This window comes from Sarcophilus harrisii, chromosome 3, assembly GCF_902635505.1.
Source record: "Sarcophilus harrisii chromosome 3, mSarHar1.11, whole genome shotgun sequence".
NCBI classification, from domain to species: Eukaryota; Metazoa; Chordata; class Mammalia; order Dasyuromorphia; family Dasyuridae; genus Sarcophilus; species Sarcophilus harrisii.
Genome location: NC_045428.1, coordinates 390953209 through 391025297, shown reverse-complemented (window position 1 = coordinate 391025297; position 72089 = coordinate 390953209). Strand labels below are relative to the sequence as shown.

The 72089-nt window shown below is 34.2% G+C and overlaps 1 long non-coding RNA gene across 1 annotated transcript; it reads left to right on the top strand.

Annotated features, from left to right (window-relative positions):
* Nucleotides 1-22209: 22209 nt before the first annotated feature.
* Nucleotides 22210-56036, top strand: LOC116422083. Its single transcript, XR_004232671.1, has 5 exons — nt 22210-22269; nt 22352-22549; nt 53797-53909; nt 55406-55537; nt 55668-56036. It is a non-coding gene; the product is annotated as an uncharacterized LOC116422083 (long non-coding RNA).
* The last annotated feature ends 16053 nt before the right edge of the window (nt 56037-72089 follow it).

Genomic DNA, 72089 nt, shown 5'->3' with positions numbered 1-72089 from the left:
ACATAATAATTTTCCTAAGGTATAAATCTAATCAAGAAATTTTCTTGCTTAGGAACCTTCCATGATTCCCTGTTGCCTCTAGGATAAAATAAAAATTCCTCAGTTTGCCATAAAAGGCTTGGGTTTCACAAAATGATTCTGAGTTTGTTGCATACAGATGCCTTTTATTTACTCTACATCAAAAGTATCAAGCACATAACCAACAAGCCACATACACAGGCAGCAGCTAGAACACAACCTGGATTCAGATTAAAATGTAATTAAACATATTTCTATAAATAAAAATATAATAGAACACAGTTAATGTATTCTTTTTAAATAAATCCATGGTCTTCAGGGATCCTTATATATGATTGAATGTTCCCCATTTCTGTTCAAATTTCACACCACTGCACTACGTTCTAATCCAATAGGCCCATTTATTTTTCCCTAAATTGGCCATTGAATCTTGTGTTCACTCCCTCTTTAACTTTCAGAATCTTCAATTTTCTTCAAGGTTTAGTTCACATGCTACCTTCTATAGTAAGCTTTTTCTGATTTTCTCAGTTGTTAGTGTTTTCTCCTTCCTCAAATAATCATGTATACATTTGTTTACATGTTGTACCATTACCCTCAAACCACAGTAGAATATGAACTCGTGGAGGAAATAGTTTGTTTTTCTATTTTTTCATATTTGTGTCTTTAACACATAGAATAATGCCTAGCAAAACACTTCAGACACTTCACAAATGCTTGTTTGATTGGATTAGATAACAGTGATGGATGGATAGTACATCTGTGATTCCCAGTACAAATTTACAGAAAGAATACATTAACTGATTCTCTAATAGCCATTGGTTTTACTGGAAGGAAATATAAGTTGTCAAGAGATACTTCGGTCAGGATGTAGCACCTTCCAGGGAATTTTAGTCACACTGCAATGTCATGGGGAGTTAAAAAAAAAAAAAAGCAAACAAATAAAAAACAGGGGAAATTAAGAATTAAGAATTAGGCACAAAAGCTTAATAGAATGTTCCAGGGATTTTTTTTTACACATTTCTGCTTTAAACACAAATTATGATAGCTGAAAATATCATTGTTCCTACTCCATTATCGGGGAAAGGAGTTATGACTCCCTAAGGTTTAATGTTTAATCATAATTATATTTATAAAGGGTTTCTTATGAATGGGGCCAAAAGAATGTCGTTTTTGGCAAAATGAATCTGATTCCTTCATTCTTGTATATCCTGAGAATCTGAAAGTTTTCATAATGCATTTCACTATTTCTGAGGAGGGGGTGGGGATGGAGGGAGGGAAAGAAACTAAAAGGGAAAAGGAGAGGGGGGAAGAGACAAAGAAAGACAGAGAGAGACAGAGAGACAGAGGTGGGAGAAAGGGGAGAAAGAGACAGAGAGAGAGACAGGGAGAGAGAAGAGAAACAGAAAGAGAGAGAGAGAGAAATGTCAAAAATGTCTCAATTCCAAGTTATTGGATAAGAGCAGGATCAGAATGCAAATTAGTGCTGAGAATTTGGAGCTATGGTCTAAATTAAATGAGATGAAGTTCAATAAGGACAAATGCATGGTGTTACACTTAGGAATGATTAATAAATCCCACAAATACAAAATAAGAGCCCTGTCTCAGTTATGGAATGAAAGAAAAAGGATTGAGGGTTATACTAAACCATGAAGCGAATCTTAATTATATAAAGAGAAGAGGAGGAGGAAAAAAGGTATAGAGAAAGAGTGAGAAAGATAGACAGACAGGAGTGGGGGATGACAGGAGGGTAAGAGGGAGACAGACAGACTCAGTATTTTTAGACTAGAAGAAAATGCCACAAGTCATTAATTATTGAGATACATTCTGCTTGCCTCTGGATTTTACTCTTGAATGTACATATGGAGAGAGTCTCAGATAGATGGATTTGACAAAGGAGGCAAAAGTTGGGATAGCATATGAATGAACATTTGCCATGATCTCTGGTAACATGACCTTCAGAAGCCACTTCCAGGTCTCAGTGTTACTCAGAGACACAGACAAATGTATCCTGCTAGAAAATCTACTCTCCTAAAGGGCATATGAGACATGGATTCCTGAAAAGAGCAAACTAAACATATTAACAACATGAAGATGATTGTGTTACTGTCTTTGCAACAGTTCAATTTCCTTTTTTTTTTTTTTGATTTAGATTTTAGGCCATTTAGTGCATATATGTTAAGTGAAAGTATTTCACTGTCTATGGTTCCATTACAGTGTGATCTTTTTTCTTTTTCTTTTTTTGATTTTTTACTAATAACATGATTGCATAATTACTGCTTCATTGGATTCACCTAATGCATAGTAAATTTGGTTCCAGCCTCTAATTTTATTTTTATGTGTATTTTAGATGTTTTTCATATATAACAAATTGTTGAGTTTTGTTTTCTTATTTATTCTGTCAATTGCTTTTTTATTTTTTGGATTATTTCATCCATTCACATTGAAATTATGCCTGTTAGCCTGCACTTTCCTCCATTAATATTTTTATATTAAATTTTATCCTTCCTCTTTTAAGTAAACTTTTTTTCTCTGCATCCATTATTATTTACATTATTTTCATGTAAGTTAATTTCTACAGCTCTTGACACCCTTTCCTCCCCTCTACCTGACCTACCCCAAGTTTTTGAAATTCCTTAAATTGAAAAAAAACTAATAAATAAATAAATGAAATTAAAAGACAAAAAAAAACAAAAAAAATTAAAACAAGAAAAAAAGAAATTCCTTAAAGTGTTGCTTATGCTTTTTTATTTGATGCACAGATTTATATGCCCGTTCTTTTGACCTTTTTTCTTCACTTAGTTTAAGTAACATTCTTTTCTGTCACCCTTTTCCAAGAAGTATTCAATTACTTTGACCTCTTTCTTATTTTAATCCCATTTTAGTCTCATTTCAATTCTATAATCTTATTTGTCTTCTGCTTTATCCTTACACCTTCCTTCTTTAATCTCTGTCCCTCAGTAGAGGCAATAAATTTGATCTTCTTTAATTCCCCTTTTATTTTATTATATTTATAAATCTCATTCCAGTTTTTCCTTTGCACATGTGCATTTTTATATGTTTGTTTATTAAAGATTTGGTTTTGTTTTGATGGAGTATGTGATGCCCACTCTTAGAAGTATTATTTTATAAGGGTTTCATGTGGTAGGTGTTACTCTGTATCCTATGTCACAAGAGCCAGTCCTACTCTCTGGGCTTATCAATAAACTACAAGCCTATCTAGAAGATATTGTGAATTCAATTCCAGACCATCACACTAAAGCAAATATCAAAATAAAGCAAGTCATGGAAATGTCTTGGTTTCCCAGTACATATAAATGCTTTTTAACACTATACTATCGTTCATTGTGTGCAATAGTGCTATATTTTTCTAATGTATATATATATATATATATATATATATAAATTTAAAATACTTTCTTGATAAAAAATGCTAACCATCATCTAAACTTTCAGTGAGTCATAATCTTTTTGTTGGTAGAAGATCTTACTTAAATGTTGATGGCTACTGACTGAACAGGCTAGTAGTTGCTGAAGGTTGGGGTGGTTGTAGCAATTTATTTTTTTTCCTTTTTTTTTTTTTTTTTGGTTTTTATTTAATAGCCTTTTATTTACAGGATATATGCATGGGTAACTTTACAGCATTAACAATTGCCAAACCTCTTGTTCCAATTTTTCACCTCTTACCCCCCCACCCCCTCCCCTAGATGGCAGGATGACCAGTAGATGTTAAATATATTAAAATATAAATTAGATACACAATAAGTATACATGACCAAAACGTTATTTTGCTGTACAAAAAGAATCAGACTCTGAAATATTGTACAATTAGCTTGTGAAGGAAATCAAAAATGCAGGTGTGCATAAATATAGGGATTGGGAATTCAATGTAATAGTTTTTAGTCATCTCCCAGAGTTCTTTTTCTGGGCATAGCAGGTTCAGTTCATTACTGCTCCATTGGAAATGATTTGGTTGATCTCATTGCTGAGGATGGCCTGGTCCATCAGAACTGGTCATCATATAGTATTGTTGTTGAAGTATATAATGATCTCCTGGTCCTGCTCATTTCACTCAGCATCAGTTTGTGTAAGTCTCTCCAGGCCTTTCTGAAATTATCCTGTTGGTCATTTCTTACAGAACAGTAATATTCCATAATATTCATATACCACAATTTATTCAGCCATTCTCCAACTGATGGACATCCATTCAGTTTCCAGTTTTTAGCCACTACAAAAAGGGCTGCCACAAACATTCGTGCACATACAGGTCCCTTTCCCTTCTTTATAATCTCTTTGGGATATAATCCCAGTAGTAACACTGCTGGATCAAAGGGTATGCACGGTTGTAGCAATTTAAACACTGAAGTCTGCCTCATTGATTGACTCTTTCTTTAACTTAAATACTTAAAAGCCATCATAAAGTTTCTTGGCCTAATTTCAATATTGTTGTGTCTTAGGGAATACAGAGGCTTGAGGAGAGAGAAATGGAGAACTGCTGGTTAGTGGAGCAGTTGAAATATATGTAAAATTTTTTGATTAAGTTAATGATCTCATATGGATGCAGTTCATGATGTTCCAAAAATAATTATAACAGTAACCTCAAAGATCACTGATTGTAAGATCACTATAACATAATAATGATGAAAAAATTTGAAATATTGCAAGAAATACTAGAATATGACACAGAGACATTTTGCCAATAGAAAGACTTGTTCAAGGCAGGGTTCACACAAATGTTAAATTGGGAGAAAAAACTGCAAAACACAATAATTGCAAAGCACAATAAAGCAAAACACAAAACAAGGTATGTCTGTGCAATAAACATTTATTAAATGCTTATAAGCTATAGTTATTCCTTCCACATCACGTGAGTTACAGGCACATCATTCTGAAAAACCACATAAGATTTTTTGGCCTTCCTGTCATACCAGAGAAGAAATCTAAATGATTATGATATTAAAGAATATTATATGTTAATATTATATAATACTATGCATATATTTTATGCATTTCTGAACTTTTTCCATATCATCTGCTGGCCTTCACATGTCATCTGCAGTTTCCACAAAACTCAACCAAAATTCCTATTTAATGTATTATGACAACCAATATACATTGAAATCATGATGGGGAAAGCCACAATGTGGAAGTAATAACTGTAATAAGGGAAGGCAACATACAAAAGAAAGGTTAAAATGGGAGCTAGGGGACAAAAGCAGAAGGTACCCCACATAGAAAAATGATGATGGTAGAGCTAAAAGCAATTAGCACAGCTAGTAGTGAATAAAAAGTTGACTGAGCTTCTGGACCCTATTTAAAGAAAGGTTTTGGGAGAGTTTTTTTTTTCTCTGCCCTCTAGCACAATGGTAAAGTTGAAACCAAGTAGAATAGCTGGGTGGGAAATGATCACTCACTATTTCTAAATCCAAATTGTCTTTTTCCCGTATCTATGACTACTTTATCATTTTTGGTGTTGGTCTTAGTTGTAGACATATAAACATTCTCCTCTCCTGGGATATGTAGAGTAACAGTAAATATAACTGTTGCTTAGAGAAGGCAGACTCAAATTGTATCAAAAATCCTCATGAACTCCTTATAAGAGTCTTGTCTCAACATAGTCTCCTGTCCTCTCTCACATGAACATTCTTTAATAGTTCCCTTTTATTTCTCTTTCCAAGACATACCTGCTTTCTAATCTCCTCATTTCTTCTCCTCTTCCAGTACTTTCATCCTAGTCTTTTTCAGCTTCCAATATTTATTAAAATAATATTACTGAACAGCTAGGTAGTACAATGGAGAGAGTACTGGTCCTGGATACTCTTCTTCCCAAGTTCCCAAGTTCATGCCTCAAACACTTATCAACTATAAGACCCTATACAAGTTATTTAACCCCATTTACTTCAGTTTCCTCATCTGTCAAATGAGCTAGAAAAGGAAATGGCAAACCACTCCAGAATCTCTATCGAGAAAACCCCAAATGGAGTTACAAAGAGTCAGATACAATTGACATGACTGAACAATAAAATTATTATTTCTTTATTGCTCACCTTTGGGCTTTATAAAGATGTATCTTCAATTTTTTTCTGTCTCTTAACTCCTCATAACACTTGAACAACTTTTCAACACACACACACACACACACACACACAACACCACTGTTTTGCTTATACTTTGGTTGCTTGAGAGCTAGACTCACTTATCTTGGATTTTGTTGGTTTGTAGTTAAGCTTGTCTTTTGTTTGCCTCCTCACTCTTGGCCCTTTTCCCTCTTACTCTGATACCCCTTTTCCCACACAGATCTCTAATCTGGCTATACTCAGCCTCCTCAATCCCAATTGACTCTTCACTTAGAGTTAACTTCAGTTGGAAGAGGACTGCTTCCAGCTAAATGTCAAGTGCTTTTTATCTCAGACATGGAAGCCTCTTTCCTTCTAGTCCTATACTATTATAGCTTCCACACTTTACCTCTTCCCACCAAAAATAGTTGTTTTCCCTTCTTTGTATAGTGGAATCCATAGGGTTTTTTTCTTCTTATGAAGTATATGAATGCAAGAGAAAATTGCACTGAGATTGAGACATGGCCATGAGAGAATCCAGCATAGGAACCTGTCAGCTCTGGTAACAGACCTTCAAATACAACCTGTGAGATTGCTCCTACTAGGAGTACATGGCATGGCTCAGTGAGTGACAATTAAATGGGAGGTCAGATAAAGAAAAAGAAAGATAGCTATAGATATAGATCTATAAGCACTGACTAAATACATCAATAAAAACTGAAGAAATGATTACAGATTGATATTTCTTTCTTTTGAGATTTTTGAGAATGAAAAAGTGTATAAAAACAATACTTTGCCATCTTGCCTAGCACATCACTCAGCAAAATAACAGTATGGAGACTGAAAGAGACCAGATCCCAATTGAGTTATAGTCTTCTCTAAAAGTTCTATTCTATTGAGTTTTTAGTCCTTCTTGAATCCTTAGAACCACTTCTCTGAGGAAATTTTCCCTACTGTGTAGGAGATGAGCTATGTGAAATAACCACAAAGAATCCAAGCTTCTAGCTGGGTCTTTTCAAAGAATATAAACACTTTGGGAGTTCCTGAAATGATGAGGCTATTCTTGAAGTCGATCATAGGTAATTGCATGCCTGAAACTTTTGACCATCTATGATCAGGTATAATTTTTAGCAACTGAAGAGCAATAGCATCTATTTATCATTGTTAAATCCATTCCTCTCCTTCTGGACAGAATTTGCCAAAATCATGTATAAAAACACAAATATTTCTCCTGAAAGTACTGAGAAGACATTTTATAACATGAAGCATTCTAAATAGGGATCACCAGTTTTGAAATTGCTATGGCCATAGCTCAGTTCTGGATAGTTAAGGATGGTGAAAGTTTGACCATTTTGGAAATATGCTATTACTATATCATGTGAAACACACAAATTAGGAACTCAATAAATACTTGCTACTGAGACCCACAGGGACATCTAAAAATGTGATCAGGAGCTTTGATTATAGATTTGAACAGGAGCTCTCTGGACTTTTCCCCCTTACCCCTCCTCAGGTTATCTTCCCCAAAAAATGTAAGAATGTAAGCTCCTTGGGGACAAGGACTAACTTTTGTAATCAAGGATGGTGGTCTTAGATTTCAAAAAGAACCTTTTGAACTTTGCCCCCTAATCTTTTACAATTATCTCTCCCCTTAAGAAAGTAAGTTCCTTGGGGTCTGGGACTGGCTGTGTGGGGATTCATATTCTATGACATCCAATTAATGGGGAATCAGGGGAGGGACTTCTACTTCAGAATGGAAAATAAAATACTGTCTTTGCTGTTTCAAAAACATGTCTATTAATCTAGGCACCATTCTCATAAGATGTAAAATAAAATCTTTTTTGCATTCAAAAATAAGCACATTATTATTATTGAGAGTGAGGAATACGAGATGAAATAAATGATGATTTTAAATCACTGACACTCAGAATAGTCCTGAAATGTTTTTCACTGATAATATTTAGTTAAAATAAACTCAATAACATGGTCAAATATAACAATGTCAAACCCACATATTCACAATACTTAATTCTTGCCCATGTCCTTTCATAAATCCTCTGTAAAGGATCTACCCAACATAATGAAGATCTCCCTCCAGAATAGTATTTCTTAACCTTTTTTATATGAATGGATGCCGTTGGCAGTCTGAAAAAATTTAAGGACCTCTTCTCTGACTCATAATTTTTTAATTAAAGCTTTTTATTTATAAAGCATATACATGGGTAATTTTTCCAACATTGACCCTTGCATAACCTTTTGTTGCAAATTTTCCCCTTCTTTTCCTCAGCTCTCCCCCATCTGGCAGGTAGTCCAATACATGTTAAATATGTTGAGATCCAATATGTGTATACATATTCATATAGTTATCTGGTTATGCAAGAAAAATCAGATCAAGAAAGAAGAAAAAGAAAAAGTGAGGCAAAAAAGCACTGCACAAGTGCTTTTTGAATAGAGCCACGTCCATCAAAATTGATCATCATATAGTCTTGTTGTTGCCACGTATAATGATGTCCTGGTTTTGTTCATTTCACATTGCATGAGTTCATGTAGGTCTCTCCAAGACGCTCTGAAATAATCCTGCTGGTCATTTCTTATAGAACAATAGTATTCCATAATATTCATATATCATAATTTATTCAGCCATTCTCCAATTGATGGGCATCCACTCAGTTTCCAGTTTCCTACCACTACAAAGAGAGCTGCCACAAACATTTTTGCACATGTGGGTTCTTTTCCTTCCTTTAAGATCTCTTTGGGATATAAGCTCAGTAGAAACACTGCTGGATCAAAGGGTATGCACAGTTTGATAACTTTTTGAGTGTAGTTACAAACGGCTCTCCAGAATGGTTGGATGTATTCACAACTCCACCAACAATGTATCATTGCCCCAGTTTTCTCACATCCCCTCTTTCATTCAGCATTATCTTTTCCTGTTATCCTAGCCAATCTAACAGATGTGTAGTGGTATCTCAGAGTTCTTAATTTGCATTTTTCTGATTAATAATGACTTGGAGCACCTTTTCATGTGTCTACAAATAGTTTCAATTTCTTCATCTGAAAATTGTTCATATTCTTTGACCATTTATCAATTGGAGAATGGCTTGAACTATTATACATTTGAGTCAATTCTCTATATATTTTAAAATTCTTTATATATTTTTTAAAAAGGCCTTTATAAGATCCTTTGGATATAAAAATGTTTTCCTAATTTATTGCATCCCTTCCAATCTTGCTGCATTAGTTTTGTTTGTACACAAATTTTTTAATTTGATATAATCAAAATTATCTATTTTATGATCAGTAATGATCTGTAATTCTTCTTTGGTCACAAATTCCTTCCTTCTCCACAAATCTGAGAGGTAAACTATTCTGTGTTCTTCTAATTTGTTTATAGTATCATTCTTTATGTCTAGGTCATAAAACCATTTCAACCTTATCTTGGTATATGGTGTTAGGTGTGGGTCTATGCTTACTTTATGCCATACTAGTTTCCAATTTCCCCAGCAGTTTTTGTTGAATAGTGAATTCTTATCCCAAAAGGTAGGGCTTTTCATCTGGCTCATAATTTTAAAAGCACAAAATAAAATGCAAAGAAGTACAAACAAAACCAATTATGCTAAAATATTATTATACAAGTATTATTTTTTTTAAGTTCATGACCTCTAGATTCTGATTCCTGATTTTACCTCATTTATGATTTTAAAGCTATCTTATTATATTCAGATTGTTCCTCTATTCTCTCTCAATCTTCTTGGTCCTTCTGATATTTCTAGATTTATATATTATTTCTCTCCATACATGCTTTAGTTCCGCCATCCTGGACTACTGCTATTCCTCATACACAATACTGTCTGCCTTCACATCACCTAATATTTGTGTGTTTTTACATTTTAGAATCCTTGACTTACTTTAAGACTCAAATAAAATGTTACCTTTTTAGCAGGCTTTTTCCAGACCCCCAGCTGCTATTGTAGTAGTTATTCTCAATGTAACCTTGTATGGGATGTTTAAGTAGGACTAGTACCTCTGATGTGAGGGCTTGCTGAGTCCTTTTCAGAGCTGCTCATCTACTTTGGTGACTACCTGGCATTGAACTCTCATCTGTGGTTCCAAGAAGTGGTAGCATATGCAGCAGCCACATCCCAATAAACTGTCTCAGCACAAGCTAAACTAGGTTGATGTTAGGATGGTTGACTACTCCAAGCATGTAAAGATTTCCCTGGGTGGAATATGTAGATGAGAATAATTTGTTCCATTGGCCATGAAGGATGCTGAAGTAGGCTTAGAGTGCTTGGAGCTTGGTCAGACATTAAAGACACCAAAGTCCTCCAGTGCTTTCTGGGCCATCATCAGTCATCTTGACTTTTGTCCTGCCACTGGACTTTGATGACTCTGGAAGAGAATGAGGTTGATTATCTTGCACAACTCTGTCTCATTTAAATTCAATTTATTCTCAAGTCAAGACATCACCTCCATGAAATCATTGGTCTTTGAAAATGAAAGACAAACAATATATTACCACATATATTATATATAACATACATGCATAATATATATGATATACATATATATTTCTTTTTCTCCATTAGAATGCAAAGTTCTTGAGAACACAGATTATTTTTCATTTTTTCTTTATATTCTCAGCATTTAGAATAGTGTCTGGCACCTACTAGGCACTTAGTAAATGCTTGGTGATTGGCTGATTGATTGACTAATTTGGCCTCCTCATTTTCAAATCAGTCATGTCCTTGATGGTAGCTTTTGTACCACTTATTGCTTTCATGTCATTGGTAATTGGCCACAGACTACTGATACCCAGTATATGTCTCTCCATTGACCTTTGGATCACCAGCAATCTGATTTCTTCAGAGATTTTCAGTCAATTACTTAGTCGGTTTATGAAAGTAATGACTTAGTCAACATATAAAGAGTATCAACCAGTACAAAGCTTTGGATGTAAAAAGAATATTGGATATAAAACATTTGGATATAAAAAGAAACAGCCCATAAAAACATATTATAAATGATCTTCTGATCAATTTAATACAGGCAGAACAAATTTAAAGGAGAAAGATATACTGTATGAACAAGAGTAAAGCAATATAGTTTGATGAAAGTCTATCAATAATTTGTTGAGTAAATACATGGGAATATGATTTTGAAGGCTTATCTGTTCCCCCTTGATGGCCAAGATTTAAACCAAATTATCTTGAAGCTTCATCAAACTATTTTTGTGATGCCAACATTTAATTAAACATTATTTAAGTCCAAAAAGATATATGAAATCACAGATTCACCTCGTCAAGATTCTGAATCTTCCCCCTTACAACGAAACATACCTTAGATGAACAAATAAGATTCTTTTATATGATTTTCTCTGTTAAACCTGAGCACCTTGAGAAGAAAAAAATTGTTCATTAACTCGATATGAAAGTATATAGAGCATAGGCTATTTACAAATGCCCATAGAGCTTGAATATAAGCAGTGTTGGTGGGTTATAAATTTTGGAAATGATATAGGATGGGGAAAGAGGTTAGTTTAATATAACTATCTCTCTTCTCCACAGTGTTCTATATTTGTTCTCTTTTAACTGTTGTGAGGATAACATTTGGACAGAAATATAAAGGATTGCAGTGATAGACTGTAGCAGTATTTTGGAATGTGGAGCATAATGTGTGTAGGTAGTTCATAATATCATGAAACATATACCAATAGCCTAGGAAAGTATTCCCTGTTATGATGCTATTGCTTACCAATAAAATACTAATAGTTTCTTGGATTCCCTGGGCAGCACTAAGGATAAGTCAGCACACCTGACTTTAGGGAGTACATTTAAAAAAGTGTTGCAGTCCATGATTCTCCCTGGCTCGAAGGGGAGGGAAATGGATGGCAAAAAAAAAAAAATAAGAGATCACTTTTCAATGGGTCATTAGAGCCCTAAGGGTGAGTTTTCTCTACATGATGTGAAAATACAAATTAGTCACAGGAGCACCCCAAATCATTGTTAGATACCCTGGACTTTTTCCAGGGGAAATTCTAGCTCAATATGTCTGTATGAGGTCTAGTTGAAAAAGATAGAAGGCTCTTTGTACCAGTGGACCTTACCTCCATTATTTTTCCCTTTGTGCCTAAAATTGTGTTCAGGATCCAGAGGGGATTGATGAATGGGTCATTAGGATGATAATATTTACTTCTATTAAGAAGGCTTTCGACTACCACATGTCAAATATTTTTCAAGACACAGCAAAACTATGTTGAACTTTTTATCTCTTTGTCACTGAGCAATAAATTAGTTGTTTGAATCATCTCCAAAAAAAAAGCCTTAAAAGAAGAAATAACATTCACAGAACTGTCTGAATAGCTTAGATGCTGTGCTACACTCTTTCCTCTCCCCCATATATTATTACTAGTCTGGAAACCTAGTCTGGTACTGGTAGAGTGGACAGACTTTACATCATTGTGTTTGCTTCAAGTGATCAAAGATTTATTAAACAGTATGTGAATATTGTTATGTGGGAGGAGAGGAGAAAGGATAAAAGGAACACAACAATTAATTAGACATAGTCTATATCCTCATAGTGCTTACAATTTAGTGGGAAGGTGCACTTTGTACTGAGTAACAATGAAACAAAATATAACTTAAGGGTACAAGAAATGTTTAAGATACTATTTGAGATCTGAGAGAGGCAGAAGAATCAAAGTGAAGATGATGCTGGATGGTGACATGGAGAAAAAGGATGCTGGCTTTGAGCTTAAAGAAGCTGGGTTTTAATTTCATATATGCTACTAATTGTGTGAACCCGAACAAATTACTTGCCTTCTTTGGCTATCATTTTCCTTTGTGTAAAATTAGAGAATTGAACTGGATAATCTCTAAGGATCATTCTAGCTCTATATCTATGACTATGTTTCTGAGTAGGGAAATCAGAGGAACCTTTGTGAAGGAAGTGGAATTTAAACTGGGCTTGAATGACAGAGAGACTCTTGTTGTGCATGGAGGAAAGAACCAGGAATGTCATGAATGAAAGTGCAGTGAGATGCAACATGAGCTGTGTACAAAATAGTAAGTAATCCCTTTTACTTGGATCATGGGAACCACGAATGAAAGATGATATAGATAGGTGTGATCAGAGAGTATAGGGCTACAAATTCATGGCTAAAAGATTGGACTGTATCAATGAATTAATCAATAAGCAGGCATTTGTTAAGCATTTAGCTCATGTCAGATATTCTGTTAGTCACTGGATATGTAAACCGAAAAATGAAGTAGTCCTTGCCCTTACCACACTCCCTAAATCCTATCAGAAGAGACAAATGCATATGTGTGTGCACATATCTCTCCTCCTATAAAATGTGTCTATATATGAGAATGTTTGTGTATGTGATTATACAGAGTATATACAGTAGATATAAGGGCAGATTATGAAATTCTGGGTTTATAGTCATGAAAAAATTATTGTCATTGTTCAGTCATATTTCAGTTGTGCCTGACTCTTTGTGACCTTATTTGGAGTTTTCTTGACAAAGATACTGGAGTGGTTTGCCATTTCCTTCTCCAGCCCATTTTACAGATGAGGAAACTGAGGCAAACAGGGTTAAATGACTTGCCCAGGGTAATAGAGCTAGTAAGTGTCTGAGACCACATTTGAACTCAGGGAGATGAGTCTTACTGACGCCAGACCAGGCACTCTGTTCCCTATGATGCCACCTAGCTGCTAGAAAGGGATCTGTGTTCAAATGTGAACTCAGAAATTTACTAGCTATGCCATTTGTCTCATTTTCCTCAACTGTAAAGTAAGAAATAATAATAGCACCTACCTCTCAGAGTTACTGTGAGGATCAAATGAGAGGTCTATAAAGTGCTTGCTTAGCACAGTTTTTGATATATAATAGGCACTATAAAAATGATCATTACCTTTTTCCTTTTCTCTAAATAGATATATATGGAATATATAGTGTTTATACAAAGCATTATGGGGACTTTAGGATGGAAAGGCCTTAGCATTTAAGGGAATCAGAAAAATTGTCCTGTAGATGTTGATGCTTAAGCTAAGTCTAGGCGGAAGCCAGAGATTTTGAGAGGCAGAAATGATGAGAATACATTCCAAACAAGAGCAATAGGCCATGGGAAGTCCAGAAGATGGGAAATGAAGTTTCATGTCCAAGGTACAGAATAATGTTTGTACACAATGGGGGGTATTGAAGAGTTTTAAGCCAAAGTAATGATTCTTGTGTTGTTATGCAAAAGGGATATCATGTTAGACTGAAGGAAAAAGAAGCTAGAAGGTATTTTGCAAATTGTTGATAGTCTAGACAAGTGATAATGAGAGGAGAAATAGCAAATTGGATGTAAATATGAGTTATTCTCTGTCTGTCTCTGTCCCTCTGTATCACTGTATATTTCTTTTTTTGTCTGTCTCTGTCTCTCTGTTTCTGTATCTTTCTGTCTCTGTCTCTTCTCTCAGTCTGTCTCTATATCTCTCTGTGTGTCTCTCTGTTTCTGTCTCTTTCTCTCTTACTCTTTTGCTGTCTTTCTCTTTCATACTTCATGCCTAGATAATCATCACCAATACATCTTCCTGTTCCTTTTCTAAAATCATTGAACAATGCTTAGGGCAATCACAAAATTGAGATGGCCAAATTTAATCTCTGGGATGATGCATCTCTTAATCTCCCAAAATGCCAGAAACCAAGTAGCAAATCACTAGGCTGACCAGACTAAGGCCAGCAGTATATTGCAACTGTGGCAAAAGGTTTCTAGTCTTTCTTTATTCATGTAAGCATCCCACCAAGTCATTTAATGAAAATGAAACATTTCATGCCCTCTTAGCAAGCAGTAGCATTCATTTCCTAGACCAATATAAAGGTAACAAATTTCCCCTTCCTTGGGAACTCCTCCCATCTATGATATAGAGACAAACTTGATGACTGCCTGTGCATCACAACTGGAGGCCATGTAGAACATAGTAGAGGAGGGATGGATTATATTTTGAAGACCTAGGCTCAAATGTAGGCTCTACTGCCAATTACCAAGTGACCTTTGGCAAATGTAAGACTCTTTAGACCTCAGTTTCCCCACTTATATAAAGAAAAAGCTGGGTAATCTCTAATGTTAAGTTCTATGTTCAGACATATTAGCTATACCTAGACAAGGCACTAAACCCCAAAGGTCTCTTCCAATTCTGAGTTTTTGGCTCCAATTCTTAAATCTCTGTATTGCAACCTGATTGATCACAAAAAGTATAACATTTAGTCTATTCTTCATTGTTTTGTAAGAGACTGAGTGGTCAAGAAAGAGTATATTTTTCCGTTTGATCATTTTTTCTTATTACAAAGAACACTGCCTTTATTTGGAAACTTATCTTGAAGGGTCACCATTTTAAGCTATTCATACAGAAAAATATCTTAAATTTCTTCTAATGTGAAAAATTTACATATCCTTCATTTCACAAACTAAAAAATAATTATCATCTATTGGACCGAAAGAAGGTATAGATAATTTCTGAGAAATTCTTCCCATGTTAATGAGAAATCATGTGAAATTATCAAAATGAAAGCAGGAATTTTATTCTAGAATTCTACTTCTGGTCCTGGTTTAGGCTATCAGAAACTGAATCTACAAATTATATTATTTTTTAAAAATGTTTTCTCCTCCCTCTCAGAAGAAAATAATCTCAGTTGTTAACCAATGTTTGTTAAGACGCATAATTTGGAGGAAGTAACCAAATGAAGAGAACATCTCATCAGAATTGTTTGAGGTAATTGAAAAATATCATTTTAAATTAAATATATAGCAATAATAATAATAATAAATTAATAGCTCTATTTGGCCAATTCTTCCCCTTCTTTCTTCCTCTCTCTCCCTGGAATATACTGGTAAACAACTCCTCTTCTTAGATATTATAATTCATTATTTTAAAGCCTTTATTCAGTGTTTTCCTTTTGCATCCACTGGCCAGTGATATTACTGTCCTTTACTCCCAGTGTATCATTTCCTCTCCTTTTCTAAATGATTTTAGTTATAAAGAGATGTTTACATTTTGTCAAGAGCTTGTCCAGATTAGTATTCACTGGCTCTTTAACATATACAACGTTAATATTATTCTCTGTTCAATGAACATCTACAGTTTTCTCCGTGACAGGCTGTCAAGAAATATGTCTCTAAAAAGCCAGGTTAGATCCTGAGAGACAATCAGTGATGCAATTCTCAGTAATGTGCTAAAACCCTGCCAGAGTGCACCTTATTGTTACTGTGCGCAATGATGTGATGTCTGAACTATTTGTTTGCTCTGCCAGGAGATAGCATTAGCAGATGTAATGTGAACAGATCACTCATTTGTAGAAATATTTATGGTAGGGATTTCAAAGGACCATTCAAGTCCAAGTTACAATGAATGGAGCATAGACACGGAAGGATGCTTCTGAAGTGATGTGGACTAAAACATCTTTATACAAAACACAGAAAACATGTTAACTTGAGCCCATTTGACCATGAATTTGAAAAAACCCTGGTATCTAAGGTTTACACAACTTTAAACATTTGTACTATTAATTCCTTAGCACTGGGAAACGCTTTAAAAGAAAGAGAAGAATTTAATAAAGAACCAATTCAAATTTATAAAAATACAAGTCATTCCCAATTGAGAAATAGTTAAAGTATTTGAATAGGCAGTTTTCAGGTGAAGGAATCAAAGTCATATGAAATATTAATCGTCATATGAAAAACAAATGCTCTTAATCAATGCTAATTAGAGAAATGCACATTAAAACAATTCTTAAGGTTTCACCCCTCATTTATCAAGTTGGCTAATATGACAGAAAAGGAAAATAATAAACATTGGAAAAGATGTGGGAAAATTAAGACACTAATGAACTATTGGTAGAACTATGAATTGATTCAATCATTCTGGAATTTGGAACTATGCTCAAAGGATTACAAGATTGTGCATATCCTTTGATCCATCAATACCACTACTAGATCCATGTCTCTAAGCAATAAAAAAAATAGAAAAGAATCTATTAGTACAAAAATTACTTACAGTATTTCTTTTGGTAGTAGCAAAGAATTGGAGACTGAGGAGATGCTCATCAATTGAGGAGCAAATAACTCCAGGCTAGCTCTGTAGAAACATCAAGCAAGGAGCCCTGGGGTTAGCTAGGTTCAAAGGTAGCCTCAACCCAAACCACAAGGCTTGCTTGTTTAACTATTACATTATGATTGTGATGGAATATTACTGTGCCATGAGAAAAATCAGAAAAATCTGGAAAGACTTAATTGAGGGAGGATTCTAGGAAGATGGCAAAGAAGGTCAGAAAATTCCCAGCTTTCAAAATTTCTCCCACAAACAAAACAAAATTGCATCTCAGGGGAACATAAACTGATGAAAAACAAATTAGACTCAGAGTAGAACAGGAACAACCCCAGAAAATCTGAAGAAAGACCTTAAGACCCAGATTTAACAGGTGGAAAGTAGAAATAACTCCAGGCTAACTGTAGCTGGGTCCAAAGATAGCCTCAGCCCAAACACAGGAACTTTTACTTTCCTGACAACTTGGGGAATCAGGAATCAAAGTTTGAAAAGACTGAGAGAAGTTTGACTGATAAGGAACAGCTGATAAGGAATGTCAGGCCCAGTTGTGCTACTAAGAAATGGGTGGTCCTGGGCCAAAAGAAGCAGGACACCTGGTGAGTGCAGAAGCAGTGAAGCAGAAATGCTGCTGGCTATGGGCACTTACAGAAGGGTGGAATTCTTGATTTAGGGTTCCAAAACAGAGGGGAGAGCTGAAGTGAAGACAGAGGAAGACATCCCCCTCCAACCCAGGATTAAAGGTGCCTACACTAATAAATTCTCATTTAAAAAAAAAAATGAGGAGACAAAGGGAACCTTTGACATAGACATTTATTAAGGAAATAGGAAAGATTGGGGTTTATCTTCAGAGGACAATAGACATTTACTAGGGAAATAGGAAAGACTGGGGTGTATCTTCAGAGGAAGACACTAAAGTACAAAAAAGTTTCTTCCATTCCAAAGACTAATGCTAACTGGTTACCTGCCTCGAAAGAATTTATAGAATAGCTCAAAAAAGACTTTAAAAATCAAATGAGAGAGATTGATGAAAAATTTTAAAATATGAACTCTCAAGAAAAACAAGAATATGAAAAGAAAATCAACCTACTAAAAAAGGAGGTCCAGAGACTTTAAGAAGAAAATGATTCTTTGAAAATTAGAATTGGGCAAGGGGAAGTCAGTGAAGCTAAAAGAGACCAAGAAATAACAAAACAAAATATAAAGAAATAGAAGAAGAACAACAACAACAAAAAACAAACAACAAGAAGAAGAAGCAGCAGCAGCAGCAGCAAAAGAAGAAGAAGAAGAAGAAACAAAAGAAGAAGCAGAAGCAGCAACAGCAGCAGCAGCAGCAACAGAAGAATAAGAAACAAAAGAAGCAGCAGCAGCAGCAGCAACAGAAGAAGAAACAAAAGAAGCAGCAGCAGCAGCAGCAGAAGAAGAAGAAGAAGAAGAAGAAGAAGAAGAAGAAGAAACAAAAGAAGAAGAAGAAGAAACAAAAGAAGAAGAAGAAGAAACAAAAGAAGAAGAAGAAGAAACAAAAGAAGAAGAAGAAGAAACAAAAGAAGAAGAAGAAGAAACAAAAGAAGAAGAAGAAGCAAAAGAAGAAGAAGAAGAAGAAGAAACAAAAGAAGAAGAAGCAAAAGAAGAAAAGAAGATGCAAAAGAAGAAGAAGAAATAAAAGAAAGAAGAAAAGAAGATGTAAAAGAAGAAAAGAAGAAGAAACAAAAGAAGAAAAAGAAGCAAAAGAAGATGCAAAAGAAGAAGAAGAAACAAAAGAAGAAGAAGCAAAAGAAGAAAAGAAGATGCAAAAGAAGAAGAAAAGAAGCAGAAAAAACAAAAGAAGAAGCAGAAGAAGAAAAAGAAGAAGGAAGAGGAGGAGGAAGAAGAGGAAGAAGATGAAGTGGAGGAGGAGGAAAAAAGAAAGAGGAGGAGAAGAAAGAGGAAGAGGAGGAGGAGGAGGAGGAGGAAGAAGAAGAACCTTGACACAATAATACAAGAAATAATCAAAGAAAATTATCCTGAAGTGATATACATAAGGGGAAAGTAGAGGTAGAAAAAATCCACTGATCATTACCTTGAAGAGATCCTGCATGAAAAACACATAAGAACTCTATTGCTAAATTTCCAAACCTGCAGTTCAAAAAGAAAAATTTACAAGCAAAACAAATTCAAATATGCTAAAGCTACAATTAGCATTGTGCATGATTTATCAGCTGCTACAATAAAAGACCACAGGTTCTGGAATATTATGTATCAAGAATCAAAAAAACTAGGCCTGCAGCCAAAAAATATTATATCTAAAAAAATAAATATGTTTTTTGAATGAAAAAAAAAAGTATTCAAATTCTCAGATTTTCAGGATTTTATCTCAAACAAACCTGAACTCAATAGAAAATTGAACATATAAGAGCCAATATGAAAGACTAATTTTAAGAGACTTAAGGACAAACTGTTTATGTTTTATATGTGGAAATGTAATTTACAGGTCTAAGATTGACATCAGTAACTGAGGCAGAGTTGAATATGATCTGACTCCAAAGAGCAAAACAATCTAGGAAAAGATAAAAATAGTGAAGAATGAGATGCAGAAGAACTGTCACAGAAAAATTGGGTGGGGGAGGAGGGCTGGTAATTCTGAAAATGTACTCACATATGGAATGGATTAAATCGGAAACAAAACATACATACATGCACATACATACACACGAACATATATATGTATATATTATATGTATATAGATGTATGTGTACATATACATGAAAGGTATAACACTCTCCAAAATTTATAAAGAAATAAAGGGGAAGAGAATAGGATAAGGTAAAATATAGAAAAGAATGTAGATTTATGGTAGTAAGATAAAGTATGCAGATTAATGGGTATGGGACAAAGAGGGAGGAAAAGGGTTATAAGGTAGGAATCCATGGATGGGGAACATTTAAGTAATATAGCAAGGTAAGTTAAGGAGTAGACCTAAAATAGAAGAATTGCAGGAATAGAAAATAAGAGATATAAACAAATATAATAGCTAGATCAGGAATAGAATTCATTAGGAAAAAAAAAGTAGGACTAGTAATCTTGATCTCACACAAAATCAAACAAAGATTCAATCAAAAGAGAAATCTACAATATATGTTATCAATATTAATATTATTTTAGATGCATGTCTATGTATGTGTATATGGATATATGCATGTATGTGTATGTATATGTATATTTGTGCATGCGTGTGTGTGTGTGTGTGTGAGAGAGAGTGCGCTTAACTGTAACTACTTTAGGGAAGTGGAGGAATGAAAGGAAACATAAGAATAAAGTAAAAAGAACAAAAGAACTTACCATCAGTGTCATACAACTAGTATTTCAGAATACAAACATATCTCTTTCTAAATCCAAAGCTAGCTGACCATACACTATGATGTACTGCCTCTCATATAAATGTTATCTGGAGGAAATATTTTATAAACCTAAAATATCAAAATCCTTAGGGCTAATGTTCTGCCCTGGAAAACAAATTACTTTGTTTTATTATCATTGATTTTGTATATACTTATTGATGTATGTCTCCTTTGGAAATATAAATTCCTTGAGGAAGAAACCATTCTAAGCCTTTGTGTCCTTACCACCTAGCATAGTGCATAGTGAGTTCTTTGTATATGCCTGTTGGTTGATTGTACATTCTGACCATGACATTCCCCCCAACCAAATACTTTTAGCATCTACTATACTCCCTAGGATAAAACAGAAACTTAGCTTGGCATTTAAAGCCCTTTACAATCTGTGGCCAGACTCTGCTTTGAGGTTTATTTTGCATTGCTCCCTTTCATTCTCCATGTTGCAGACAAAATGATCTCCTTGCTTTTGCTCTAGTGTAACTGTTCCATACATCATTTCTTTTTAGCCCTAGGATGTCCTTCATTCCTGCATGTACTCCTTTCTTCCTTTCACCTATTAGAATCCATAGCCTTCTTAAAAGTTCAACTTGGGATAGGCAGGAAAGATAGAAAGTTTTTCCAGATTTTCCTAGTTCTTAGTTCTCTCTCTTCCATCCTCCAATTCTCTTAGATTGTTTACATTTGAAAATATTATTTTCATACTGTTGAGTGTAAGATCTTTAAAGAACGAGTATGTTCCTCATTTTGTCATTATCTCTTTAGCACTTTGTACTTATACTAAAATGATAACAAAAGATCATTGTATTAAATCGAAGGTGTCTACATATTTTCAAGAATATTGCAAAGGCCAAGGTATAACATTTTAGTTGTCAAATCTGCTGAAAAAATGCTTCTCTATAAGATATTTTATACTATCCATGAAAAATTTGTAGCAAAGTTTCCTTTATGCCCAGAACAATGCTTTTGAACACTGTAGAGATTCTTTCTGAGAAAGTCACTTAAAGAGTCACCAATACTGTTTTCTATAGAAATTTATTCTGTAGAATTTATATAATATGTTATAAGACTTATGTGCCAGACACTGTGCTAAGCACTATAGATAGAAAATGATAGACCCTGCCCTCAAAATGGTCACATTCTAATATGGGGGAAATAAGTAAACAACTATCTACTCACAAAATACATGCAATAGAAATGGGAGATAATATTAAAAAGGAAGGCACCAGCTCTACCACTCTGGGGGAGGGGGAACCAGAAAAGACTTTTTATAGAAGGTTGGATTTGAGCTGAATCTTGAAAGGAATCAGAGATCTAGGAGATAGAGGTGAAGAAGGAGAACATTCCAAGCATGGGAGTGTATCAGTATTCTATTCAAATATAGATCAGGGCCAGCCTGACTTATTTCAGGATTCTAGCCAATTTTGAACTGAGAAAAGAGGGGGGCTGATAACACATGAATAAAGTTAACAGTTATGATGTTATCAACAAAAGATAGCTTTGAGGTCCTGTGAGCTTTATCTAATGCACAGCTGTGTTCTTCTGTGAAACACCTCACTGGACCCTAATTATTTCATGGCATACATTTCAAAAACTCTCAGCAAGCAGGTCATAATGCATATTCACCTCACAATGAATACAAGAACTTTCTCTGTGAAAACATTCCAAGTTTCTGGGGAAAGACAGAATTAGAGGGCAGGGTAATGGAACAAAAAGAGCCTGAAATAGGAAGTTACAGGTACAAATCCTATCCCTGCTGGTCACTAACCTGCCTAAATATCGGCAACTCCCCTCAGATCTCTGACCCTCTCTTTTCCCAGGTGCAAAATGAAGGAGATGGATTAGAAGAATTCAAAGGACTCTTAGTTCTAAAAAACCTACAATCTGAAGGAGCAAGAAAATACAGTTAAAGGGAGTCAAGAAGATGCAGGCTTACTGCAAGCACCACTGTCCAGAGATGCCCTTCTATCTTTCATTCCACAAGGCTACTTAGGATGCTGGTAATTTACTAAATAGAGGTAATTTATTAAGGAGATTCAAGGGTCATACACAACTTATGGCACCTCCCAAAAAGGGAGCAGCATTTTCAGTGGCAGGATAAGATCCAATATTTCTAATAAAGTTGATTTACTACTTAATGCACATCTGAAACAGCATGCTGTTGGTTCAGAGAGCAGTTTGTGGCAATTGAATTAACACTAATCAAATGGAATGCTACATTTTCTTGACATATAAATGAAGTGAGGATTTTAAAAAATTGCTTAAGAAAACAGCTATTAGATCTGTTTAGTCATCATGAATCTGGCCAGGCAGTATACAAAATACTTTGCCCTATATTAAGTGGATGAAGTTTAGTTTTCTCTGAAGATCTATGTTTATAATCACTCACTTTATAAATTTTTCAAAGCAATAAAAAGAGTCCAACCTACTAATTTCTTTTAACTTAGAATGTCAGTACTGAAAGGGACCATTGAATTCAAGCCTTCATTTTATAGACAAGAAACCAAAATCCAGGGAAGAACAATACCTGGTCCTGTACGCGGCAAAGCTCAGGCTTGAATAGAGGCATCCTGAACTTGTGCCCTTTCTACTACACCAAAGCTGCCTCTCCAATACATCAATAGACTCCAATACACCAATAGAAGTCCAATAAAAGCAAAATAAAGAATCCATAAAAGGAATATAAAAGAAATGAATGAGCCATCATGAAAACTATGGCATGGGTATGATGGCAGAACAAAGGCTACATAAATAGGACTACAAAACATTTTTAGTCAACCAGCTTCAGCAATATAGACAAAGAAAAAAGGAGAGTGCTATCTGTGTATATATACATATGCATATATGTGCATGTATACCCATATATGCCCATATATTTGTATGCATATACACATATATACACATGCACATATATAGAAATATACCTATGTTTGCATGTATACATATATACACATGTGTACATGCATTATACATCTATACAAACATATACACACATATATATGCTTATGTGTATAAGAGCTAATATGAGAATCAGAAAAGTCATGGAGTATATTCATAGACTAGAATCTTTTCTTACTCCTTTTTAAAATAATCACCATTTGTAAGTTTAAATTAGACTTTTTGCTCCAATAACAAGTCATCAAGCAAAAATATTGAATGATCCCAAGTCTCTGTTGTGATTATTGTCAATGAAGCACATAGGAAAGACATAGGATTTAAAATAAGAGGTCCTGGGTTTGAATCCCAGTCTTGATATCATCTCTATGATTTTAGCAAATCACTTCATTTATCTGAAACAAAAGAGTCAAGTAGAAACAACAATGGTTCTGTAATTGAGTTCAAATTGAGTTCAAAAACCTGAGTTCAGATCCTATCCCTGACACCTGCTACATCAGAGTAATTGAGACTTTAAGATCTGGAGCATGTTTTAACTACCCTGGTTCTCAATTTACTCATCTTTAGAATAAAGGCATTAGACTAAATGGCCTCTCAGTTCACTCTAGCTCTATATTAATTATCCTGTGACTTTGGTCAAGGTAACCTCCTTAGGCCTCAGTTTTCTCATCTGTATAATGAGAGAATTGGATCATATGTCTTCTGAGATTCCTTCTAGATCAGGGATGGGGAACATCCAGCCTGTGGGCTGTATAAGGCCCAGGAAATCATTTGCTAAGGCATCCACAGGTGATGATGAGCTGAAAACTAGGAACCACAATCTCCTATTGCTTGAGTTTTATAAATTGATCATTTTATATAACCCACAAATGATGTTATAAATATCCAAATGGCCCTTGGCAGAAAAAAAAAGATTTTCGACTCCTGTTCTAGATAGAGAATCCTAAGACTGATTCCTCTGTTCCTCAGTTTTCCTCTTTATAAAAGACAAGGGTATTGATCTCTACTATCCTTTTAGTTTTAAATCCTATTATAATTATGTATGAGATCCCTAAATAGCAGGGAATAAAGAAAAGAAGAGCACCCTCCCAAGTATGATCAGGTACAGAAGGAACAAACATTTTCAGAAGAAAATTCTATTTACTGTCTTCAGTCATGCAGGGAAAAGTGAGAGGATGTGAAATGAAGACGGAAGAAGATAGCCAAAGTGGGGTTGCTACTGCTCTTGGGCAGCCTTGGCTCCTGATGATAATTGGTCAGCAGGGATGGGATTCAATGAGTGAGTCCTATTAGAATTATGGGGCCATAAAAGCTCAGTTCCCTCATTTAACTGATGAGACTGAGTCCCACAGAGGGGAAATGGGTGGCTTCTCAAAATAGCAGTAAAGCCCAGATCCTGGGTCTTCCTGGGCTAGTATTGTTTTTACTCAGATACACTCCATGTGGCAGTGATGGATGAAGTGGGACGCATTTCTCTTCTCTCTTTAGGTAAAGTCCTGTAGAAGTACAGATGACATGGGATAGAGAGGTTAGGGAAATAGACAAGACAGAAGGGATAAATAGAAATGGGAGAGGCAGAAGTAGAAAAAGAATGAGACACCCAGTCACACACACACATGCACATGCAGACCTGCTCTGGCACATGCGCACACAGTAAAATCAAGTGGGAGAACATTTGAAAAAAAAAAATGAGAGAACTGAGAGCATGAGAGAACAGATAAAAGAGAGATCAAGGGAGAAATGCAACAAAGAAAATTAAATAAAGAAAAGAGAATAAGAGAAAAAAAACAAAAATGAGAGTGGAAGGATTTAAAGGTATGGATCAATAGTTTACATTTAATAAACTTACATCTGTTACTAAAATCTACAGTTAACCTAGAGAATGAAGCAGCATTTAGGCTGACTCACTTTTGACAAATTCTTAATCCTCAAAGAGATAAAAGATGAGGAAAAAGAAATTATAGCTATTTCTACCGTGCATGAAAATTTGGTGAGCTTTGTTGCAAGGTTTTTAGATTTTGCTACCCTGCCCTGTTGTGAGCAAGGGAAAATGGAAATTAATTTCAGCATTAGTTAGAAAACCCAAATGAAGGTGAGCCATGAGGCTGTGATTCTAGCCTCATTACCAGGAGCCAAAAACTCTACATTTCATTTTGACTAAAATTGAAGGCTTTTATTAGGTAGGTGTTTGTAAAGAAAAATTTCAATGCGCATTAAGGGATTTAAAAATCCTGATGAGGAAGCTATCTACTACATTATTTAGAACACTTGGGACCCAATCTGCTGCCCTTTTGCGTGTTAAACTTTCACTGACTGATGGAAGGGCTCTTGAATTGCCCCCTCAGGAAGTATAATCAATGAAAATCCTTAACAGAACCCATTCCCTAAGGAGTGTCCTCCCCTTGCAAAGTATCTGAGGAATAATGTTTCACAAATCACATTAACTCCCTTCTGCAGAAAGCTATGTACTGTTGAACCAAATAACAAGCAGAATATCTACAAGTTACTCAGTTTTCTAAAGTAGTGACTGACAAGATCATACAGATCAGGGGCAATTGATACCTCAGACTTAATCTGGAAAAAAGAAAGTGACAGGAGAGTTACCAGAAACCATTGGTTCTCTACAGCTATATCATATCTTTGCATAAAAACAGAATGAGATTTTCAGAAGTTGTGCCATTAATGTGTAGTAATAGCAAGATCATGTGTTTAAAATATTAGCTATTACATATATATATACATATGTATATGTATATAAACTCATAATTATAAACATACACACATATATGTATATATATACACATATATATTTATTCACATACACACATATATATATAATATATATATATATATATATATATATATATATATACATGCTTTCCTAAACAAAATATGCAAATGCTGGGCAACTGTGTATAAGTAGCTTACATTTAAGTAAAAACATTCCTAGAGAAATGTAATTAATATATAGTGGCAGCATTTGAAGCTTTTTACAAGTCATCCAAACTATGCTCTATCTCCACCCACTTATTTTACAGATAAGTGTCTGAGGCTCAAAAAAGGTTTGACTTGTCTAAAGTACTTCCCAATACAAAGAACTCTAACTCTCTCTCTCTCTCTCTCTCTCTCTCTCTCTCTCTCTCTCTCTCTCTCTCTCTCTCTCTCTCTCTCTCTCTCTCTCCTTTTTCTCACCCACTGTCTCTGTCTCTAACTCTCTGCTTTTGTTTCTCTGCTTCTCTCTGTGTGTGTCTCTTTCTCCCCTTCTTTCCCCTCTCTTTTTTTCTCTCTGTCTTTGTTTCCCTCTCTGTGTCTCTTTCTTTCTATATCTGACAGAGAGAGGGAGAGAAATAGAGACAGATAGAGAGAAAGACAGAGATAGAGAATAGCAAAATATTAAATAGCCTGATGTTCCCTACCTGCAAATACAATGCTCTTTCCACTGTACCATGCAGTCTTTTTCCTCTTGATTTGGTACGGACCTAGGATTTCAATGGAATAGAGAATTCCTGGTGATATAATTCTCTCTTCCAGTGAAAATCAGCAACTACAGAACAGTCTTCTAGAATTGCTTCCAGGTCCCCTGAAGGTCACAGAATGAGTATGTGTACATCAGGACTTGACCCTAAGGTTTTCCTCACTCTAAGGCTACCTCTCAAGCCTCCACTTCCCCACTTTCTCTTTCCCACTTTCTAAATGAAAACAAACCTGAGCATGAGTGTCTCAGCTTGCTCCAGACCCTGGAGCAGTGGATTAATTAGGCTACATTTCAGTGGATGGGAGTATGGTGCTTGCACTATGAATTGGCCCTAAATACTATAACTCTGGACCCAGCTCCTTGGGACACTGTCTTTGCTGTTATTTTGTCCTTTTTGCCTAGATTTATACCTTATATAGTGTGTTACAGCAAACATTTGTGGGATTTAATTGAAATGATACCTAAGCCTTATGGTATCGATGTAGCCCACAAACTAATTTTCAGTGGTACTGATCTCTTTGTGTGTTGATTCCTTCCTTGACACTGGTTCTTTTTTTTCCCTCCCCTGGGGTGTCAGACATAGTCACTCAGCCCTGACTGAAGTTCCCTTTGGCTCTCCTGGTATGTCCTTACTTTGAGAGCACTAGGTCTCTCCCTTGAGCTGCCTGTGCCCTCAAAGCCACTTTGCTATCAGCTAAACTGCAGGTCCAATCCAACAAATTCATAGCAATAGAAATATTATTTTAAATGCAGCTATAACATGGGGACAAAATATATAAGAATCTCCTCTGAAAAAATGAAAATTAAAAACCTACCCTGTTGAAATATTGAGTCAGGTCTGTATTGAATAAATAACAATTCCCATTTCATAATCTGCAAGTCAATTTCCTCACTAGGGGTGAGTGGTGCAAGTATTAAAATATGACTTCTCTTAGAAATGGGTAAAACTGAAGTTTAGGAAATTAAGTAACAATCTTAAAGTCACACAGCAAATCAATTACAGAATTAGAACTCAAAACTCACTTCTTCAAATTCCAGGTTCAGTGTTCTTTCCATTTGCTTCTGCACATTCAATATGTCTGGTTATGACTCAAGTAAGAATGAATTGAATGAGAATGAAATTATTTTACATCTTTGCAAGGGGTGTTGAGGAAGGGAGAGAGAAGAGGGGAGAGAAGAGAGGAGGGTTAGGGGAAGAGAGAAGTGACAGGAAGCTAGGAGAGGGGAGGGAAGGAAAGGAGAGGGAAAGAAAGGAGAGAAAAGGGAAGGGGAGAAGGAGAAAGGAAGGGAAGGCTATGGGTTTCACCAAGTCGTTTCCTGAAAAGTTTTTTTCTAAAATCTTCATTTCTCTGGCCAGACTCTTACTTAGGCAATTATATCCTGGTCATATAAACTGTCTCTATATCTCAAATGGACAGAGTATGCTTCCATCTAATTTGTCTTGTTGCCCTAATTGGCTTTGCCATGTTGCTCTGTGAATTCAAATTTGCTGAATTTCATCTCTGCACTCTAGGGTGTCTCAAGGGTGCTATTCACTAAATTACCTTCCTCACCCCTCCCATTGCACTAAACAGTACCATAGCACCCTGAAAGAGTTAAATTGCTTCCAGAAGGTAAGTAGTTATTCACCCAAGAATCAGCCTGGCTACAAAATCACAGGGGAGTAGAAAAGTCTGGGCATATGGCCAAGTAGCCATATGCTGTTTTTTGCAGGTCATCTGAATGGCTGTTAGCCATAGTCCATGCCCCAAGTGAGCTTCAGCTGTGAGTAACACCCAACCTGCTCAACTGAACTCCAAGACTGTCAAAGAATGTATGTTAGAAGCTGTGACATACTAAAAAAGATATATTTATATTCACACCTAACTTTGAAGGGTCTGTCATCACTCAAAGCTGGGATCTGAAAAGACCTAAATATATGGATTGTTTCTGGGACCTTCTTCTCCCAACCAGGGTTTAACATAAAGGCACTCAAAAGTCTCAGACTGAATCCAATATATCAGTCCCTGTTGCCCCTGAAATAAAAAGGCATTCTTAGGAAACCCTGGTCCATTTTCTAAAACAAAACAAAATCCACTTTTATTGATAGTTTTTGGTTTTGTCTCCCCGACTACCCTTCACCATTTTCCCTACCAGAAAACAAGCATAGAACAAAGATGTGTTTGTTTCTTTTTTAATGAAAAAAAAAAGAAAGAGAAGAGAAAAACAATCAAAATCTGAAAATCTATGTGAAATTGCTCAACCATGGATCTCTGAAAAATTGTGGGAGGAAGTAACTTCTCATATGATTTTCAGGACATGGATATTTTCATATCTCTTCTTTGGATCTGTGGCTATTTGTCATTATGTAGATGGTACAATGAATACGCCATTGGACTTAGAGACAGAAAGATCTCAATTCAAATCTTCCCTCAGACCTTATCAACTGTGTGATTCTAGGCAAGTCACTCACCCTTTATTTACCTCAGTTTGCTGCACTTATCTCTCAAGGGTGCTGTGAGGATCAAATTAGACAATATTTGCAAAGTTTTTTGCAAAAATTAAAGTGTTATATAAATTTTAATTGTTACAAGCATTGTATTGAGTACTTAAGCCATACTTTGCACCAGTTCATGTTCAGGCTAGCTTTCTGGAAGTCCTCCGGACAGGCCTTGGTCTCAGCAAGATAGTCACAAAGATGGACAAGAATAGAGTCAGTCTTTATTGTCTCTTTCACAGTCTGTGTCTGTCATAGTCTGACCCAGTTTTAGTCTGACCCATTATCCTCCAGCAATCTGACAGTCTGACAGTCTCAACCAGTCTCAATCTGAGTCTGACTTTGTCCCCAGTTCTTAAATACTCTATTACAATTACATCATTCAAAGATATATATTAAGAGTATTCATGTATTCAACATACATATTGTATATATACAATTACGTTCATGCATATATTCAGTGATTATATCATTATATCAAACTAGAGTGATTATATCATTATGTCATACTAGATATATGTGAACTAGAGAACCATTATCTCATCAATTCCACTGAGTTAACATCTTATTTCAAGTATACTTCTCCAGAGTTCTGGCCCTGTACAATGTCTTCCCATAATAAATGTCTTCCCATGCTTTTCTGTATTCCTCATGTCCGTTTTTTTTTTTTTATGGCATAGGAATATTCAATTATGTTCGTATCATACAATTTAGCCATTCCCCTATTAAATCACACCACTGTTTCTAGTTTTTTGCTGCTACAATTTTTTTTAATCTTCTACAAGAATTTTGTTGTATATGAGAATGCTCCAAAAATGATTTATCTGTGGTATCTTTATATAGCCCAATCTCTAAAAATCTGTGTGGTCTTGGATCATTTCTTTCAGGGGTCTCTTTGGACAGGAATCAGTCTGGCCCCAGAGAAAATGCCTTTCTTCCTTAACCTTGTTACTACTTCTATAGGATATTTCATGAACATCATCGTGTTCAGAATTCCTAAACAAGAATTTGTCAACATCTGTATGCTTAGCTCAAGACTATGGATTAGGGTTTCTGCAAATATTTGCATTTGGGTATCCTTTAATATTGCTGTTCTTTCAGAGGTAACTGGGAGGTAGAATGGAAAGAACACTGGACCTGGAGTCAGAAAGACAAATTCAATTCCAGGCTCTTCCTAGCTGTGTAACCCTGAGTAAGTTGCTGTATTTCTGTCCATTTCATTTTCCTCAATTGTGAAAATGAAAAGAATTATAATACCTATCTCCCAGGATTGTGGTTTATTTATAAAGCACTTTGCCAAGTACTTAGAATATAGTAGATGCTTTTAAAATATTTTTCGTTTCTTTCCCAAAACTCCAATATATGTGGAAGATACAATGTGGAAATTATGAAAAGAGAAATGTAAAATTTCAAGAAAATTTAAATCATGGAGAGATGATTGTTCGTCTTCTTGTTCTTGTTCTTGTTCTTCTTCTTCTTCTTCTTGAGGAGATCTTATTCTTGAGGAGGTCTATCTTGATCTTAACAATTTTTGAGTCATGGATCTGTAATAGTGTTTGAGTCATGGATCTGTAGTAGTGCGGTAAAGCTTATGGAGACTCTCAAAATAGTGTTTTTAAATCAATAATTAAAATATTTAGGATTACAAGGCAACTAATTAATAATATTGAAATAGTTATGTTTTTTAAAAATAAGTAAACAGACCCCAAGTTAAGAATCCTTGAATTAGATTATTTCCCATTATTCACAGAATCTTTAGAGCTTAATTTTAAGGAATCTTAAAGACATACAGTCTGGCATGTATCTTAATGAGAATCCCCTTTACAACATAATTCATAGGTAACTATTTAGTCTTTAACCATTTTAGTAAGGTTTAACATTTCAGGCATCCTATAGCCATTTCTGGTGAATGTCTTAAGACCACTGGCCCTTATTAAATGTCAGATGTTGCATTCTCATTAACACATAGGCTCTAGAATTGGAAGAAATTATCAAAGATATCTAGTTCAACTTCCTATTCAATGAAAAAAGATAATAATTCAATTTTGAATTGGATATCCATGAGATATTCAATGCAAGATGTCTAATAGGAAATTATAAATGTGAATTTGGAGATTAATACAGAGGTTAAGGATGGATAAATAGATCTAAGAATTATCATGAAAATGACCATTTAATCCATGGTACATGATTGATACATGATGAGATTCCAAAGTGAAATAATACAGAAAAGAAGACCCAGATCAGAGTCCCATATAACCACAATTAGTAACTGTAACTTGGACAAAGGTTAAGCAAATAAAATTCAGAAGAAGCAGACAGGTAGAAAATATCAGATTAGAAGGTCATTATGTGGAGACAAACTGCAACCATTCCCAATAAGATCTGGAGTGAAACAAGGTTGCCCACTATCACCGTTACTATTTAATATTGTATTAGAAACGCTAGCTATAGCAATAAGAGCTGAGAAAGAGATTAAAGGAATACGAATAGGCAATGAGGAAGCCAAATTATCACTCTTTGCCGATGACATGATGGTATACTTAGAGAACCCCAGAGATTCTGCTAAAAAGTTATTAGAAATAATCCACAACTTTAGCAAAGTTGCTGGTTATAAAATAAACCCACATAAGTCATCAGCATTCTTGTATATCACTAACAAAATCCAACAGTCAGAGTTACAAAGAGAAATTCCATTTAAAGTAACTACTGATAATATAAAATATTTAGGAATCTATCTGCCAAGGGAAATTCAGAAACTTTATGAGCAAAATTACAGACCACTTTTCACACAAATTAAGTCTGATCTAACCAATTGGAAAAATATTAAATGCTCTTGGATAGGGCGAGCAAATATAATAAAGATGACAATATTACCTAAACTAATCTATTTATTTAGCGCTATACCAATCAGACTCCCAAAAAACTATTTTAATGACCTAGAAAAAATAACAACAAAGTTCATATGGAAAAACAAAAGGTCAAGAATTTCAAGGGAATTAATGAAAAAAAAATCAAATGATGGTGGCTTAGCTGTACCAGATCTAAAATTATATTATAGAGCAGCAGTTACCAAAACTATTTGGTATTGGCTAAGGAATAGATTAGTTGATCAGTGGAATAGATTAGGTTCAAGGGATAAAACAGTCAACAAATATAGCAACCTAGTCTTTGACAAACCCAAAGATCCCAGCTTTTGGGATAAGAACTTACTGTTTGATAAAAATTGCTGGGAAAATTGGAAACTAATATGGCAGAAACTAGGCATTGATCCATACTTAACGCCGTACACCAAGATAAGGTCAAAATGGGTTCATGACCTAGGCATAAAGAATGAAATTATTAATAAATTAGAGGAACATAGGATAGTTTACCTCTCAGACCTGTGGAAGGGGAAGGTCTTTATGACCAAAGCAGAACTAGAGATCATTACTGATCACAAAATAGAAAATTTCGATTATACCAAACTGAAAAGTTTTTGTACAAACAAAACTAATGCAGACAAGATTAGAAGGGAAGCAATAAACTGGGAAAATATTTTTACAGTCAAAGGTTCTGATAAAGGCCTCATTTCCAAAATATATAGAGAATTAACTCTAATTTATAAAAAATCAAGCCATTCTCCAATTGAAAAATGGTCAAAGGATATGAACAGACAATTCTCAGATGAAGAAATTGAAACTATTTCTAGTCATATGAAAAGATGCTCCAAGTCATTATTAATCAGAGAAATGCAAATTAAGACAACTCTAAGATACCACTACACACCTGTCAGATTGGCTAAGATGACAGGAAAAAATAATGATGATTGTTGGAGGGGATGCGGGAAAACTGGGACATTGATGCATTGTTGGTGGAGTTGTGAACGAATCCAACCATTTTGGAGAGTAGTTTGGAACTATGCTCAAAAAGTTATCAAACTGTGCATACCCTTTGATCCAGCAGTGTTACTACTGGGATTATATCCCAAAGAGATTATAAAGAAGGGAAAGGGACCTGTATGTGCACGAATGTTTGTGGCAGCCCTTTTTGTAGTGGCTAGAAACTGGAAACTGAATGGATGTCCATCAGTTGGAGAATGGCTGAATAAATTGTGGTATATGAAAATTATGGAATATTACTGTTCTGTAAGAAATGACCAACAGGATGATTTCAGAAAGGCCTGGAGAGACTTACACGAACTGATGCTGAGTGAAATGAGCAGGACCAGGAGATCATTATATACTTCTACAACAATACTAGATGATGACCAGTTCTGATGGATCAGGCCATCCTCAGCAACGAGATCAACCAAATCATTTCTAATGGAGCAGTAATGAACTGAACTAGCTATGCCCAGAAAAAGAACTCTGGGAGATGACTAAAAACCATTACATTGAATTCCCAATCCCTATATTTATGCACACCTGCATTTTTGATTTCCTTCACAAGCTAATTGTACAATAATTCAGAGTCTGATTCTTTTTTGTACAGCAAAATAATGTTTTGGTCATGTATACTTATTGTGTATCTAAGTTATATTTTAATATATTTTAACATCTACTGGTCATCCTGACATTTAGGGGAGGGGGTGGGGGGGTAAGAGGTGAAAAATTGGAACAAGAGGTTTGGCAATTGTTAATGCTGTAAAGTTACCCATGTATATATCCTGTAAATAAAAGGCTATTAAATAAAAAAAAAAAAAAAAAGGTCATTATGAAAACTTAGAGATAATAAAATATTAAGCAGATAAAGATGATCAACAGTGTTAAAGGCTTCACAGAGACCAACAAAGATGAAGATAAAGGGAAAACCCTTAGATTTAGCCATTAAGAGATCACTGGTAACTGGAAAAAGTTAATGAGTTCTGAAGAAAGACTGTACAGAATTAGAAACAAGTGGTCAAGCAGTCTCTGATTTATTCCTTTTGGTGACTAAGAATTCCCTTATTCAAAAGGTACCTTCTACCACATTTTAATGACTAATTCTTAGAATGGTTTTCTTTATATTGAGTTGAAATCTGCTTCTCCACAATTTCCACCCTTAGATCTTCCCCTCTGGTTATTTTCCTCTTCTCCCTTTTCCATTTTTTGCATACTGGACCTAAACAGCATAAGCTTAATCTCTTTTCCATATGGCAGCCTCTCAAATATTTAAAAACAGTTATCATGTACCCTCTGAAGTCTTCTCTTCTTCAGGCTAAACATTCCCCAAGTCTTTCTAGAGTTACTCATATGACAGAGTTTCCACTCCTCTTGCCATTTTGGTCATCCTATACACACTCCAGTTTGTTAATGTCACTCTTAAAATATGTCATCCAGGGCTGAAGTCAAAACTCCAAATGTTGTCCAGCCAGCATAGAGATTGTCAGGACTATTATATGCTTTATCAGGAGACTATATTAATACAACTTTTTTTTAGGTCTGGGCCTTTGGTTTCATTGAACTAGAAATGCATAGAGAGGAAATTCTCTTTAGCAATTCAGATGAGAGGGTGTTATCTGATAGTCTCAGAGAGCTGCTCAGAACATTAAGATATCAAGCATACAAATACAACTAGTATCTATCAGATGCAGAACCTAAACTCTAATTTTCCTGAACTGAAAAGAGCAATTCTCTGTACATTTTATCACACAGCCTCTTATTAATGTGGTCTAAGATTAAAAAAAAAACACTTCAATATTTCAGTGAATCCATGATGATTTAGATCGTTAGATTTTTTAGCAGTTATATTACACAAGTGAAAAGAATATTATTCCACAAGAAATTAAGGACTGAAAAAAAGATATATATTCATTAAATTTAACAGTTCAATTCAGAAGCAACAAATTCTAAAAGCAATCAGAAGAAAGACCTTCAAGTATAAAGAAAAAGAAAGATGATTAAAGCAAGACTATCCTGCACCCACCAGAAATCATAGAAGGCATTGGAATAATATGTTTCAACAAGCAACAAGCAATGGAAGTCAGTTTGTAGTGCAGAATGACCTACCTGAAAATCTGAGCTTCATTATTCATGAAAAAAATGACACTCAATAAGGAGACATTTGAAATATTTTTTAAAAAGAAAACCAGAGCCAAAGAGATAATTTGTTGCCCTAACACTCCAAATAATAGAAATACAGGAAAATGGAATGAATACAGCATCCAAGCAACAGTAACAGTAAAAACAGAGAAATTAATAAACTTCTTTCTAAATATACAAAAGGAGACAGGGATGAAAGCATAAGTAGATGGGAATCTTGCTCTGGGTGTGGTGTCCATTCATCCAAACCTTGGTAGGGAATTCCCTTTAAAAAGACTAATATAAAGTAATTGAAGGCACATCATAACTATTTAAAGCAGAAGTGAGGGGAAAATATAACTTGAAAAAATCCCAATATAAAAACCAGATGAAAGAAAATATAAGACTAACTCTCACAATTTTAAATGTGTCTGAATTAAACAATCTAACAAAATGAAAAAGACTGGCAGATTAGATAAGAAAACAAAACTCTACAATATTTTGCTTAAAAGAAACACATTTTTAAAAAGACATAGACACATTAAAACTATAAGACTAAAAAAAGATTTATAAGATATCAAATGAATTTTAAGAAATAGGAGTTGCAAGTATGTGGCCCCAAAAAGCAAAAACAAACATTCAAAATTATGAAAGAATAAACAAGGAAACTATAGTATAGTTAAAATAACCATGGACAACAAACCAATATCACTAATAAATTACATGATCTGAATGACTTAGAACCAAAATTCATAAAGGTAACAGTATCTGAGTTTCAAGAAGACATATGCAATAATACAATAGTGACAGAGGTTTCAGTATCCCTCTTTCAGATTTGGATAAATGAAACAGAAAGCTAAACAGAAGAGGAAAATATGGAACTGAACAAATTTCTAGAGAAACTAGGATTAAAAAATTTGTGGCACCTTGCAAATGGGACAGTAAAAGAATGCATACATGTATAATTTAACAATTCCATATGGAATATTATATTATGTGTGTGTATGCATTTAACAAAAATTGACCATGTACTAGGGCCCAGAGCTATTGTTAACAAATACAAAAAGGCAGAAATAGGTTCTGTTTTACAAACTGTAATGCAATAAACTAGTCTAAATAAGCACAGAAGAAGAGATATTGAAAATTAGAGGGAAATGATAAATAGGAAACAAAAAAAAACCTAAAAATTATCAATTAAAAACTGGTTATCTGAAAATTAAATTGATAAACCCTTAGCTAATCCAGTTAAAAGCAAGCAGCAGAAAATCTAGTCAATAAAATAGCAAAAAGGAAAGGCGAAATCATAGCAAACCAGAAGAAATAAAAAGGATAATCAGAAAATTATGGACAATCATATGAACAATTGAGGAAACAAAAAAAGAGGGATATACTTTCAAAAATGTAAGTTACTTAAACCATTAGAAGACCAGTTAATAATAAATAATTCTTAAAAAAAAGAAAGAAAGAAAGAAAAGGGGAAAAAACATAGATCTAATGATATGGGAACTACCAAAACAAAATTCCTTGTCCTGCTAAACTCACAGGAGAATTCTATCACACTTTTTAAGAACAGTTATTATTATATTTCACAAATTGGTCTCAAAAATTGAAAAATAAATTACCTTACAGAATCCTTTTGTTAGACACATACATTTACTACCTCAACCAGGAAAAGATAAAATATAGAAGCAAGACTGTCAATCAATATCATTTATGAATTTTGACTAAAATTTTTTTTACACAATCTTGTCAAGCAAATTACAAGGATTTGTCTAAGAAATTATTTATTAAAACCAAGTGAGATTTATACTATGAATACAAAGACGATTCAACATTTTAAAAAACTAACAATCATATCAAAAAAATAGAACAATTAAGACCACAATAAATCAAAGCAGAAAAAGTCTTTAACAAAGTATAGCATTTTATGCTAAAAATCCTACAAAGTATATGCATAAAAGTATTTTTTTAATATCAGAAAAGCTCCTATCTAAAAGCAAACATCATATGTAATGGTAATATGCTATAACTTTTTCTGCTAAAAATAGAAATATAGGAAAAATGCCCATTCTTTCCAGTATTATTTAATATAGTTCTGGAAATGCTAACAACAGCAATAAATCAAGAAAAAGAAATTAAAAGCATACAATAGATCAGGAGAAGGTAAAACTATCCCTATTTGCTGATGCTATAAGAGTTTACTTGGAAAAATCCTAGGGAATGTCTATAGATATGCACTGAGACATCTGATAGCGGCAGCAAAGTAGCATGCTCTAAAATACACCCTCAAAAAATCAGCAAGATTTCTATATGAAATAACAAAACACAGGAAGCAATTATGGAAAGAAAAATATCTGGGATTGGCCTACTAAAGTACAGAAAAGACTTGCATAGATTCAATTACAAATGGTCCCTTAAAGAAATGAAAAACAACTTAAATACCTGAAAATATTCAATGATCATGGTTAGACCATGTCAAAATACTAAAAATGACAAAACTACCAAAATTAATTTATGCTGTTAATGCTATACAAATCAAATTGTCAAGAAGATACTTAATAGAAGTTGATATAATAATATCAATTTACTTGGAAAAACAAAAGATGTGAGAGCAAGATGAATAGCATTTCCAAACTTCAAATTATATTATAAAACAGCAGTCATTGAAACTATTTGGTATTGATTTAAAAAATAGATAAATGGAATAGATTAGATAAGGAATATTAAGAAATAATCAAATCCAATAATCTAATGCTCAATAAAGTAGAAAAATTATTTAGGAAAAAAATATTTAATAAAACTACTGGGAAAACTGGAAAATGGTCTAACAGATATTAGACTTATTTTATAATATAATCTAAATGAATATGATCCATATATTTAAAGTAAAACTATAAAAAATTAGAAAATAAACATATAATTTAATTCTCACAGACATGGAGATGTATTTTTGACCAAACAAACAAAAAAAAAAAAGAAGCAATTTATGAAAAAAAAAAAACTTCAATTATTTAAAACTAAAAAGATTCTATTACAGTTAGAATTAATATATTTAAGATAAAAAGGGAAGTGGTTCAATGGGGGAAAAATTTTTACAGACATGAATATATGCATATATTGAATATATGACTGTATATACAATTTGTGTACATATATATTTATATGTACATTATGTATATATATGCCATTTTATAACTAATATAATTTTATATAGACAGTTGTGTGTATATATGTTTATAAAACTGATAGTCATTACTCAATAGATAAATTGTCATTGGATATGAATAATTGCAAAGTATTCACAATTTCATGAAAGAAAACTCTAAGTACTTAATGCTAAGAGAAATGCACATCAAAACAGCTCTAAGATTTTACCTAACAATACCCTGCTAATTGACAAAGGTAACAAAAAAGGGCAAGTGGGTTGTAGAATAATAGTCACACTAATATATTGTTGGTGGAGCTGTGAAATATGACAGTTTTGGAAAGCAATTTAGAATATGTAAAATGACTTAAATGCTCAGACCCTGTGAATAATGAATGCCATAACTGAATTTATACCCCAAGAAGCCATTAATATAAAAAGAAAGGCTCAATTTACTCTAAAAAATTTATAGCAACATATAAATATATCCTATAAGCTGAGGATTTACTACATAAAATGTAATATATGAATGCACTGGAATATTACTGTGCTATAAGGAATGAGGGATGGGATGAACACAGAAAAGCACAGAAAGATATATATGAACTGATGCAGAATGAAGTAAGCAGAGACAAGAAGACAATATATATGATAATTATAACAATGTAAGTGTTAGGGATACATAACAAAAACAAAGTCAAATGTAAATGTAACAAAGTTATAAAAATGAAGCAGGTCTCAATTGAAAAGGCATTAGAGAATGCCCTTGTGGAGGCGAGACATGCATCAGTATTACACTGAACATGTTTTCAGGATTTTTCAATGCATTTATCAGTTGTGCGGTTTTGTTTTCCCTCTCTAAAAAAATACTATATGCTATATGAGATAAGTTTCTAAGAGGAGGAATGCAAGGAATACCTGGGGTAACTGTGATGATATAAGCAGAAGATATCAAAATAAAAAAACCTTACTTTTAAAAGAGCTATTAGGATATAAACTAATTTTCATTACTAGCTCTTAAAGCATCTTTGGGAACAACCTTAGTAGCAGTGAGGATGATAGGAATGCTATGTGTGGCTGGCTCATCTTTTCCCACATGGCTTTGTTTTCTTTTTTTTTAAGAGTTCTATATTTTGAAAGATTTTAAGTCTATGTAATTGGAAGAATATAAGCACTCATTATAATGACACCTTTTCAAAATGTTTTTTCTTAAATTTTTATGAATTAATGTTATATTAGTGCTTTTGTATAGGGAAACATTTTGTCTATGATGATGCCCTGATTGCAGAATAAAACATTTATTGGATTCTCAAGGGTATTTTGGGGATGTGTGCTTATAGTTATGAAGATCTGTCATCTTTTGGTTTATAAAATATAGCAAATTTATCATCATTATTCCTAAGGACCACTCTTTTATCCAATTTTTAAAAGGTTTTATGGATGTATTCTGCTTTACATTATAAATATTTATATTTCATTCTCACTCTGTGAGGTCTTTTCATAATAAAATAAAACTCAAAACTAACAATGCTGTGACCACATCTGAAAGTACATGAAACATCCTAAACCTCTAGTACCCTGCCAACTAATTTTATTTTTTTAATTGATAGAAATTTATTTTCTCTCCCTATCATTCCCTTACCCCATAAAATAAAAAAAGAAAAACAGATTCCTGGCAACAAATATGCAGAGACAAAGCAAAATAAATTCCCTCATTGGCTGTATACACTTACACACATACAAACATACATATTATATATACACATCAGTTGGTTGGTTATTTGGTTGGTTTGTGCTTGAAAAAACCAAAATTACATCACTGTCAGGATCAAAATATAATGTATCTAACTGTGGCTGATTAGGTAAATATGAATTTGGAAGGCTCTATCACAGGTTGGGCAAAATAATCCATGTGAATTTTTAAAGTAGAGCTGTCTTTCAATTTGTACATCTTGCGTTTCTTTTTGACCTACTGCAGTTCTGCTTTGTTCATAGAGCACATCTTCTTTGACGTGAATACATCATACTGAATAATCCTCTTGTCTTCCAATGTCAGAATTTTTCTTTTTTTTTTTTTCCTCCTAATTGATTCTCTTTTTTTTTTTTTTTTTTTTTTTTTTTTTTTTAATTTAATAGCCTTTAATTTACAGGATATATACATGGGTAACTTTACAGCATTAACAATTGCCAAACCTCTTGTTCCAATTTTTCACCTCTTACCCCCCCCACCCCCTCCCCTAAATGGCAGGATGACCAGTAGATGTTAAATATATTAAAATATAACTTAGATACACAATAAGTATACATGACCAAAACATTATTTTGCTGTACAAAAAGAATCAGACTCTGAAATATTGTACAATTAGCTTGTGAAGGAAATCAAAAATGCAGGTGTGCATAAATATAGGGATTGGGAATTCAATGTAATGGTTTTTAGTCATCTCCCAGAGTTCTTTTTCTGGGTATAGCTAGTTCAGTTCATTACTGCTCCATTAGAAATGATTTGGTTGATCTCGTTGCTGAGGATGGCCTGATCCATCAGAACTGGTCATCATCTAGTATTGTTGTTGAAGTATATAATGATCTCCTGGTCCTGCTCATTTCACTCAGCATCAGTTCGTGTAAGTCTCTCCAGGCCTTTCTGAAATCATCCTGTTGGTCATTTCTTACAGAACAGTAATATTCCATAATTTTCATATACCACAATTTATTCAGCCATTCTCCAACTGATGGACATCCATTCAGTTTCCAGTTTCTAGCCACTACAAAAAGGGCTGCCACAAACATTCGTGCACATACAGGTCCCTTTCCCTTCTTTATAATCTCTTTGGGATATAATCCCAGTAGTAACACTGCTGGATCAAAGGGTATGCACAGTTTGATAACTTTTTGAGCATAGTTCCAAACTACTCTCCAAAATGGTTGGATTCGTTCACAACTCCACCAACAATGAATCAATGTCCCAGTTTTCCCACATCCCCTCCAACAATCATCATTATTTTTTCCTGTCATCTTAGCCAATCTAATGTCAGAATTTTTCAATGCATTTATCAGTCAATTGATTTGATAGTTCTTTAGAGAGATCTTGAGAGTGTCCTTGTATTACTTTTTCTGGGATAATCTTTTAGGCAAACGTACATTTGAACTCTCTGCAGTAGAGTTTGAATGCTTGGCAGTTCAGCTCAAGAAAAGACCTCAGTGTCTGCCTATGGTACCTTATATTGCCAGGTGATTTTTATAATCTTCCTAAGATAATTCAAATGAAAAAGATTTCATTTCCTGGCATGGCACAGGCATAATATGTCCAGGTTTCACAGGCATACAGCAATGAGGTCCAGCATAACAGCTCTGCAGACCTTCATTTTGATAAGCAGCCTAATACCTCTTCTCTCCCACACTTTCCTCGAAAGCCTCCCAAACACAGATAGGTATGACAATTCATGTATCAAACTTATCATCTATATGTCTATTCCTGGAAAGGTAGGTGAAATTTTTCACAGACTTCAAAATCTATTCATTTGCTGTAACCATTGGTTCCATCTATTAATGTTATAGTGGAGAATCTCTGTTTTCTTGGATGCTAATTATCAGGTCAAATTTAGCACAAATAATCAAGAATAGATCCAGATTCTGTTACATTACAGCCCCAGAGATTACATTGAGCACACAATGGGTATACATATATACATATACATATATATATATACCCATATAATACAATACACATATGCATGTATCTGTATGGTATGTGTGTGTATATATATATACATATGTATGTATATATACATAGAGTGATATATATGTATATATCACTCTATATCCAAAATCAATCACCTCTGAGTCAAAAGGTGAATGGTATGTTTCTTTAGGGTTCTTCTGAAATCACGGATGGTCATTGTATTGATCATAGTTCTTACAGCTTTCAAAGAAAGTTCTTTGACTTTACAATGCTGCCATCACATTCAAATTGTTCTCCTGATTCTGTTTACTTTATTCTTCCTTGGTTTATAAAAGTTTTCAAATTCTCAAGGGTAGCTGTATTGTCTTCCACCTAACTCTTCAAGCTAAACATCCATAATTCTTTTATTATTCTCCCTGGCTCAAAATATTATTAAAATAACCTCCTCAATGCCCTCTGTGCCTCAAGTCTCCATTCCAATCCATCTTCCATTCAGATGCTAAAGCAATTTTCCTAAAACACAGATCTAACTATGTCCCTCTAATTCCAAATAAGCTCCAATGGTTCCCTTTTATATTCAGGATAAAATGAAAACTTTCATTTGTTCTTTAAAACCCCATTACAACCTTCCCAACTTATTATTCATTACTCTTCTCTACCCTATTTCTAGCCATATTGGTCTCATATATTATTAGGAGTTCACTGGAACCAGCAAAAACTGGTGGATTTCACATTTTTAGTGTGAAAATTTGCACCTTAGAAATCAGCAATAGCTACAAATTGTTTTTGTTGCTTCTCTAGGCTTATAAAGTGTTAATAACAAATTAAACTTGAAATGTGTATGACTCATGTCCCCCCTCCCCCCAGAGTCTGTTGTTACACATTTACCAGCACACTCTGATTTTGCTCTATAAACATTGTTTAAGATGAGCAGAGAGAGAGTATAGTGCTTAGGGAATAAAATCATCATCAGACTGGATTCCTAGGGAATGTAGGGTAACAACAACAACAACAACAACAACAACAACAGCAACAACAACAAAAAACATTAGTAATTGCATTCATATATCCCTTTAATAAGTTTTACAAGACATAGCTGAAAAATCACCTTCTACAGGAACTCTTTCCCAGTCTCTCAGCTAATAGTATCTTCTGCCTTCAAGTTGCTTTCTTTCTATACTCTATCTTCTGTTCATGGACTACGTTGTCTTCTTCATCAGACTATTAGATCATGGAAGGCAGTGAATGTTTTTCTTTTTCCTTGTTTTCCCAAAATTCAGTGCAGTGCTTGGCATCTGATAAGCCTTTAAAAATGTTTTTCCTGTCTCCCCATGTCTCTATCCTCATCTCTGCTTTACGTTCCAAGCAAAATCTTATCTTCTACAGGAAATCTTTCTCAATGCTTCATGATTCTAGCACTTTCGCCTTTCTTACCTATTTCCTATTTATTCTGTTGATAGGATATATAACAGGCTTGTACACAAATGCTCCAAGAGGGCAGGGACTGTCTTTTTTCCCTTCTTTTGTTTTCCTATTCCTTAACATAGTTCCTGGAACATAGTAGATACTCAATAAATGTTTATTGAACTAATTGACAGATATGGTGTGTGTCAGAGTACAGTGGAATGTTACATTTTTATTGTTAGAATCTAGCCTTATCTTCAATCACTCCAAAATTACATTAGCATTTTTGAGTCATATTAAGCTTAAAATCCATAAAACTCTATCAATATTTTAGGAAAAAGAAAGCTATTGTCTAATCATGGTGACAGGATAATAGTGCCCTGAAGTGAAAAAAAAAAAAAAAAGCTTAGTCTTTCTACAAATTTATTAAACTCTGTCTCAGTTTCCTTAACTGCATAATGGGGACAATTACTGCATCTATCTTTCAGAGCTTTTGTGAGGATCAGATGAAGTAATATTTGCAAAGCATTTAGCACAGTGCCTGGCACACAATAAGAAATTCTTAATTAATGCTTGTTCCCTTCCTGTTACTCCCTACCTGCTGCTCTCCTACTTTTCTCTATCCCTTTCATGCACCACCTCTTTACCTCTATCTTTAGAATCCCTAATTTCCTTTAACACGTAGATCAAGAACTCCCTTCTATATAAAAATCTTTCCCAATTCTCCAGCTGTCAAAGGCCTAGCTCTCCCTTTTAAAACTTGTACATATCTCATAAATATCTATATATGTACATGTTTTCTCCCTATAACATAAGCTCCTTACATACCCATATTGTTTCACTTTTACTTGTATGTCCCGTGCTTAATACATAGTAGATGCTTAACAAAATGTGTTGATTGATTCTTACATGGAATGATCTCAATTATTTTTCATTAACCAAGTCATCCTCCTCTGCCATGTCCCTTCAGCTTATCAATGTACTCTCTAGATTGAAGGTGGTACCTAGAACTGAACACAGCATTCCAATGTGGTCTAACAAAGCTGAAAATAATAAAATTCCAGAGAATATCTTCATCTGGATGGGGAATGTAGGGGAGAAAAGTGGGGAATTAGAAACCAGCAAGATGGTAGAGAAATATAAAGAGATGCTATCCCAATCCCCTTCAAGTGAGGTCTGTATTGGACACTAAGTAGGATGGGAGAATCACTGCCTATCTAAAATCATTTCTATACCTGGCCCTAAATATAATACAATATAAGCTAACTGATTGTCCACAGCTACTAACCAGGGAACATCCTACACTCCAATTCTCCTGCTATAGTTAGGGGGAAATGAGAACAAAAATATAAAAGTATAAATACTTCAGACAACAAAGAACTCCATGTTTTGTATCTACGTCTTTGATTCAAGGAGGAAAAAATTCCTAAGACTTTGGTAGCTGTGGGTGCTGTGCCTCTGGCCTTCCTACAAACTTTACTGTTCCCATCTCAGGTATACAACTTAAGAAGAAATGCCATGCTTCTAGGAGTGAAAGCAGTAGGAATCATTGGTTCTTTCTCCCTTTTTGTCTCTTTCCTGATCCACTTTTCCCTCCACTTGCTACATTTCCAAATGGACTATTCTTCTCAAAAGACTTCAATGACCCCTTCTCAAACAGGGCTTTGACCATGTGATTCATTCCAATAATGTTGACCCTGGCGATACAAGTGCAAAGCAAAGCAGCAGGTTTCAGCTTGTAATAATAAAATCTTACATTTATATCATTCCTTAACCTTTTCCAAGAGCTCTTTTACATCCATTATCTCATTTTTATCCCTCTCTTGGCACTGCCCTTAACCTTGAGAGTGGGAATTAAAGAATGCAGTAGAGATTAACAAAGAATGATTGACCTAGTTCAGCAGAGATGGCATGAAGCAAATACATTGGGGAAGGACTGCAATATCTGACTGGCACACTAAAATTCAGATGTCATTCAGCTATTTTGGGAGCCATACCACATGTGTGCAGAGATGAATGTCGGCTCTGTTCCCTGGAATTGATTACTATAAAACCAAACTTAAGTATTTGATGGAATTACATTGCAACACATGTAGCAAAAAGAAAAGGCCACATTATTCAATGGAATATTGTGAACTCAGAATCCTAGATGTGGAAATGAAGGGAGCTTATGGGTCCTCAAGTCAAACCTCAGTTTTCAGATAAGGAATAATGCCCTAAAGGGTTATGTGACTTCCCACTGTCACACAGGTGCTTGAGCCAAAGTTCAAACTGTGTTCTTTTGCTTTCAACTACAACATTCCCGCATCCAACTGCCTCCACCATGCAGCTAAACTACTTAATTCACTGTTTCTAGATTTATAGAGACTTCTTGTTTAAAATAAACTTTTTGGGGGGTGGAGGAATAAAGAATAGGAGAAACATATGTAGTGTAGACTCTGAGAATTACTCTTCCAACTCACACTTAGCTAGTATATTTTGGGTCTCCAAAAGATGGTAACCATTTCTACTGTCAGGGTTCTAATAGCAATCATAAAGCATTATGGATTCTAATGTTATACCTCATGAGCTCCCACTAGATTGTCTCCTATTATATACCTAGGTGATATTACCATGATATCAATTAACCAATTTATATCAATCATCTTTTACAAAGAGATATTTATAAGGAAGCTCCAACAAAAGCAACATTATCATTCTAAAACTCTATAACTCTTTCTCCCATAAGTACAGAAAATCCAAAATATTTATTGAGTTCTTGACATAGTAAGTAATCTCATAGTTAGAAAGCCCATGTGGCAAACCTCCAAAAAATTTTTTTCTTCTCATATAGAATCTTTGTGCAGCTCCCCTGAGATATATGGAATTCCCTGCAAACCTCCAAAGGTTAGAATTCTTATAGAGTACTGAAGCTGCCACTTCTGCCTAGTTTGTCCTCAATTCCAAATATAGATGTTACCATCAATCACTCTTTTTCCAGGGACATTCTTACTGTTTCTGATAGAAGGTTCCATCTCTTGATTTTTCAAAGTGTGTAAGTCTCCCTTTGGCCAGGGTTGGGGGGGGGGGGGGGGCAAAGTTTCCTTTCTTCAGAAATAAGCAATTTTATTTCAATGACCTGGATGAAACTGTTCGAGCAGTAGGCTAGCTTTGTATGTTAATCCCCAATTCTATACTATCTTGCTGTTTTTATCTAAACCCCACAGCGTCTGACTGATTCTCTTCAATCAAAATCAATATATTTTTGTGTAGCATCTTATTTCATATAGTTACTTAAAGAATGTCCCTTCTTCAGAATTGAATAAGAACTTGTCTATGCCCAGTTTACATCTTTTGATTGATTGATTCAATAGAGGTGTCTAGGGGTGTTCACACTTATTTTATATTTTTAATTAATTCTATAACTCAATCAAAGAGTGATTCTTATCTGATAAAATTACTGGGATATATAGTTTATTTTAGTAACATTAATTGAGATTGACTGATTCAGTTAAGAAGTCTAAGGACTCCCTCATCCTTATAATAAAAAATAGGAAGAAACAATTCAATTCAGTAATTCAACAAATTTGTGCAAATTGCTTGATATATATTTAGTTCCACACAGATTTTTAAAACCTACATTCTATGGTTTCAAAGAGATTATAATCTAGCAGGAAAAAGAACCATGGAAATTATTTGATTGTATACATAGGGATTTGAAACAGGAGAATAAGAGATTTGAGAATACAAATAAAGTAAAAGAGCTGGGTTTCAAAAACCAGAGAAAGAAATTTAATGTTAAAAATGTTAAGAGAGGCCAATCAAAAATTAGATAAGATTGAGAAGTCTAATTTGTCTATAGCCAAGAGTGTATAAAGAATGTCAGAAAAAAATGAATTAGATCTGAATTGTAGAAAGTCTGGAATTGTACATCACATTTATTGGAAAATGAGGAGGTACTGAAGGTTTTTGTACATGGAAATGCCATGGTCAGACGATTCAATAAGAAAGTTAATGTAGTAAATTTTTGAAGGATGGAATGGAGAGAAGAAAGACTATAAGAAGGATCAGTAATGGGGAGACCATTACAATAGTGCTGGTGATAGAAAATGAAGAACTGAAATGGAGTAGAAATAATAAAAGTAAAAAAGCAAGGACATATGTGAGATATACTGGCATTATTTTGTTCAATTTTTTCAGTCATGTCTGACTCTTTTGGGGTTTTCTTGACAGATGCTAGAGTGTTTGTCATTTTTTTTCTCTAGCTCATTTTACAGATGAGGAAAGTGAGACACTGTTAAGTGACTTGCTCAGGGCCACACACCTACTAAGTATCTGAGATTACATTTGAATTCAGGTCTTCCTGACTTCAGGAACTTTATCCACTTTGCTACCTAGCTGCCTCTAAAAGATAATAGTGACACTGATGAAATGTGTAAAATAGAAAGAAAAAGAAATAAATGCTGATATCTGAGTTTGGGGTCCATATGACTAAAAAGTCAATGGTGCCAGCATTAGAAACATTAAAACTATTAGCAAAGAACAGATTTTGAGGAGGCAATGAACCCATTTTTTGATTTTGATGTACCCAAGGTCTCACATAGAGTTCTCTATCAGACAGATGGAAACATGGATTGAAGTTTATGGGAGGAGGCATAGGTGGATCTGGATTTTAAAGCTCTCCATGTGGAGAGGATAACAGAGGTTATTGGATCAAGTGATATTTCCAAGAGTTGGAAAAAAGAGAAAATGGCAGAAGACTGAGCTTTAGGGAATGGCTACCCCTAGGAGGCAGTAGTAGGAGAAGAAATCAGTAAAAGGAAAAGCATAGAATGATCAGAGCATGCAAATGAGATAAATGTATCAAAAGGGAGAAGGGTGATCAATAACAGCTAACATTTATACAATTATGTCCTAACATAAGATGCTAGAAGACAATATATCCAGTAAGCTAGAAAAGAACTCCATCTTCAAAGTACCCACTGTAAGCCTTACTTGCCCATGTGCCATCATAATCATTCCTTACTAACAATGCCCAATCAATACTCAAGGACCTCACAATTTACCTTGCTATTGCTTCTTAAGGGTTGCCAGGCTTTTTGATCTGCTCTGCAGCTGAACTCTCTTATATGTGGAGTTTCTTCTAATTAGAATATGAGCTGTTTGAGAACAAGGACAATCTCAATTTTCTCTTTATATTTTCGTTAGCTCAATGCTTTAAACCTAGTAAGCTTTTAATAAATGCTATTTTACTCCATTGCATACTTCATAAATATTTATTTACAAAGGATGTGTGGATAAAGGAAAGCAGGAGTCTTTTCTGGATAAAGACCAAAGTACAAAGCAGGAGAGCAGTGACCACACCTCTCCCTGGATTACACTATCTTGTAGGCACTGAAAATATACAGACCCCTCAAAAAAACAATACAACAACTAGCTGTGAAAACAGCAGGAAAAAATAAATAAATAAAAATAAAAAAAACAATCTGAAGCTAAGAGCAGTATATCCACTCCCATCCTACTCTCCAGTGAGCAGAGCTTAACTTTAGCTTCAAAAAACTTTAGCTTCAAGACAGATTGGTAAAAATGAGAAAAAAAAAACTATTATGCTGACAAGGAAGATTTAAACACAAATTTGGTGGTGTGGGGTAGGGTGGAATTTGTAGGAGGGGATTACAAGCAAAGATGGACACAAAACCAATAAGAATACCTGAAAGAGTTAAAAGAGAAAGATAAAAGTAATAAAGAGAAAATTGGGAAAATAAATGAGTGTAGTGTAAGGAATTTATGAAAAAGGAATTAGCATCTTGGTAAAAAAAAAAAAAAGATAAGTCATAGAAAATATTGAATAAAATAACATCTTAAAATCAGAATTAGCCAAAAAGAAAAAGAGAGAGCAAGATACAATAGCTCATTGAAGAAAATATTTCCTTTAAAATTGGAATTGGGCAAGTAAAAGCAGATAACTCCATAAAACATCAAGAAACAAGAAAACAAAGTCAAAAGAATGAAAAAATAGAAGAAAATGTGAAATTTTTATTAGAAAAAAATTACTTACTTGGTAAATAGATTGAGGAGAAATAATTTAAAAAATATTGCACTCACATGAAAGTCATGATTCAAAATTTAAAAAAAAAGAGTGTATACCAATCACCTCCTGAAAGAGATCTGAAAATGAAAACTACCAGAAATATTATAAGCAAATTTCAGAATTCATAAGAGGAGAAAATATTGCAAGTAGAAAGAAAAAATTCAAATATCATAACACCAAACAGGACCACACAAGTTTTAACAACTTCCACATTAAAGAAACAAAGGATTGTAATGTATTTTAGAAGTCAAAGAGTGAAAATTACAACAAAGAATAACCTACCCATCAAAATGGAATATAATCCTGGAAGCAGGAGAAGGGTAGATAGAATTTAACTAAATAGAGGACTTTCAAACACTACTGATAGAAAGAGTAGAACTGAATAAAAAATTTCACATTCAAATAAAAGACTCAAGAGAAGCACAAAAAAGGTAAACATGAAAGAGAAACTATAATATGATTTTGTTTTATTAATATTAAATTATTACATTAAATAATATTAAAATAATGTTAAACCATATTGTAATATAATTAATTATAATATATATAAATTATATCAGGTTAATAAGGTTAAACTATTTATATTAAATTTATAGAAGGTAAGGATGCAATACCTTAGAACTTAATCATTATAAGGGCAGCTAAAATCAGTCTATATAGACAAAGGGCACAGGAGTGAGTTGATTATGTTGAGATAATTTCATAAAAAATGAAAAAAGATCATTGATAATGGATCATAAAATTATAAATTTTAGTACGGAACCTTAGAAGTACTCTAAACCAATACTTCATTTTACAGATTAAGAAAATGAGAGACTGAGATATTAAATAACTTTTACAAATTCATACAGGTGACAGATAGAGATGGGAGTTGATGTCAGATTCTCTGACTATAAATCCAATGCTCTTGAATTCACTGGCTCAGAAATAACATCTGATAATGCATTCATTATCTCCAGGTATAACTCGTTGACTTGAATTCATGGAATATAACTACATATTCTCTTACTACAGTCTTAATGGTTTCAATTTCCTATTTACCATTTTTAATATCTTTCCAGCCCAATGATCATTTTCCTTTCCAGAGAAAATGGAAGAAGCAAATCGTCCTTCCTTTTCTTCATCTGCTACTTTTCAAACCATCCTGAGCATCAGCCATACAGCTTTTTTTCTTCCTCCTCTTTTCCACAGTATAGCTAAAAATTCTTTTCATTATCCTAAGCTGTAATCTCCACCCTTTATTCATTTTATACTTTAGCAATCCTAACATTTTACAACAAGAAAGTTGTCATATTTTTGTGTGCATAGTCTATTACTCCCGTGATATTATCATTCTTGTGTCTTTCCAAAAATCCAACTTGGTTGAATAATTCCATGTTAATTGGACTTCTTTTCATTTGAAAGGTTATTTGGTTTTCTTTTTCTTCTTTTTATTGAGGCTTCTTGATGGTACATTTACATTTAGCATAGAACATTCCTTTGTAACACAAAGAGCACCTGAAAAGGTACATCTTATGCTACACCTGTAGTCGACCACTTATTTATCTAGAAATGAGAGACATTCTTTGACTCCTCTGAAGTTATAATTGTCAAATTGATCAGATATCTCAAATAAATCAATGCTATTTTCCTTTGGTTTTGTAGTTCTCCTTGGACAAGTTTCCCTATTCTTCCTCATTGGAATCATCATATTTACATATTAAGAATTTTTTTTTCTTTTTAATTTTCTTTTCCTCAAAAGCTGATTATCTCTGGACAGTTTTAAGTCATGGTAACCTCCCTACTCCTTTCCTAGATATTCACTGTCACCAAATCCCAACCTAACCTCTACATTTTTTAAAAATCTTTCTTCCTCCTGAATGTTAATATGAAATTATCCTTTTTCCCCAAGGTCTCCATTGTTTCTACTTCCTCTTCATTGGTCAAAATCAAATCCAGAATAGCATTTTCCTCATTGTTTCTTCTACCATTTAATAGATCATTAATTTTTTTCTCCTCTAAATCCAGTGCTCTTTCTACTAAATCACTTCTCTTTTTAAAGCTGGCATTTCTTTTTAAATAGTATTAAAAATTAGATTTAATTGCATTTATAGTCTACAAAGGTCAAGAGAAAGTGCACTGTAGGAGCAGAAAGAAATGTTAAGTATGTAATTGAGGGGAGGACAGGGAGAACAGTTGAGAGTTCAACAGCCAAGTAAAACAGAGTGAGAGACTGTTAGTTACCAAACATATGTTGAGCACCTATTATTTGCAGAACATGCTACAAGGGTTTCTCTACTGGTTATTAGCTCATCTCTGATCAATGAAACCCTTTCAGAATAAATAGGATATTGGAGATAGTTAAATGATAGGAGAAAAGTAATTTTAGCAAAAAAAAAAAAAAAAAAAAAAAAAAGAATGGGAAAATTAATCCAAAGCATGAAATGACAGTTTTGGTGAAAGTGCAATTTAATTTAATTCCCAAACCCATAAGTACCAGCTATATTCAAAGCTTTATGCTAAATTGTTTATGACACAAACTCTGCTCTGAAGTAGCTTATAGTCTAGCCAAGTTAATACTTATATAAGTAAGTGTGATATAGGGCAAAGCAAGATAAATAAAAAGAAGTCCAGACAAAACATTACAAAAAACTCTGAAGAAGAAGAAATTAATTTCATTGGGCTTGGATGTTAAGAAGTGAGACAACAAATCAGAGATGGCTTTATAAAAATTGAAAAAGGGAGGGATTTCAACAGTGATACAGAAAGAGATATTTTATTTGTACATATCTTTGTTGTTTAGTCTTTCAATCATTTTCAACTCTTCATAACTCCATTTGGGATTTTCTTGATAAAAATAACGGAGTGGTTCTCTATTTCCTTATCAAACTCATTTTACAAATGAGCAAAGTGAGGCAACCTAGATTACATAAGTGATTTGCCCAGGCTCATTCAGCTAATAAGTATATGAGACCAGATTTTAAACTCAGGAAGCTGAGTCTTTCTAATTTCAGACCTGGCTCTATCCACTGCATCACCTAACCTATACACATATGCATATGTTAAAATATGTTATATAACATATGTGACTGTGTGTGCATGCATGTGTGCACACTCATGTTGTCTCCTTTGATGAAATGTAAGCTCCTTGAGGAAAGGGTCAGTTTTGCTTCTATGTTTGTACATCTAATACCTGACACACAGACATGTAGCAGGTACTTATTAAATGCTTGTTGATGGATAGACTTCCTCTGGCTTTGTTCTCAGGAATTTTACTCTCTACTTAACCTCTGGGGCAAGGCCCATCATAATGGAAGCAGCAAAACTACTTTAATACAGATAATAGAATTAAATTGTGTATGGACTCTATAAACAGAATGTTTTTAAACTGGATACAAACTTGACTCTTTCAAATATTATAATGGACATGGGAGTTCATGATATAGGTACTTATTCTTTCCAGTGGTATAAATGTCAAATTATTCATCCTTTCCATTCCATACAGTTATTGTTCTTAGACTCACATAAATGCTGTTGAGCTTCTACCTGACATCTAGAGGTATGTCTCTGGGTCATTTAACATTTTGTAGCTGTGCAGCTCTTGGGCTGTCAGTACAAAAAATGACATCTAGTGTCACAAAGGACCTAAGGCTCATTAACAGGGTCAACCCCATTGAAGTCCCCAACTATTATCAAGGCAAAATGGATAGGCTTTTTTCTCTGTCTTCTCACCCTTCAACTGAATTTTCCATAGTAGCAGTAGCAGTAGCAGTTGCAGTAGCAGTAGCAGTAGCAGTAGTAGTAGAAGTAGTAGTAATAGCAATAATGGTGGTGGTGATGGTGGGAGGAAGAAATATTATGTATTGAGGGGAGAACAAGGAGAGTTATCTGGAGTTCAATATCCAAGTAAAATAGGGTTTTAAGAGTAAAACATAATGAGTACTTAATATTTGCAGAACATTCTACAAGGATTTTTTTTCTGGTTGTCAGCTCCTCTCTGATCAATGAAAACCTTTCAGAATAAATGGGACATGAGGGTATAGATACTTAATGAATGATTATTGAATTTAGTTTAACTCATCTTGTTTTCCCTTCAAAGTTGGTCTTTATTTCCCTCCAAAACTTTAAGTTCCTGTTTTTGCTTTTTCTTTCTATCCCCAGGGCTACAAACAGTACCTGGCATGCAGGAAGCACTTAATAAATACTTGTTGGTTAATTGATCATTTATTATTAAGTGCAGAAACTAAGTCTTTTTACTTCTTCATTAACACCTGGTAAGTTGTTCTAACATATTAGAAGATAAGTAAATGTTTGTAATTGTTAATGAGGCATATGGAATAGTAAAAGAAACACCAAAATTGGACTCAAATGACCAATGCCCAAGTCCTGGCTATCTCTTTACTAGCTGTGCAACTGTGGAAAAATAAACCTTTTAAACCTCATCAATAAAATAGACAAAACATTTATGTCACTTACCTCTCAAAGTTATTAGGTAAAGTATTTGAAAATATTAAAATGGTGCATGAATGTATTCTTATCCCTTTTTAATCTGACTTTACCTACATAAAATATGAGTACCATAGCCAAACTTGAGATTCATTATAAGACTTTTAACTCCCAATATATGACCTTGATTGAATTGAATGAAAAAGAAATAAACCTTCTCCATCCCACACAAAACATAAATAAAAGGGATAATAAAATAGGTCATATAGTTCAATTCTATCAGTTTTACAGTTGAGGAAATCTAGCCTTAGAATCACATAGTCACACAAAAGCAAGGATGTTGGGGGTCCCAATTTAAATGTGGGATGTAGGGCCCATCTGTCTCTCCTAATGGACTAGGAATAGACCTTGTTTATACATATTTAATTAACCTTCACAGTTAGTTTTACTTTGGGACGTATATAAAGTCATTTAACCTAGATTTCAGGAGAAGAGACACCACAGAGTCACATGTTCTGGGGGCAATTCACAGACTTGCCTGGGATGAGCAGTAATGTGTAATTGTTCATAAAGGAAGTGTCAGTGTACTGAGAAACCCCTTTAACAAATTATTAATGAAAGTGAGTTGTATGATCAGAGCCAAGGGTAAAGATGACAAAATTTGTAGTAGTGAGAAGAGACTCAGGTTGGGGAGGGGCACAGGGAAGTCTGGGAAGGTAAAAATGATAATAGTTTGGGTAAGAGGTCACAAGAGGTTACATTCAGGCAATTTGGACAACAATTTGTGAAAGGGCAGGGTTCCATCCCCCCTCCATAGCATAGGTTATGTCACTTTTTCCTTCCTATGTCAGTCAGAGCCTGTGCTAAGCATTAGGAATACAGAAAAAGACAAAAGGCAAGCCCTTGTATTTAAGGAGATTTTAGTGTAAAGGGAGATGTCAGTTTGCAACAATAAGGTACAAAGAAGCTTTATAAAGGATAAATTGAAGATAATCAACAGAGGGAAGGCACGGGAATAAGGGGGAATTAAGAAAGGCTTTCTGTAAAAGGCAGCTGTAAAAGGTATAAGTGAATACAGTGTCAGCCCTGGAGTCAGAAAGATCTGGGTTCAAATGCAGCCTTGGACACTAACTGTTACTTAACTTGTATTTGCCTCAATTTCCCTGAACTAAAAAATGGGGATAATAATAGCAACTACATCCAAAGGTTGTTGCGAAAATCAAATGAGAAAATATTTGTAAAGCCTATAATAGAGTCTCTGGCATAGAATAGATACTATATAAATTGTAGTTGTTATTTTTATTATAAAAGATGGTATTTTTAGGTGGAACATCAAGGAAACCAGGAAAGCTGGAAGGTGGAGATGAAAAGGGAGAGAGTTCCAAACAAGGGGAAAAGTTGGTGAAAATGCTCAGAGTTGAGACATAAAGTATCTTCTGCAAAGAAAAGCAAGGAGGTCAGTGTCATTGGATTGAAGAATCCATGAAAGTAGATAAGTGGTGCGAGAATCTAGAAAGTGAAGGGGAAGGGGAAGATTGTGAGGGGTTTTAAACATTAAACAAAGAATTTTATATTTGATCCTGTAGGTGAGAGAAGACTATTGAAGTTTATTGAGGAGGGCAACATGGTCAAATCTTCATTTTAGTAGGTTCACTTTGACAGCAGAGTGGAGGATGAAATGGAGTACAGACAGATTTGTGGTAAGAAGACAGGTCTATTGAGGACTTATATCAGGGTTATAGGCAGTGTCAGAGAAGAGAGGTGAGAGAAGACAAAAGAGATATTCTGAAAGTAAAATAGAAAAGACTTTGATAACAGATTGGGTCTGGGGAATGAAAGTAAGGAATCAAGGATGACGCCAAGATTGCAAGCTTCAATGATATGGCAGTTAAGTTATAGTATGTGATTGTAATGGAATACTCTTATTCTATAAGAAATGATGATCTCAATAATCTTAGAAAAACATGGAAAGGTTTGCATGAAATAATAAAAAGCAAAATGAGTGGAACCTAGAGAACATTATCTACAGTAACAGCAATATTGTTTTAAAAATAACTTTAAGTGAAAAAGTTATTTTGACAATTGTAAATACCAAATCAACTATAAAGAACACAAAAAAGATGTTATCTACAATCAGAGAAAGAAATGATAAATAAAAGCATGCATACATATGTATATACATACATATATATTATATATGTGTGTGGCTGTATGTATGTGTGTGCATACCTATTTGTGTCTAACGGTAGCCATCAGAGGGATGGAAAGAGGGAAGAAAAAAAGAAATTTACATGATAATGTATATTTGAAAGAAATGGTAACATGCACATAATACATTTGCAATTTCATGTGCTATCATCTTTTTATTGTACTAAGTCATAAAAAGCTTATTTTATTTCATAAATTACAAATAAAATTTTTTTTAAAAAAAGAAGAGGAGAACATGTGTGGAAAAAATAATGAGTTCAATTCTGGATATGTTAAGTTTGAGATGGCTACAGGATATGAAGTTAGCAATTTCCAGTAAACAATTGGAAATATGAGACTGGATGTCAATAGAGAGATTAGAACTGAATAAATGTATTTGAGAATCATCAGCATAGATATAATAATTGAATCCATGATGTTGCTGAAATCATTATCTGAAGTAATAAAGAGGAAAAAGAGAAAGAGGAAATCTAAGAAATCGCCCTGTGGGCAAAGACTGAGGAATAGTCTGACAGAAGGAAAAACCAAGAGAGATAAATGTCCCATAGATCTCAAGAGAAGAGAATATCCAGGGAAAGAGAGGGGATTGATGGGCACAGAGAAGTCAAGAAGGATGAAAATTGATTTGGCAACTAAGATGTTGTTAGTGGCTTTGGAGAACCAGACTAAAAAGAATTTTTAAACGATTGAAAGAAAAGTAAGTGAAGATATCAATTATAAGAAGTTTAGCTTAAAAAGTAAGGATATGGGACGATAGCTAATGGGGATGGTCACATCAAATAAGGGTTTTTTGAGGATAAAAGAAACATGAGTATGTTTGTAGGCATTAGGAGAAGAGCCAGTAGACAGAATAAAGATAAGTAACAGTAAAAATGAAAGAGAGGGATAATCTATTGGAGAAAATAAGATGGAATGGGATCACTTGGCCATAGAGAAGGGTTAGACTTGGCAAGAAGAAAGAGAAACAATAGTGAAAGGGAAGATAGTGGCAGAAGGCATCTGAGTGATGTGAGATAAGAAACAGGGGAAAACAAGCTAACTCTGTGAATGACCTTAATTTTTTTTAGTGAAATATGAAGTAAAGGTCGAAAGGAGCTGGTGAGGCAAAGCTATGGAAGGTTTGAGAAGAGATAAAATTGTTTTAAACAGAAAAGTCACTATGATGAGTTGAAGAATGAATAAATTAAGAAACGTAAAGAGATTGTTTTGTGGCAGTGAGGTCCCAGTTGCAGTCACATAACAAATTTGTAGTAGATACAATTGGCACAGTTTTTTTATTTGCTCCACTTTCATTGGACAGCATATGAGTAGGTATGAAGCCAGTGAATTATGTGAATAATCCAGAGTTAAGCGAAATTTGTCAGGTCAATGTCAGTGAAAGGATAAGAGGACAACGAATTTAAGAAAAGACAAAAAAATAGTTTAACTGGTTCACTGAGAGTTCAAGACGGTGAAGCATCTAGCCAGTACAATTGTGATGGCCCTGGGAAAAATCTAAAAGGTCAAAAGATTGATAGCCATTGGTGACAACAAAGAACAAGAACTGGGTTGACAAGGAAGAGAGAGATGGAATAACAACAAATTGTGGCCAAATAAAGGAATTATTTCAGAATTTATAAACATACAAGTAGAACATTTTTTGAAGATGGCAAAATCAAGAATATGAACACCTCTCTTTGTAGCTGAAGTGGAGTGAAAGAAAGGATCGTGGGAAATAAACAAATTGAGGAACTTTGAGATTAGGGAACTTGAGGGAACATCTATATGTATATCTCCTATTAAGAGGGCAAGAGTTGAGAAAAGAAAAGCTCTGAACTTATTAATGAGAAAGGAAATTGTCCTGAAAGTCTGTAGAAAACAGTTACCACCATCCTGATTGGGTGATAAAATAAGGAATGAATAAACCTCAGAGGAGGAAATGTCTCTGATTGATGGTGGTAGAGGGAAAGCCTGGAAGTAGAAAGGGATATCCAACTTCTCCCCTTCAATAAGTCAGTCAGCAGTATCAGAGGAAATGCAACCAGTACTGGAAAGGATGGCTGGAATGCAGGGCTGGTTCAATATTAGGAAAAATATCAATATAATTGGCCATATTAATAGCCAAATTAACAAAAAACATATGATCATCTCAATAGATGCAGAAAAAACATTTGATAAAATCCAACATCCATTCGTATTAAAAACACTTGAGAGTATAGGAATAAATGGACTTTTCCTTAAAATAATCAGCAGCATCTATTTAAAACCATCAGTAAGCATCATATGTAATGGAGACAAACTGCAACCATTCCCAATAAGATCTGGAGTGAAACAAGGTTGCCCACTATCACTGTTACTATTTAATATTGTATTAGGAACGCTAGCTTTGGCAATAAGAGCTGAGAAAGAGATTAAAGGAATAAGAATAGGCAATGAAGAAACCAAATTATCACTTTTTGCTGATGATATGATGCTATACTTAGAGAACACCAGAGATTCTACTAAAAAGTTATTTGAAATAATCCACAACTTTAGCAAAGTTGCTGGTTATAAAATAAACCCACATAAGTCATCAGCATTCTTATATATCACTAACAAAATCCAACAGTCAGAGTTACAAAGAGAAATCCCATTTAAATCAGAAACTTTATAAGAAAAACTACTAGGAATCTATCTGCCAAGGGAAAATCAGAAACTTTATAAGAAAAACTACAAAACACTTTCCACACAAATTAAGTCTGATCTAACTAACTGGAAAAATATTAAATGCGCTTGGATTGGGCGAGCAAATATAATAAAGATGACAATACTACCTAAACTAATCTATTTATTTAGCACTATACCAATCAGACTTCCCAAAAACTATTCTGATGACCTAGAAAAAATAACAAAGTCATATGGAAAAACAAAAGATCAAGAATTTCAAGGGAATTAATGAAAAAAAAAATCAAATGAAGGTGGCCTAGCTGTACCAGATCTAAAATTATATTATAGAGCAGCAGTTACCAAAACTATTTGGTATTGGCTAAGGAATAGATTAGTTGATCAGTGGAATAGATTAGGTTCAAGGGATAAAACAGTCAACAAATATAGCAACCTAGTCTTTGACAAACCCAAAGATCCCAGCTTTTGGGATAAGAACTTACTGTTTGATAAAAATTGCTGGGAAAATTGGAAACTAATATGGCAGAAACTAGGCATTGATCCATACTTAACGCCGTACACCAAGATAAGGTCAAAATGGGTTCATGACCTAGGCATAAAGAATGAAATTATTAATAAATTAGAGGAACATAGGATAGTTTACCTCTCAGACCTGTGGAAGGGGAAGGTCTTTATGACCAAAGCAGAACTAGAGATCATTACTGATCACAAAATAGAAAATTTCGATTATACCAAACTGAAAAGTTTTTGTACAAACAAAACTAATGCAGACAAGATTAGAAGGGAAGCAATAAACTGGGAAAATATTTTTACAGTCAAAGGTTCTGATAAAGGCCTCATTTCCAAAATATATAGAGAATTAACCTCTAATTTATAAGAAATCAAGCCATTCTCCAATTGATAAATGGTCAAAGGATATGAACAATTTTCAGATGATGAAATTAAAACTATTACTACTCATATGAAAGAGTGTTCCAAATCACTATTGATCAGAGAAATGGAAATTAAGACAACTCTGAGATACTACTATACACCTGTCAGATTGGCCAGAATGACAGGAAAAGATAATGCAGAATGTTGGAGGGGATGTGGGAAAACAGGGACACTGATACATTGTTGGTGGAATTATGAATACATCCAGTCATTCTGGAGAGCAATTTGGAACTATGCCCAAAAAGTTATCAAACTGTGCATACCCTTTGATCCAGCAGTGTCTCTACTGGGCTTATACCCCAAAGAGATACTAAAAAAGGGAAAGGGACCTGGATGTGCCAAAATGTTTGTGGCAGCCCTGTTTGTAGTGGCCAGAAGCTGGAAAATGAATGGATGCCCATCAATTGGAGAATGGTTGAGTAAATTGTGGTATATGAATGTTATGGAATATTATTGTTCTGTAAGAAATGACCAACAGGACGAATACAGAGAGGATTGGCGAGACTTACATGAACTGATGCTGAGTGAAATGAGCAGAACCAGGAAATCATTATATACCTCCAACAGCGATACTGTATGAGGATGTATTCTGATGGAAGTGGATTTCTTCAACAAAGACAAGATCCAACTGAGTTTCAATTGATCAAGGATGGACAGAAGCAGCTACACCCAAAGAAAGAACACTAGGAAATGAATGTAATCTGCTTGCATTTTTGTTCTTCTTCCCGGGTTATTTATACCTTCTAAATCCAATTCTCCTTGAGCAACAAGAAAACTGTTCGGTTCTGCACACATATATTATATCCAAGATCCACTGCAATCTATTTAACATGTATAGGACTGATTGCCATCTTTGGGGAGAGGGCGGAGGGAGGGAGGGGAAAAATCGGAACAGAAGTGAGTGCAAGGGATAATGTTGTAAAAAACTACCCTGGCATAGGTTCTGTCAATAAAAAGTTATTTTAAAAAAAATAAATAAAATAAAATAAAATATAAAGGTTCTCTCTGAGCAGGTTTCTTGGGGAGGTTTTCTGGAGGTAGCCTTAGTTTCAGTTAAAAGTAATAATCACTTCAAATGCAGCCAGCTGATAAAATCCAAACGTTTATTTCTTATCTCTTTCCAAGCCCAGTTAGCTTTCTTAGAGGCCTCTTTCTCTCTTTGGTTCTAAGAGCTCTTGCAGCTTTGTCCTTTGCTTCTGCCTCTGCTTTCTTTAGCCTCCAGCCATCACCAAGGTGGAAGATGGAATGAATCTGGCTCCACCTCTGAGAGTGGGCTTGTGGGCTTCCTCCCAGAGGGCTCTGTGTCTGGCCCTGAGAGCTTCTTGCTTATATGTGCTCTCTAAAAGTGTGAACACATGCATTGTTTCTATCAGTTCCACTTAGTACCTTGTTTCAAGTTCTGGCCCATAACATTTGCTTGTAGGATTAGATCAATCATACTGAACCATGCTAAATTAGATAATTATTATCTATCAATTCTAATGACTTAACAGTTTGTAAGGATTCCAACATTAACCAAATTATGCTACCTGGATGCAATGGAATATTATCTCACCTTGAGAAGTGCCTAATATGAAGAATTCAGAGAAGGATGAGAGGACTCACTCATTGATGTACAATGAAAGCAGAAACAGGAAAGTAACGTGCAAATGTACAGGAAAATAATACTACAAATGGAAACAAAACAACAACCCTACAACTAAATTTTATATATTAATAATGACCAAGTTTGGACCTGGAGAAAAGTTGAGATAATAAACTTATCTTAACTAAAAATGACAAATGTTATCATTTATATACTTTTAATGTTCATAAAACATTTTACAGATATTATTTCATTTCATTGAAATGGCAGGAAATTACATATGTCTGCATTTTATCAAATAAGATAATTATGTTGGTAAGTTATCATTCCCCTTTTCTTTTTAAATCTTTTTAGTAGGGATGAATTGTTCATTAGGGATATAATTGGAAATGAAAGTGATGGGAAAATAAAAAGCATCAATAAAAATAAGATAGTTTTTGTGGTTTTTGTTTTTGGGGTTGGGTTTTGTTTTACTTTAAGAAAGGGAACCAAAAAAGACCTTTCTCAGTGTTAAGATACTACCTGAATGAACTTTCCCTATGAAATTACAATTTAGGAGGTATATTTGAAGCAATAATATTAGAAACTTGAGAATAATGAAAAAGTCTTTTGATCAAAGAAGAATCTTAAATGATAAAATGATTTCAAATTTTGCTATGGGGAAAAAGAGGCCTAAATACTGAGAAAGCATTAATTATGGTAATCATAAAAATGTTATGTTTTAAACATAGCAATGGAATAACCGTTCTTTTTTATGACTGGGAATCCAGCCCAGCAGATATGCAGATGTAATGCATTCTCTAATAACTCAAACATATTGTTTAGAATAAAAAGTCAAGATTGTTTCTAATTTCTAAGAATAAAGCTTCTGAAATTCTCTGCTAAAGTAAGACTTGCTCTCATTAAGAAAATTTAATAAAACTTCTGCTTAAAACTCAGATTTTACATAAATGCCTTCTTTATGTGCCTCATTTTGAAAGCTTTCAGGTGTCCAACACATCAATACAGCCCCAAATATACTCAAAGGCCTTTCCTCTTACATATATTATAATTTGGAGAAAATTGGTACTTTTGTGCCTACTGAATCTCATATCTCTTCTCAGTTTGATCTAGTTCAATTCTACAAGCATTTATTAAGTACATGCATTCTCTTGTATTTGATACCTTAGGGAATACAAAGGAAGTAGAAATGAGATATTCTGTCCAAGAAACAACTAGACAATAGCTCTAAGACAATATATTATCAAGGGCAGGAAAGAGTAATACAGACAACATGTCTGTCTCCTCTTATGGTAATTCTCTCTCCCCCAGATGGTGAAGAATAAATTTATTTTATTTTATTTAGCACAGGGCCAATCCTAAGCAAAAATTTGAACAAGAACATTTTTCTTTGGCCGTTTTCCAACTGCTTGTGTGCCTTGTTCCAAACTCCCTAGACATCCATTGTTTGCATGCTGGCCATTTCACACCACTGCTGTAGCAAGACCAAGCATGCCTATGTGACAAAAGTAATCCTGGGTGAAAAACTTCCTAACCATCCTTCCCCAGTGATCTCAACAAATCCCAGCTAGATAAGAAGAAAGCAATCTGATGGAGTAATTCACACTAGTGTATGAATGACTAAAACCATCAAAGGTGTTATAGTTATATATGTGCTAAATCACAATCTCTTGGGTTCAGCTTATTTCCTTTGACTCTCAAAGACTGTAAGTTTCAGAACAGTCCTATATCTTCATAGAAAGTTCCCTAAATCAATTAAATCAAAGGCTGTTACTAATAAAAATGGAAAGAAATGAAAATTTGAGGCTAGAGATTAAAGCATCATAATCTAATTTGTACCTCAGATAATCTGCCACACTCCCAATATCCACTCTTAAGTTTGCAAATGAATTTGAAGCACAATAAAAATAGATAGATAAATAAATGAATGAATATTTATATATAAACGAATAAATAAATAGGTGAATAAACAAATACATAAATAAACAAATGAATGAATAAATAAACAGATAGATAATATAGATAAATACATTTAATAAAAATTATAGAAAGACTAAAGAACCAAGATTAGGATTTTCTAAATACCAGGATTAAGCTCAGGTCTTAATTTTACATATTTTTCACTATCAAATCGTAAGTTAATGCTTCATTTTGCCCAGTTAAAAAACCTTAAATCTCCCTACAGATATTTTCTAAATATACAGAAGATCAAAGAATAAGAGCAGCATGGTAGAGTAGATAATGTACTGGCCTTGGAGTCAGAAATACCTGTATTCAGATCCCTTCTCTGGAATTTCATTAATTGTAAAAATGGACAAGTTACATATATATGTATATACACACACATATATATACTTTATATATATATATATATATATATATATATATATATATATATAATGAGAAGATGGCATTTATAGTATCTAAATTTGTGATCCTATGAAAATGACAAAATTCATTTGAAGGCATCAAGAATAATAAGGAAAAGACACACAGATATATAAATAACATGTGTTATACATTTGAAAACATATGTACACAAATATATGTATGTATATGTATGTGTTTCTGTTCCTTATATTATATATACATGTGCATAAAGTAGGAAGAGAATCGGCTTAATGCTACCAACTTTGAAACTATATTACCAAACTTATTATCCAAATTTTCTGGCATTGGATTTTTTTTTAAATAGACCATGCTTTTCTTTGACTCACAATCATACAGCATCACCAGAAAAAAAAATACTGTTTAAAAATGGACCTTTGCTTCAGGAAGCTGATTGGGGTCATTAAAAAAGTAGCATCAATTTGTTGAAGGAAATTAACAGTCTGTTTTATACCTCCTGTTCAATTCTGGAGCCAATCCAGCATTCATAAGTAGTGTAGTCCAAGACACTATAGTCTGGACAACAAAACTTCTTCATCCACTTCATCTCCCTACATAGATGGTAAGATTGAATTCATTTGTGAAATTATATATCCTCTGACTTTTTCATATACCTGTTTGCTTTTAATATTTAAATGTTCCCTTTGGTTTTTAAAATCAGCACACCATCTGCAAAGAGGAACACCTGGAGGACTTAACCATCCATAGGTAATTCCTCCTTACTTTGACTCCTGCAATGACAATCCTTCAAGACAATAACAGAATGCCATTTTAAGCATGTATAATAAGATGATTACCAAACAAAACTCTCAGGAAATTGTAGTAATGTGTACCCATATCAGATCTTTTATCCATTTCTCATATTACCATCATCATTGTTTTGTTTAGATAGATTTGGTTGGTGTCTCCTCAAATGGATATATTATTTTCTTTTTTGCTTTTTTTTATTCAATATTGAACATCATATGGGGTATCTAAAGAGGACTAGCATCTCTCTTAGGAGAGTTTGCCAAACCCTTTTCAGGACTGCTCATCTACCCATGCTATCCACATGTCATCTGTGGCTCCAAGAACAAGCTATATATATGTAGGTAGGTAGGTAGGTAGGTAGATAGATAGATAGATAGATAGATAGATAGAAAGAAGCTGATTCAAAGTACTATTATGTTCAACTATATGCAATAGTCTAAATAATATATATTATTTACTTTTTTTCCAGTCTGGGTGGCTTTTTAAAATTTCTAGATAGTTCTTATATGTTGAATTAGATTTAATACACCCATTCATAATGTGCTGAATAATGCCAATTTTTCTACTTCTTATAAAATATCTATATAGCTGGTTCATTGGGGGAAAATTTAGTGTGTTAAGATAATACATAGAAAGAGAGTGATTGCCATGAGATGAAGTTTAATCATGGAATGCTTCTAACTGAGAGAAGAGTAGATTTTATAATTGTGGGAAAAAATGGTAGAAGATTTTTATGGTATGAGCTAACATTCATAACTGAGCATCAGAATAGCTTCACAAAAGATGATGGGAAGACCAACGTAACTAGAGCAAGAGGATATTATTGGTTCTCAGAGAAAGGTAAAGTAGGATAGGTTAAAATTGAACTTGATGATAGAGAAAAATGAATACTAAGTAGAAGGGGCCTCTAGATGGTGCAGTAGATAGAATACCAGCCCTGAAGTCAGGAGTACCTGAGTTCAAATCTGGTCTCAAACATTTAACACTTTCTAACTATGTGACCTTGGGCAAGTTACTTAACCCCAATTGCCTCAACGACAACAACAACAACAAAAATACTAAGTAGAAGAATTTATTTAGGTTTGATCTTGTAGTTGACAGGAATCCATTATAGAAATGGCATTGTTATTTCTCAGTCCGATGATGAGTATCTTCTATGCCTAAGAGAAGAAGACAGGGATTTATTATATCTTACCTATTATTCCACATAAATTATTGAAAACCCATACCCTAATCAGTACAGTCTTACCTCTAAAAAAAATAGTAAATTTTAATCAGTGACTTCATGGCTAATCCATGGGCAAATAGAAAATTGAAAAGAATGGATTCAGAACCTAAAGCTTTCTATTTATATGTGTCTGTTCCTGAGCATAACACACACACACACACACACCACTAAGCCACACTTCCTATGTTTTTCATTTTCTCTACTACTAAAGTTACTGGTGTCTGTTTCAATGTTGAGTTTATATTTGCTTCATGGAAAATGGAAGGGTCAATTTTTTTTAATAAGTAAACAAAAAAAAAAATTGAGCACTTACCTTCCCAAACTGCTTGGAAAAATACACTTAGTGATACAACTCATGATTCACAAATGAAGAAAGGGCCAAAGGCAACTCTCATTCAGGGATAATGAAGCATGAAATGGTGTTTTGGAATTAAATTTACATCAAGAGAAAATGCATTTCCAAAATGCAAAAAAAAAATAATAATTAGCACTGAAATTGGTGAATGAAACTACATAGAGTATGCATTCACAGGTTATTAGCCAATACATAGTTAGTTATGTTATTCATCATTTTTTTCCAATTTACATGTATCTTTATTTTGCCTAAATGGCATAATACTTAGTAGTGATTTCTTATGAGGATCATTTATTGATAGAATCAATTTAAAAGAATTCCCAGAAATAAAGACCCTGATGGATCTTGCAGGTGAAATTAAAAGAGTATCTTCATAAAAGCTTAAAGCTCATGGTAGGGAGAATGGATTGCTGCATTTTCCTGTTTCCTGGCATGCCATTTGGAAGTTCTGAAAGAAGTTGACCCTTGATGTAGCTGTGCTTTGCCTTATCTGTAAATAGAAAGTTATTAAGTGTTGTTTAACTTTCCAAAATTATTGAGGAAAATGTCTAGTGGCCCAGAAAGTTGGAAATGAGCACATACTAAGCTGACAAAATGTAACCCTGATGCTTTGAAGTTATTACAAAATGTTTCTTCTTTCAATTCTTTTCTGTTTGTCAGGTTACCACTAGTCCAATTCTCCCTGGCATTCTTCTAGCATTTGTCTTTGTAATTATATAATATCTACATGGTGCATCTATTCAGGAGTTTTGCTGATTTTTTAAAAATTCGCATAAGCAACATGTATTCTATACAGTAGAGGATGAGAAATTAATAGCAATGTAATTTTTTTTTCTAAGTAACGGAAAACATTTCCAGTTATTCATTGGTGCAGGACATTTGGTACAGATAATGTTGCTATGGCAACTTTAGAACAAGACTTAATTTGGGCCACAGTGAGAGCACCAAGTTGTTTTAAATTCATCATCCAGCCTGATCTAGCATGTACATGTCGGCTTGCTTTGGCAAATACTGCTGCAGTGATACTCATGTTAAAAGTTGTTTTAGAGACAACATCCCTCCAATTTCTCCTTATGTCCATGGAATACCTTTTTAACACATTCAGCAGGACAAATTATGATAATCTAAATTAAGAAATAAAATCAACCCTTATTATGTTTTTCCTCTAGTCTAAAAGCTTTGAAAATCAATTTGACTTTAATATCTGAAATATGTTTTGACATTAAAAATTTTTTCCTTCAGATGTTGAATTACTCAAATGGCCAAAGGAAGAAATTTAAAGTATTTGCCTGTATATAAATATTTTTATTAGATATGCATTAATATGTGTCCATGATTGGCATAAACTTCGAAGAATTTTGCTAGCTTGAGCATATTTTTAGGCAGTGTTCTTCAGGTCTCTTCCCATGTGGTACAATTTAAAATAAAAAAAAAAAGTATAATTTCTTTGTACACAATACTCATCATCCTTTCCAGGCCACCAGTAGTTACTAAATCCACAATTGCCTCCTGAGTCCAAGCTCATAAAGGTCCAATGTAAACTGATGGAACACTATTGGGGAGCTAGGTAGGTTCCACCTGGGGCAAGACCTTTAAAGAGCAGTACATGAAGCCCTCTGCAAACATTTATTCAAAAACCATTGTGTGAAAAACACCATGCTATGTACTGTCAGACATTTTATCAGGTAAGTAAACTAACTAGGGTGAAAATATAATCTACATACATTACAATGTATCTTTTGCTTCAAGTCTATCCTCTTCCTAACTTCCCTTTTTCTGTCTATGACACAGCCACCATACGTTTCAGGTTCATTCACAACTCTTCAGTCCCCTCATTTTCCATATGTATTCAATTACCAAGTTAACTCTAGTTCCACAGTATCTTTTAAATCTATTCTCTTCCCTCTACTTGCATGGCCAATTTGCTAGATCAGACTTTTATCAGAACCTCATCCATTTATCAATCAAAAAACATTTATTAATTGCCCATTGTCAGACACTTTGATAGGCACTGGGGATAGTTAATCAGAAATTAATCAATCACTGTCATCAAGGCACCTATATTGCATAAGAGGAGGATAATATGTCCACCTATATTTATGTACAAAATAAAACTAAGGTAATGGGGACAACCCTAGAAATCTTCATGTAGGTAGTGACAGAAGTGAGGAGAAAGTACATTCGAGACATGGAGGTGGGAGAAGGCCAGGGATGAGAAAGCAAGCCAGTTTGGTCAGAAGATTATGTGGAGGTGAATAGTAATATGGCAATACCCCTTAACTGATCTCACTGTCTTGAAATTCTCTTACCTCCTAAATGTCACCTACATAACTGCCAAAGCCATTTTTCTAAAGTTCAGGTCTGATCATATTCCTGCATTGATCAAAAAGCTCTAGCAGCTCCCTCCCAATTCTAGGATAAAATACTATCTTCTCTATTTGGCATTTAAAGCCCTTCACAATTTGACTCCAGTCTACCTTTCCAAGCTTTTTGCACTTTATTTATTCTATTCACACATTCTATGTTCCAGACAAACTGGCCTATTTAGCATTCTTTGCACACAATTTTCCATATTTCTCTGTGCCTTTGGACAGGGTGGCCAGCATGCTGTTCACCCCAAATTAAGTGAAACTCAACATCCCTTAAAGTTGAGCACTAGCACCATCCCCTACATGAGGCATTTCCTGATCCCCGAACTTCTTTCTCCCATCGATAGATATATACTTGGTATATATTGCATGTTTACTTATCTGTGTATATATCTACACATGCATATTAATAGAATGTAATTTCCTTGAGAGTAGGGATTGTTTCATTTTTGTTATTATATTTACAACAGTTAATGTAATGCTTAGAATATAGTAGGTGTGAAGACCGCGTATTTTAAAATCAGCCGGAGTCAGGAATTCAGGTTAGGGGAAAATCGTCAGTCTTTATTCTCAGTGAAGAAGGATCGGAGGTGGAAGAGAATCGCTGATACCAATGTGTGCAGCTGAGTCAAGAAGCTAGCTAGACCAACAGCCACAAGACCAGCAGCTACAAGTATGAAACCCAGGCCAATCTCTCCCCACCTCTCTTCCTGTCTCTCTCTGCCTCCACCCACCAAAATCGTCATTTCCTATACAACACATCAGGACTTGCACAGAGAGTGGGCGGGGGCCATTCTTTATCCAATCATGTATATTAATAGTGTAGCCCAATTACTATTTAGCCTCAGTGCTTGGGACCTCAGTGCATCAACTCAAGCCTCAGCCCATTACAGTAGGTAGTTAATTAATACTTCTGTGGAATTGAATTAGAACCTTAGATGATTTGGTAGAGAAAGAAACTATCATTGCCTGCATAAGGATACCATCTGTTAATACTATAATACCAAATGGCTTAGACGTCCCGTATAAAGGACTAACAGCTACTTAATAGCATCCCATAAACTATAGATTTGTTTTCCCCAAGTCTACTCACATGTATTTATTTTATGGGTCCCTAATGAGTGTTTTTAGATCTAGAACTTTTTAACTTTTGATATTTATTTATTTAAATAAAAAGTAGCAAAGCAAAATAAGTTGTAAAAAGGTCTATAATGCAACATATCCATTATATGTGAAGGAATTCTCAGTCTATCTAATTGAGGTGAAAAGATATGTGAAAATTTAGATGTCTGCCTGAAAATAGAATTAGTGATAGGCTTTGAGAGGTGGTGAAGTGTAAGAGTCCTGGACCTGGAGTCAGGAAAAACCAATTTCAAAGATACTCATTACCTGTGTGACTCTGAGAAACTCATTTACCTTCCCAGTCTTAGTTTTCTCATCTTTAGAAGGAGGAATAATAACAGCCCTTACCTTATAGAGTTTTTGTGAAGACTAAATGAGATAACAACTTTGCAAACCTTAAAGCATCATATAAACACTAGCAATTATTGTCACATTCAACTGGGTGGAGGGTGGTGAATAAAGGAGGGAAAGATATAAGATTGGAGGATTGGAACTGATCCTTGAAAGGATAGGGTTTGGGATTGATAAATAGAACTTTCTAGATCAGGAAAACAGTATAAGCAAAGATGTTAAGGAGAGTTATCTTGACTTTTTCAAGAGGCAGAGGATGTATCACTTTGGTTTGAATCTGAAAGATTAAATTAAAATATACACGTGTGAATACTAAAATACATTAACATACATGTTTATACACATGCTATTAGAGTATTTGAAAACACAGAACCTAATCACACAAAAAGAAAATAATCCATAAACTACAAAGATCTGGCTAATTGTCACTAGAGTGCCTCTATTGATAAAATATTAACCTCCTTAATACATGCCTTCAGCATACCTCTTGATCCATTCTTTCCTTCTTTGTTTTTACTTGCAACTATCAACCAAGGCACATTTCCCATTTCTAGCTATGTTTTCCAATATTCTCATTTCTGTTTATTCATTCATGTGCACCGCAACCATCTCCATCCCTCCGATCCTTCTACTAATTTAGGAAACCCCTGTCCTATTGTGAGCAATCTTCTTCACATTCTCTGTACCAAAAGTGTCAAATTCCAGTCCCATTAATACTCCCAAAGGCAACAAAACCAAATCAAAATGCAGTTTGGAAATAATCGAAAAAACAAATAAAAAGTACAATAAAACATAGATAATATTAACATGTGATTTTCTAAGTTAATATATAGCATGTAGTAATCATTATGTGTGATTTAATGTCTCCTTTTCCATTTGAACCTGATGTCACTGCACTACATTTTTCACTAGTATTTCCTATACTATTGATTCCCGCTAATTGAGACCTAGTTTTTCCCTAACATCAACTTTTCTGGAAATCTTGTCAAAGAATTCCTTTTCTTTTTCCCTACCCTATCCCAACTCTCAGTGTGAAGATAAGTCAGTGTGTATTTTATTCAAATTGCTATTTTCAAACCACTGATCTCCCTAACATCTACTAACAATTTGTCTCAGAAAGTCACATAATTACAGAATCCTTTAGTTGGATGGGACTTTAGAAGTCACTTACTCTTTTTTTCCCTTACTAATTTTAATTTTAATTCCCTTATTAATATAGACATCTTTTTCTATATTCCAGAGAAGTAGTTATCCAGCTTTTGATGGAACACATTCACTTATGGGAAATCTATCCTCCCAAGATAAGTCATTCCATTTCTCCAAATCTCCAATTATTAAGAATTCTTCTTTATATTCAATCTAACTATGCTTCCACCCAATAACTCTATTTCTTCTTTTCTATGTCCAACATGACAATCTTTCAAAACATTGTAAAACAATGATCATTTTCTCCATGAATTTTCTTTTCTATTAAATAAGAATCCCAAGTTAATTCAAATTATTTTCTTATGACATAATTTTCAGTCTCTTCTTCATCCTAATATCCATTCCTATACAAGTTTTAAGCTTGTCAACAATCCTTTCAAAATATGTTAGGCAGAATGAACCATTCCAAATATGTCTGCTCCAGATGTGCTTTGAGTATAAGAAATATAATATTACTGCTATCTTTCTTGCTCTGGATTTTATGATTCCATTATTATAGAAGTCGCCTAAAATGATGGTTTTCTGAAAACTGTCATAGAATAGACAAAATAAGCTGAAGTAAACTAAAACCTTCAGATCTTTTTCAGTATTCATATTTCCTCTGATAGTTGATTGTTTTAACTTAAATGGATATTTAACTTATCCCTACTAAATTTCTTCTTATTAGCTTGGGCAATCATTCTTTAGATGTTGATTTCCTCCTCCAATACAATAACTTTTCCCCCCATATTTGAAGTTCCTAAAAGTTAGATAATCATGCCTTCTGCATCTTTATTCTTTAATAACAATGTTAAAGCTGCCTAGATTGTAGTTAGGTGCCTCAGTGAATGAAATACTGGATCTGAAATTAGGAAAACCTGAGTTCAAATG